Source organism: Tetrao urogallus (genome assembly GCF_951394365.1).
Source record: "Tetrao urogallus genome assembly, chromosome: Z".
NCBI classification, from domain to species: domain Eukaryota; kingdom Metazoa; phylum Chordata; class Aves; order Galliformes; family Phasianidae; genus Tetrao; species Tetrao urogallus.
Window position 1 is genome coordinate 24,966,196 of NC_136816.1, and position 72,089 is coordinate 25,038,284.

Genomic DNA, 72,089 nt, shown 5'->3' on the forward strand with positions numbered 1-72,089 from the left:
AAAATCTTTCGTAGTTTGTGATGAAGAAAAAATTATTTTCTACAAACATCATACTTCTGATGTTAACTGTCAGAATTTCCAGGGTAAAGGACTTCCCTGGAACACAGCATGTTTAAAAAGCGCTGTTAGGCCACTTAGCCAGAAATTTAAAATGAAGAAGAGTACAAAACTTTTATTTGCTTTTGCCATCTCAAGAAGGATTAACAGCTGTTCTTGAGCTTGGGTGCACTGGCTTACAATTGCAAGTGATGGTTTGATACAATCTCCTTCCATCAGCTCTAGCTGTTTCCTTCTTTTCTGCTTCCCTAGGCAGATTGTCTGATCTTGCACTGAGCAAATTCAGCATACTTAAGAGGCTTTAACCCAACTCCTTCCAACCAGTTCTGCTAGGTAAGAGCTGATCTGGACTACTGACGGGTCAGATGAGTGCCGTTGCTTACATTAATTGATGTTTATTGAAGAATAGCATAATTGATTACTTGCATTCAGAAGCCAACTCCCGCTTAAACAATATTCCAGTCTTGTCAGGAAATCATGGCAAGGCCATGGGCTTTCAATTTTCGAGCTACCAAATCTGACAGTTTTAAGAATTATCTATGAAGTTTCAAAGGAAAATATTCTGACAGAGAACTGTACATGAAAAATACATATAGGTAAGTTCCCTTTTAAAGTTTGCAATATTTAGTCAGAAAAGCTTTCATAAAAATTACATTAACTGTGTTAATTACAATAACATTAACTGTGGCATACAGCAAGAAACTAGAATAAACATTTTAAACATAAAAAACTGCAGAAAAGACATGTTCCCACTTTTCACATAAAGAACACAAAGCTTTATTAAACTAAATAAAGGACAACTGCAGGTCGGCATTCCAATCACTAAAGTTCTATCAAAATGTATATCCCCAAAAAACAGTAACATGAATCTTGGTTTCCTTAGCTCCTTGCTTTCCTTTGTTTTGCCTCAACACTGATGATGTTCTGGTTCATGCTGTGCCATCCTCATTATAATAAAACCAAGGAGCAAGAGAAAACTTTAGCAGCATAAACCAAATCTGGCAACCATTAATCTAGACATTGTTTAACAAAATACAAGACTAAATATACTTAATACAGCCATTTTCCATTTTTCTGATTTTATATTTCCAGGATTCATTTTTATAGTTAAGCATAAAATCTACCTTTGTATCCTAATCACTAATATGAATCAAACATCATGTATGTCCTTAAATATTCTAGTAAGTCTCTTAATGGATACTAAGCATTTTAGATAAAGAATCAGAGAAATGCTTTGGTAAGGAATTTCAAAAGATCACTAAGCATCTCTCTGCACAAAGGCAATGTGAAATACACTGAAGTCCATCCCCTTATGTTTCCTAACCTTCTTCTTAAAACTTCTGTAATGGAAATTTAACAACTCCCATGGGAAGCATATTTTAGTGTTTCACTACCCTTACACTTGGAAAGTTTGTCTCATCGGTCTTTGCTACAAACGTAGGTTAGTTATGAGGATATTAAGAGAAACTTCCCAATTAAAAAGAAGTACCTCCTAGACTATCTAAAGAAGCCACTACAACTTTCAAATACATTCTGGTGTTTGATATGCATACAATTATTTATTTCACCTCATGTTTTCATGTTCTTTAGATTACCTCAGTTACAAAACTGAAACTAGAATTTATCTATAAAGTTTACCTTTAAATTCTTAGATAAAGGAGATGCAAAGCTGGTATTAACTGACTATCCTGGGTAAAATGGTATACCTTCAGAATATTCTATTCTACATTATCAGTTACGAAACATCACAAAAAAAAAAAAAAAAAAAAAAAAGTATAACATACTTTGTAATAAAGATGGTCTTCTATTTTAAACGTAAGGATGGAGTATTCTACTCCAACAGAAAGTCCTGACTTCAAAACAAATCAGTCTGTCTCTATTTCATCTTGAAAAGTACAGTGATGTTCATATTATAAGTTTTGTGAAGGTACCACGTGCAAAATATTACGAATGCTAACATGCTGTTTGTTAAGAGCTACACCAACCAGGTGGTGTGGAAATGTAGCATGTCTTGAAAAATTTGACAAGAGGCAAAGAATGAAACAAAATAAAATACCACTTGTTCAAAAAATCCACATTTTTGGTATTGGCTTTGAACTTACTGCTGACAGTATCTCAATTCTGTTCATAAACACTACAAGTCTTATTAGGAATTCAAGATAAAGTTGATTAATCTTAATAGCAGATGAAGCACAAAAGCCACAGATGTGAAACACCGTAACAATGTTAAGCCTACCATAATGTTAAATTACTCTATTTCAGCGCTACTTAAAATTAGGGCATCTTGAATCCTGAATACCAACTATTTAGAATGCTAACTTAAGAACAGTCGAGCTGACACAGAACAAAACTGAAGCAATTTTGTGGTTTCTTCAATCATGCACAAATGGTTAATGTTCTATTATCTCATGTTTCTACTTTAAATGAAATCTTATTTAAATTCAATCTATTTATATATTTAAAGCACTAATCTATCTTTTCAGCATTATCCTAACACAAACCATATTTGCATCAAAAAGGCTTGAGGCAGCAAAGGTCCTGGTTTGCATACAAAATCATTTTTCCACTACAACAAACGTTCTGTGATGAAATTCTTGTGGTATTTTTCCCTTTATAATTTTTTAAAAAAATAAAATTGCATGAAGATTTCAAATAGAATTAAAATTTCGTCTCACAGTAGTCACTATTTCACATTCTACATTATATCCCCAATTAAAAAAAAAAAAAGTTTCAATTTATAAATATCATTTTTATACATGTAATATTGTTTCGGTTTGCAGTGATGAAAGCAATTATCCCACTTGACTGCTTGCAATACCCTGCCTTTAGCCTTGTTATGCACCTGAGATGGGTGAAGCTGTCTCCATTACAATTATATTACAGAAGACCTGAGGCCTGATCCTGCAACTGTTACAAACATCCTACAACAGCCATTTCAGTCACTAAGAATGAATATTGAGGGTGCAAGATTCTCCTGCATCAGGCCATAAGTGTAAGTGCATTATACATATTAAAAGGTGACATCTCAAAGTAAAATACTGTATTTTTATGTAATGCAAAAGTAACACACACGATTTACATATAGTAATAATTTATTCTGAAATGTTCATTTTAGTCTCTGTTGAGACATCACCCATGTCTCGTTAATAAAGAGCAGCCATCTCACCTCAAATACCAGAATATACAGCAAGTTACAGCATAGCAAAAATGAAGGAAAAAAAGAAAATCTACCTACTTGGAGATGAAATCTAGTTCAGGTAAAATAATTTCGGTCAAGGTTTTACAGTTACACAGTTTTTTTTTTTTTTCTATATATTTTTTTCTTTTCCCCAGGGCATAAAGAAAGTGTAAATCGTTACACCATACCTATCTATGCACATTATGTGACCACAAATGTTATCGTTACTTCAGAAAATAACCGTCAGTTCCATTCATGCAGAAAAGCAGGCTGGGAATGCTTGTTCAGCAGAAACAATATTACTGTGAATTTCACAGCCACATGATTAATTACTGGGTTAGATGGACTCACAAATACTAAAACTGAGTATATTTTTTTGCATAAATAATACCAGTTCTTCCCTGATGTTGTTTAGTCAGTCTGTAGTCTAGAAATGATTGATAAAGCAGTATGACTCCATCATCTCTATATGCAATGTTCAATGATTTCAAGACAAGCAATATTGGAAGGATTATGGGATGGGATGCTAATTAAATACATGTTAAACATACTGTACAAATATACTTGCATTAGCAATTTTATTTCAAACTGTCAATCACATTTTCCTCCAAAATATTACCAGTGAAGACAAAGTATACTATCAAATATGGCTTCCAGAACAAGGACTCTCTAACAAGAATCAAACCTATTTACAAAAACAAACAAACGAACAAACAAAAAAATCAATCCCCATCATTTGAAGTTTCATTTGAAATAAAACTTCTAAGTAGCTGCTGTGTTTAATACATCAGTTTTATTTTTTGATGTATTTAAACAGAAGTCACCAGGTAAGAGCCAGAATGACGTTTGGGACTCTGAGTTCCACTGGAGTCTGTATTTTCAGACTTTGAGTCACGTTTCTTTGTGCTGTTATTTACTGGTGTTGGTATCTGGGATGGCCGAGCAGAACTATTGTCCACACTACTCTTCCTACGGCTTGGATTGTAATTGAAAGGAGTTACTCTTGCTGCAACAGCACCAATCGGAGAGCTATGTTTGCTTGAACTACTGGAACTGAATGGTGTACGCTCGCTCACAGTACTTTCGTTGTTTTCTGATGCAGGAACAGGATTGGTCTGCAGAGGTTTTGTTTCATTGCCTTTCTTGTCTGGACTGTCCATCTGAAAGAAAGAGTTCAGACGATTTTCTAAACCAATGGTACGAACAGGAACACTTCCATTCCCTGGATTTTGTTTTTCTTGAATCTCTTTAGAATCTTTGCCATTCACAACCCCCTTCTCTGAAACACTGTCAATAACAGGAGGAGTATTTCCAGTTGGGGACCTTCCAGATCGAGGATTGTTAATTGGGCAGTCCTCAATCCTCACCCAAACATCCTCAGTCTTAGAGACAGCTGGTGCCATCTGATAAATTAGAGTTTTGGAATCAGAGCTACTTGTGGCACTCGAGGAAGGATGCTGAGGATCATTCATTATTTGGGGGATTTCATTTTCTTTTATTTTTCTCCAAGTACCTTTTGCTGGTGCTTGGCTTTCTTTACTTTGCTTCTGCCCAGAAAGAGAACTTCCATGTTGCTTTTCATCTTCACTTTTTGCCTTTTCACTGGATTCTGAAGAAGCTGACAGAATTGAGGAAGAACTTCCAGTTCTTCTCCAAGTGCTTACACGAGGAAGTGATGAGGAATGCTTACTATGTTCACGTTTCCATGTTCCTGATCTGTTGATTGGCAATCTAGATGGACTCTCAGAATGAGAACGCGTTATATCATGACGTTTTGCTGGTCTCCCATCATATTCTACAGAAGGGCTCAGATTAGGGGGTAATTTTCGCCAGCCGCTAGTTTGGGCAGTTGAATGAGTGGATAAAGTCATATCAGGAAGTGAGGGACTTAAAACTGGAGTCTGTAGTTGGGATCTTGTGGGAGAATCTGGTCTGGAAGGAGACAGAGATTCAAATGAAGCAGACTCTTCCAATTTACGTCTTAGAGTTGGGCTCGGAGCTTCTTTAATAAAAGTTGACTGGCGAACAAGAACAGGCCTCTCAGACCTGTCAGACTCACTTCCGCTAGATTTTGCTGATGACATTCTGGATAAGTCAGTCTTTTTGTTTGATGCACCAGTACCAAGAATTTGATTCAATCCTTTGGAAGCAGACTCACTTCTTGGAATGCTACTGGTATTCTTAGTTAAGGCAGTTTGCTTTGTAAGGTTTTGCTGGCTCATCTGCCTGCCTGGTGATGTATACGACATCCTACCTGAACTTGAAGATTTAGTTGAAGCAGTGCTAGGAGATGATGTTCTTGGCAACTGAGACAGTTTGTTGGGAGGACTTATACCATTTCTTCCTGGGGAAATTGAGTTTCGGCCTGGAGATTGCAGAGGCCTGCTCAATGGCTGCTGTTGAGGTCTAGAAGGAGTGGAGTCTCTAGATCCTGATCTAGAAGGTCCTTTACTTGATCCACTCTGGTTCAACCCTGACAGTTGCCTAGTTACAGGAGCTGGCTCAGGTTTTACTGATGATTTGACTCCTCTTGGGGAACTAGCTGAACTCTGGCCTTCACTGGGACTCTTGGAATTTGTGTTTTTGAATGGGGGGCCTTTTTTGGAAACAGGACTAGTACTTGAAGAACTATTTCGAACTCCCGGAATATGAATCATTGTCCTGCCACGTGAAATTGAAGGCACACTTGTTTGTTGTGGTTGCTTTAACTGACTTGAAACTTCTGAATTGGAGCGAGCTTTTCCTGTAATTATACTTTTATATACTCTTTTCCCTCCTTTGATTCCCTTACTTTCGGATTCTACTTTTTTAGATTCCAGTGTACTTTTCTCTCCTGGCTTAAGAATTCGTGGACCTTTATTACTAGTAAAAGGTTTCTCTTCTTGGTCCGGGGTAAGATGGAATGGTGATCCCAGAGAAATACCAGATTTTAGTGAAAGGATAGAATCAGAGTCTGATGAAGCTTGTCTAGATAGTGATGCAGCAGCTGCAGCTTGATGCAGGCTACTAACTATAGAATTTGCACCTTCCTGTATAGCTTTCCAATCAAAGTTCTCTGAATCGGGTGAAAAACCATGTTCTGAATCTGGCCTCTGTATCTCTCTCAAATCCAGTGTTAAATCTTCTGCCAGCATACCACCTATATTTCTGGAATTACTTTTTTCACTTTCACTCCTTATTCTTGATGGCTTTTTCTTTTTAGGCATGGCAGAACTAATGCATTCCTGCAAAAGATCATCTTCTGAGTCAATACTTAGAGAACTCAGAGAGCTATTTCTAGAGAAACATACTGGTGTGTCTTCAACATGAAATGATTTAGGTGCATAACCAGAAGTCTGTGGTCTGTTTGATTCTATCTGTGAATCAGGAGCCTCAGTTCGCTTTACTGGTTCTTCTTCTTTGTTGTTATTGTTTTCTTGATCAATATCACTAAGGGAACTAAGAGATGAATTGCGAGAAAAACAAACAGGTGTGTTTTCGATAGCAAAATTCTGCATCTTCTCATCCGTAGCTGCTCCTCTGTCCGGAATATCTTTATTTGGCTGACAGAAAGTTTTAGACTGGCTTCTGCTTGTTGGGTGTTTTTGGCAAACTTGTGTCCTATTACTTGGTTGCTGACTTGAAGGCTGTTCCACGTTAGAGCAGTCTTTAGTTTCTATTTCCTTTGCTTCTTTTCCTTTTCTTAATTCTGCCTTTTCCCTTGAAAGGTCAACATCATCATCATCAAAATCCAAAGAACTTAAGGAATCATTGCGTGAAAAACAATACGGAGTTCCCTCAATAGGTGTGTAATGATGAGGGGAATCAAATGTAAAGCTTCCTCTTACACGCTCCTCATTATTTGAAAGTTTGTCATTAAAATCTCTAGAATTATTTTTAAGATTCTGTTTCTTTGTATCTCTGCTCTCTGGATAGCTTCTTTCATTACTGACTTGGCTTTTAGACTCTGTGTTTTTTCTTACACGTGCTCTATATTCACTATTTTGGGGAACAGGCTTTACTGGTGATGTTGGCTTCTTTTTCTCAATTTCTGATTGATTTTTGTTATTTAAAGATGTAGATGCTTGTTGGATTTGATCCATTATTTTCTTCACTCTAAAAGGCTTGTGACTTTTACCTTTTGGCATAGCTGAGTTAATGCATTCAGCCAGAATATCACCCTCTTCTGTTTTGTCATCATCCAGTCCTGGGACACTCACATTTATGCTTTTTACTTTCTGAGCATCATCTGTACTTCTACCTTCTGTAGGAATAGTATCCCTCTTCTCAAATTCCCCTGACTCTGCCCCTGTACCCACACTGTCTACATTGGCCAACTCATTTGGTGGTGATTCTATTGTGAGATCACTCAAAGATGTAGCTGTTGAAAAATTTATTGGTGTACCCTCAACACAATATACTCGTGGCATATCATCTCCTGGTGTAAAACTCACATGCTTTTGGGATTGCAATCGGCTTTGGGAAGGCAGAAGTTTATAAACTGGCAGCTGGCTTGGCTTTCTGGCTACAGGAGGAGGTATTTTTGGAGCAGATGCTTGAGAAGGCTTTTTGGCTTTACGTGAAGACTTTGTAGGCATTGCAGAAATAATACATTCTTCCAATATTTCAATATCATCGTCATCAGAATCATCCAGAATGTCTTTTTCTGCTTCAGAAGGCTTCTCTGCTTTATCCTCTTGGTTATCCTTTGTATCATCTGACTGTTCTGGCTCTGCTTCATTTCCATGTTCATTTTCATGTACAGGAGGCATTATTCTTAACTCTACATCTTTCTGTATAAATGGCTCATCAAGACTCAGAGCACTCAGGCTAGAAGAGCAAGAAAACCCATCTGGTGTACTTTCTGTGGCAAAATGTAATAGCGTATCAGCCTCTGGCAGTACCTGAACTCTCTGAACTGCTGCATTTACAGCTGCTTGTCTAGGACCAGGCTCTCTCTTTTCTGCACTAGGTACTTTACCTTTAGCTACATCTCTTTTCACCTGAACTCCTTGAGCAGGGGGTGGTGTTTTACTTCTGCTTGGAGGCATTGTTTGTCCTGGGCTGTCTGGAAGATCACTTGGACTTATAATACCACTCACCATTCCACTGCAAGGCTCACTTTGAACTGAACTAGCAATTGAACGGCTTTCAAAACTATCCAGGGAACTTACAGAAGTACATCTACTGAACATGAGAGGAGTTTCCTGTACATAATGTTCTGGTGGGCTTTTAGGAGTCTGTGCACCACTCTTTGAGGGAGATTTGGCACCTGAAGAAAATTCAACAGCTTTATGTCTGGAGGAATCAGAAGGTGATAAACTGGAAGTTGGAAGTCTACTGGATTTTGTTCTGGTATGTTGTGATGTTGATGTGATTTCACTTACTGCAGCCTCTGTAGATAGAGCCCCACTGTTTTCTTTCAGTTCTGCTATCTGTAGTGTATTATTAGTATCAGTCACACGTGTGGATTGATCACGCCCTATTTCATCTTCAGCTGATGACAAAGATGACAAAGAGCTACACCTTGAAAAACATATTGGTGTATCTTCCACACAGTAAGTTTGTATAGTTTCCTGATTAATGGAAGGAGTCTTACAGGAGGCGGTCTTTTGAGCATGACTGCCTCTGCTCTGTGCAGAACTTGGATGAAGCTGATTCTGCCTCTTTGAACCTGCTGAAGGGGCTGATGTATTTCCACTGCTTGAGGAAATATGGTCAGTTTTAGTGCTCTGCACCGAAGAAGTCTTTGAAAAAGTAAAAGATGGCTTCTGAGAAGAGGGAGGAACTTCTGTTGAATACTTCAGACTATAATCAATGGGTTGATCAACATGATGTTCCTCTTCATTGTACTTTATGCTGTAATTGGTTGGTCTGTCTTCTTCTTCATGCTGTTCCTCCTCAGAATAGCGTTCACTGTAGTTGGTTGGCTTATCATCATCATAATCATCGACTTGGCACAAGGACTGATTTACTTTCTGATTGATTCCAAGAGTTGACCCTACTCTGTTCTGATCTGAACCATTGGATCCTCTTGATCTAAATGAAGGAACACAGTCTTGTTGTCCAAAAGGTGATTGATATTTCATGTGTTTATCATCTCCACTTTCAGTGTACACAGGGTATGTTGTACTTTGGCTCCTTGACTGCCTTTGGTCATTTTGTTTCATTTCATCATCTATTATATGCTTAGGCCTTGCCCATCTTTCATTCTGAGAAGGACTCTGCCTTCCAGAATTTAACTGTTCATCTGAATATTTAAGACTATAGTTAATAGGAGTGTCTAGTTCTCCATCATTGTCATCCATGTGATTTGCACTATGTATCTTATGTGCCAAATCAGCTGGATATTGCCCATAACTACAAAATTTACTTTCATCATCCTCAGAGTAAGATTCAATGGAAGGTTTCATTTGGCCTCTTTTACCATAGCCATCACTGCTGCTGACACTATTTAAGCTGTCATTTGATGCTCTCTTGTATTCCATTTTTGTGTAAGGCACAGGACATGGCCTGCTTGAATTCTCAGATTTTGGAAAGTATGTATTCGAGTGTGTATGGGCACTGGCTGCTCTCCTTGTGGTATTTCTGTCTTCTGTCAAACAGTGCATTTCAGAAGTGGAACTGGAACTTCTGTCGTCTTGTGGAATATGCATGCTTGTCACTTCTTCCATAACCTTGGCAATTTGAGCTGCAGCTGTAGAAATTTGCATTCCCATTCTCTTAGAGGAGTTTCCATTGTTCTCTGTAGCTGGATGATAGGCATTTAAACCTACTGCTCGATCTCTATCAAGACTTCTGTCTTTCTCAGACAGACAATTTTCTATGTTTCCTCTACTAGAAGAAGAGGATCCAGGCAATACTGTAGAATTTAAATATGGAGAAAGTACAGTCATGTTACCAGTACTAAAACTCTCTGTTCTGCATACCCCATCATCATGACGATTAGAGTCCAAAACATACTCACTGTATATATTCTGCTTATGTCTCTGCTTATTACGGTGAGATGCTTTTGGGCTTAAATTATCAATATTGTCAAAAGTCTCTGATAAATGTTGTGCATCTAATTCTGCTTCCAGTGCCTTTTGTTTTCTAACATGAAGAGATGGTAAGCTTGATCCTGGAGACATAATGTTAGCATCCTTATACTTTGCTGGCCTGTTTGCCATGAGATTTCTTAGAGCTGCAGCACTGCCCATTGCTATCATTTTGTGTTTCGAGTGAATGAGATTTTTGAGCATGCTGACCGCTCCCATGTCCCAAAGTGCCTCCTGATCCTTTGCATTTCGTGCAGAAAGATTCCACAGGGTTCCACATGCGTTACTGACTATTGTCAAACTGTGTGACTTCAAGTGTTGTAACAAGGTTTGTAAGCAACTGTTCTCTCGCAAGATTTGCCTGATAATAAGTAATTGAAAACAAAAATCATTAAGTGACATTTGCAACAGATCAGAGACAAACAAACTAAAAACTTACTACACTGCGAGCAATTTAATCCTTTGAAAGGATAGTTACAATTATCCAGTGCAAATTTATCTTATTTTTTCTCTACTCCTATGGAATCTATCTAAATGCTAATCAAATGCTACTATAAACACAAATTGTTACTCCCACCCTACCCTCTCAAAAATATTTCTCCTTCCAGATTGCTTCCTATGGCTGATAATGACTTATGAATCTTTTATTCCCATGAAAAGACTCTACTACTATTCATCACCTATAAGCAGCAGATATTTATCTGTTTGCTTATTTCTGTTACCTAAGTGGAATGCCTGCTAATTCGTTACAAATTACTGTATTTTATATTACTCTACCTGCATTCATATTAAGACTCAGCGTACAAACTGTGTTTTAAACATGCTTTTAGTATCACTACATTTTTTCAGAAGTAGCATACCCACCTGTGGTCCTCATTAGTAGCAATTAAGCTAGAAACATTTCTTAGTATTCCTCCTCCACTTTCTATGATGGCAAGTGTGTTTGTTTGGCTCCGGTATGTCAGTGTACCAACTAGAAATGCAAGAGCCCCATCAACAGCACATATATCGGCTTTGTTCTCAGTACAGTGTGCTGACAGATTCCATAAGGCACTCAAGACACTTTTTAGGGTTGATTCCTAGGAAAATAACAAAGTGACAGGATTAGAAAAGTTTTTCAAGAATTGATCAAAAGACCTCAGAAATACTGACGTTAGCTACAAGGAGTTTGTCACAAATCTCTTTCTAATTCCCAATGATCCAAAGATGGACCAAGAATAAACCTGAAGGAATGCAGCCTATAGATTAGAGAGAAAAAAAAAAAAAAAAAAAAAAAAAAAGCCTCATTAATTCTAACATACATTTGCAAAGAAATAAAATTCATTAACCATGGAATTTGTTTTAGAATTTGTTTTTCCAGTTACCAGCACAATTTATTTTTGTTTGATTTTTGTTTGAATGAAATCTCACTTGTATGCTAATGCCTGATATTTTCTTTCTATTTTCCTATATCTGCCTCTCTTTATTTCTCTGGCTTTTCCTCACAGTACGAGTTACTTATGTTCCAATTTCTGTTTTCTGGGCTGATTAACTTATCAACCAAGGCGTACAGCTGCGCAGGCAAACTTTTGTTTGCTTCCCTCCTTCCCTCAGCAATGGATTTATTGCTTGCCAGAAATTTTTTGAAGTATCAGCCACAGTACTTGCTAGCTGCCATAATGGTAAACTGGTTTGAAGATTAGCTAGCAGAGGACTCTGGGATAGAATACAATCTTGTCTGGATACCAAGAGTATATCTAGAAAATGACAGAACTGGAAGTTATCTACTCACTAAAGTCAGAAGAGGTTTTATTAAATTGTAAAATTATAAGAAACAATGTAGCTGAAGATCAAAAACTGTCAACCATCAAAAAATAAAATTACAGAAATACCATTAGTTTTGAGGTAATAGCATTATTTTATGATCTGATGTTTCATTAACTCAAAGCAATTCTATTTACCAATTCTAACAGAACTTCAGGTAACTTAAACTCTGAAGTTACTTGAAACATTCTAAATATTTTACATACTGCTTATGTCAAAAAAGACCACAATATATTTATTTTGTGTAAATTAAATGTAATGTCTCAAAAATTTATCTCATAGGCATTTATACACAGTACCTTCTTAACTTCTAAAGCACATTCCATCAGTGCTTTCACACTCCCAACTTCTCGTAGTGTCTTTTTACTGTTTACATCTGCACGCCAGGACAAGTTCCTCAACACACTTGCAATGACCTGCAAAATATGAAAAAAAAAATGTTTTACTACATATGCTTACACACCTATATTTCATATATATATAAAAGCACATATAATGGTCTCAAGTTGTGTTGCAGGGGATTTAGACTGAACATCGGGAAGAATTTTTTCACAGGCAGGGTAGTCAAGCATTGGAATGGACTACGCAGGGAAGTGGTGGAGTCCCTGTCCTGACAGGTACCTAAGAGATGTGTGAAAGTGGCACTACGGGATGTGGTTTAGTGATGATTATATAGTGTTACTTTGATTCTAAGATAATAGAATAGATAATATTGCTTACAATATTATATTAATTTCATATTTAATGATTTAAAACAAGCTTCATACAAACATACAGTTCTGTGTTCTCAAGTCTGTGTATCACGCTAGGCACTTACTACAGACTTTATTTCAGGATATTTTTCTCTACAAAGCAGGAGCCATTGGAAGAGACACTCAGGTGTCACACCACTTTGCTGAAACTCAGAAAGTTTCTCTAGGCGCTGCTGTGGAGAACAGGTATGTATGTACTAAGAGAACATCCTTGTGAAGTCAAATATACATTCTCTTTTGAAGTAAAGCTTCTTCTACTATTATTCTGCTATTATTTACTTTCTACTATTGCAGAAGGAATCTCAATATTGCACAAACCCTCAGTCCATTAGCACTGTCACTAGCAAACTAGAGAATCCAGGATTGTTTAAACTTGTCTTGAGATATGGACTTCCATCAACAGATCAGGGTCATAAAAGTGTTACAGCCCATGTGTTGGATATACTTTGATGAAAAAACAGTATGGCCAACAGGTGGACATTTTACTACAAGAACTGTACTTCATAATTTGCAGAATGAATACAGGTGCTAAGTTTGTTATGCAGATAAGACAACGCAAGAGCAACAATTAATGATGAAAAATCGGGCTACAATGAATGTAGCATATTTCAAAGAGAGAATCTAAGTGAGGAGAAAAAAAAAAGGCTGTCTGTGAACAGCACCCTTGTAACTTCACGACAAAGACAGAATTCAAGTACAAAAAGAAGTGACAGCAAGGCCAAATAGATAGAAGGAAAGTAAATACTAAGGAAAGAGATCAGAACTACTGTCTTTCAAATTACTGTAGTGAAATGGAAGTGCTGCAAATTAATGGAAATAGACAAGAAGTATTTCGTCTCACTGTTACCTGCTGTAAGTCTTCACTTTCAGACTTCAGTTGGGCTACAAGAGCTCTCATGCAGCCCTTCATTGAACATAAAGTAGCCTGATAGGAATTAGAAGGAAATAGAAAAGATATAGTTTTATGACAACATTAGATGGCTTACTGGTGCATAATACTTTGATATTTTAAGCTGATCATCTCTGAAGTTCAAAAAAGCTTAGTAATATTTGTTTGCAATAACAAGTATTTGGTCCACCACTACTGAAAACAAATTCAGTTTCTATTCTTGAAAATCCAAAGTGGTAGAATTGTGATAAATTTTATAATTTTTACAACAGGCCTAGGACCAGATCTGGAACATTACGAGTTAAGAAGCCGTAAGGCTTACGAGTTAAAACCGTAAGGCTTACATTAGAAATTGCCTGTGACAAAGTACAATCAAAAATTCTTTACAAAAGAATGATGTGTTAGAACTGTACTACTTGTCAGCTGGGCAGAAAATGTGAGGGCTACTCCAGAAGCAATGGCTTCTTTTTTATTATGTTGGCTCAGACATTAGAGGCAGAAGTCAGTGGTATGGCAGTAGAGGTTGAACATTCCCTCCAATATTCTGTTACATGTTGCTGACGTGTGACAGATGGCAGCAGAGGAACAGTCTGACAAAATGGGGTCTGATATGGCATTGTATATGAAGCAAAACTACAGTTGTTTTTGTTTGAAATTTCTCCCTGGAGCCTAAATCCAATATCCTATCACAAAGATTTCTTTACCTGTCTGAGAGCTGCAATTCAAACACAGCTATCAACTGAAATTACTGTAAGTTTATTCTTACCTTGTTTGCTACATCTCCAAAAGTCAGGTTTGTCAGAGCCATTCCAGCATACCTCCTCAATGTGACACTATAATGATCATTTGTAAGCCCATACATTTCACAGTCCACTTGCAGCAGTTCAGCAATGGCTTGCAGACCTCCTTAGAAGCCAAGTAAACAAACAAAAAAAAGCCAACAAATTTAAATCCTGATATCAAGAATGCCGTAACATCTTAAACATCTGAAAAATGGAAGGCTCTGAAAATAAAATAAACTTCTAAACAGATGACTCTGGATCTCAAATTCCATGGTTTGTACAAGCTGAAAGTTTTGTTAACAAGATATTGAGATCTGGAGGAGGGGGAAACTGGGAACAGAAGTGTTTATGAAGAAGAAAAATACTTATCTTTTAATTTCAGCTAAAGTTGCAACTGATGATATCACACCAGTAACACAAAAGGTTATACAGTAAATCTGACAATTATCAATTCATTATTATTACTTAATGTTATTTTCTAAGGAAAAAGTACACAGAATATTTTCACATAGACACTGCAAAGGAAACCTCCACGCACAGAACTGACTGAGCATGGATAAAAAAATCCAGGCTGCTGAACAGGAATCTACTTATAATACAGATTCTTCAGAAAGTGGCTTCCACTGTAAAGACAGTGCTTCTAAAAGTCACAAGAACTTCCACGATAATAATATTCTTCCAATATTCAGAGTAAATGTCAAATAAAAGAGTAACTTGAAAGATAACCTGTCCACTGGGTGATGGACTAGTTAATATAATCTGCATTAATCACTTTGAGGTCACAAATGAACCTGTGATTTGCTTGAACCAATGGTAGTACAAAGTTACATATTCTCTGAAGTAATCCTTACAAGCAATGAATGTCAGCATTTCTAGCAAGCTTTTCAATGAAGTCAGATAAAAACATTTGGTCTTACCAAGCTCATTCATAGCATGCCTGTGTTCTTCATCAAATGAAAGTTTCATTAAAACACACACTGCAGGACAGATTTGATGATCAACTGGTGCAGGCACTGATCCAGAAATAAGTAGCAGTTAGTATTTTCTAAATGTATAATTTGTCCAAATCATAAGATTTTCAAAAAGAATCAAAACTTAAAGAGAAATCAACTGTGATTTTGTTTGGATTTTGTTTCTTCCTTTTAACTCACAAATAGACAAATACTTATCAATATTGCTAATAAATGCGTATACATAAGATGCCTGAATATATCTATATACGACCAAGAAGACATACATGTACTAGAAATATAGTTGGTGCAGAAAAAAGAAGTTAGAGAGAATCAATGTATGCGTTACAGAATGTAACTTCTGGTAAAACAAACAAACAAACAAACAGACAGACAAAATACCAAAAAATAACAGTAACAACAACAAAAACCTCGTTAGTTTTGAAAAACAAAAAACTTACTGAAAATAAATCAGTAAGGTTAACTCTTCCAGCAGTATTAAATAAATAATCTAAAATGAATGTTTCTTCGGTTGTTAAGTCCTGAGAGAACGGAGACTACTGTGGTATTTTAATACTGAAATAGTTTCATGTACAGCATTAGAAATAATAATTCACATAATATTGCCTAGATTGAGACTTTTTTAAACTCTTCTAAATGAAATGCGTATCTCCTGAATACATCTGAATGAAGAACAATTTGGGATTATTTATTTATTTAGATAGACTGCATTATGCACTGACATGTAAAATAGCATTATGTAGAAATTTACTGTTAATTCACAGATCATCAACGTAAAATACTGGGGTTATTACTCAAAATGCATCTGAAAGTCTTATAATTTAAAGAACAAGTTTATAAATAGAGTTTCATACCCATAATAGATGATACTTCCTAATGCTACCTCAACATAAAAAGCCTATCTATACATGCAGTCACACATACCATATATGCTGATAGCCAAATGTTTCACAAACCTTATGTACATTTACCAAGAAGCTACAGTCAGCTGTATTCTTTATAAACTCGCTGTTTATCAAAATTTATAAAGCAGAAAGAACGTACTTGGGTTTTTATCTTGGTCCATGCCTTGTTCATGTGCTTCCTGCCATTCCCAACATGTTTCACAGTAAGCACGGATCTGCTCCAAAAGATGGAGCACGCGGATTTCCCGTCTGCCTCGCTTATCATCAGGCTGGGAGTGAATGATGTTATGCAGCGCTGCACTGGCTCTGGCACGGGCCTCCTTACTACCACGAGAGTTCCCTAACAAGACAGAGTCTTTATCGTTGCCATGTAAAAGCTGGATGAGAAGAGGAAGACATCCAGACTGACGCATAGCTATGCAGCTGTCTTGAGAGCTAGACATTGCTAGCAATGTTCTTGACATGTCATCTTTATCATGAGTACCAAGCATTGATAACAATGAGTACACCATTTCCACCTGTAGGTCAAATGATTTCAAAAAACAGAGTTATATTTTAAAATTACACTGTAAAACAAGGTTAACTGAAATCTGAATGGTACACATGAGGAAAACAACCCGCAACAAACGATTTAATGGTGTGAGAGCCTGTGCTATTTAGAAATAATTAAGTACTATTACTACTTCACCATCTATTACCCTAATAAATCTCACTTCGTGGTTAAATAGCTAGAACAAGTTGGCAGTAACTGTAGGCAGCTGTTATTAGTCTGCAAGAATAATGGTGAAGACTTCTAACTTTCCATTGCACAAAATGATTAAATAAACAATCATGAAAATATATTACTTTGAAAATGTAAAATGTATTTAAAATTAACTCTATCTTAAAAAAGTAAATTTTGTATGAATTGCACTTTCACGTAGAAATGCTCTTCAGTGAAAAATTATTTCTTATGTTGGCATTAAAAAAAGTATCAAGACAGGGTAAGAGTGATTACATGAATTTCTGCTTTACACTGAAGTAAAATATCTTGCATCTATATATCCTCAAGTTTTCACTTAAAACTGTTTCAAATTAACCAACTATTTTTTGTTGCGAGTGACTTGCATATGGACCAGGTTACTTACAGAAAAGCAAAACTGGAGAATTAAATTAAAACTTTCTTCAAGTTTACCAAAGTAAAATCAGAGAAGGAAACAAATGCTCATTTACTACATACTATCTGTGTACAAAGCAGTTGTAGAATTAAATAAAGCCGTACAAACCAAACAGTACACATTTAACTCAAAACAACAAACTTTCACATTCCTCTGGTGATCTGTGGTCAATGTATGGTTTGATTTGTCTTTCCCATTCTGTTTTCTTCATTAGTAGATTTACATTGAGAACTGCATTTGGTTCCTTCAGTGAGCTTTTAGTAGAATAACATAGTGTAGAAGATGGTAGATAGAGATATAGAGATAATAACTCTAAAACTCCTGAACTTTATCTGAACTCCTACAGCCAAGAAAAACAGCAAAATTCAAAATCACAGCACAACATAAAGAAACGATCGAAGGGAATTGTGGGCATTTCTTTAGAATGTATTAACAAAGAAATTACACTCTGGAATTCTAGACCAAGTTTTCTACAAAAAGTCAGATTTTTGTACCAGCTAGTAGACGAATGAATGATTTTGTTTCTTCCCAAAAGATTCTAACGTATCTGGGATAAGTATAAATATGCAGTTATACAAAAATTATATGGCAGTGAATAGATTAAGCAGCAGATCTGCTAACGTATGTCTCCTAAAATATCATAGGACTGCTGGAACAATGGAAGTCTTGATGTCTGTGAAAGTGTATTGATCCCATGCAAAATCCACTGAGTCTTGGAGCCTATCTTATAACAACCCAGTGTCCTGATTTGGAAATCCTTGGTCTGGAAAAGCTCATATGCAGTATTAAAACAAACTGCTTGGATTCAGAAAAGACAGTGAATTTAATATGCTTTATGTATGCCTTTTGACAGGTATTTCAAGTGGCAGCTTTAATCCGCAGTAATTTAGATCTGAAAGATAATTCTTCTGTCAGAGAATAAAGCTGAAGAAGCCACCAAAATCTGACCTCTGAGTTGTGGCAAAGGCAGTTTATGGGAAAAATCACGAAATGTTTTTCTCTCTCTCCTTCCCTTTATACACACACTGCACATAAAGACATCTCTTTCTGCATCTGAAAATACACTGCTCCTATTTAGAATCTGTACCACATGTTCATGTGTATCAGCACTAAGCTTTTCTTATCCTACAGCACACTAAGTTCAACCTATTTCTTTGCATGTATTTTTTTTTACATTTTCCATGCATTCAGGGTTCTCCATCTGTCTACAGCTTCAGTAAATTCTAATGTTTGCAGTGAAAACCTGTTAATAGACTAACCAAAATCACATCCATTTGTGGCATGCATAAAGTGCAAGACAGAAGTTCCAACATTATAGCAACACATTAAAGGCCCAAAGTAATCAATACGATGTCAAGACAAATGGCTCATGGAAGGCAGGGCTCAGTACCCTGCCCATACTATTGCTGAGTCCAGAGGCAATACAAGCTCCAGTGTTTCATGAACTGGTGTGCTACAAATCTGTGATTTTTTCCATCTCTTTTTCATGCTGCACATATACTTTTGAACACATTCTGTTGCAAATAGACACCACTGTGAATATTTTAAATAACTTCTTAAACTTTTTGGTCTGTTTAATTCCTTAACAATTGCTGTTTTGTGAATTTGGTCCCTGAAAAGTATTTCAAGAACTGATTTTAAAAGTTTCCATTGTGGAATACAAATCAACATCGTGGAGTTTTTAAATACTCTAGGAACTTCTAGCAATTGCTTCTTCCATACTGTAGTAACTTTTAATTGTCAACAAGTAAAAAAAAAGTAATTCTGTGCATACATATAAAAGCTAGAAAATATTGTTAAATTATATCTCCATAAAATTACTACATGTGAATAGATTATTCAGCTAATATTAGTACTACTGCCAGGAAACAATGAGGTTATTGTATTAGTAAAAATGTAGCATTAGCGACCTGTGGTTTGTAATCTTCGGTTACCTTGGTACCCAGATGACTTGTCAGTCTGCGAGGTACAGAGTAGTTATTACTAGAGCTCATAACACTGGCTGTCTCATGGTCCATTCGAGCAGCAGAACCCTACAAATTAAAACAATTCAATACAGTACAAAGTCTAACTGAATTAACAATTATTGTCTAATTGCATCCCATTTCAGCACTAGATCATGAAATCATAAAAATCAGTTATGAATTCTCAATATATTTTGGCTAAGTTAGGTCCTTGCCGCCTTGACACTGCATAGATGTCACTGTTAAGCTGGACTTCATTACAATTTCTCCCCAAACCCACTGTCAATGGGGTTCTATTTTCAATGGAATTCACAGAATCACAGAATGGCCTGGGTTGAAAAGGACCACAATGATCATCTAGTTTCAACCCCCTGGTGCAGGGTTGCCAACCAGCAGACCAGGCTGCCCAGAGCCACATCCAGCCTGGCCCTGAATGCCTCCAGGAATGGGGCAGCCACAGCCTCCTTGGGCAACCCGTTCCAGTACTTCACCATCCTCTGTGTAAAAAACTCCTCCTAATATCCAACCTAAACCTCCCCTGTTTCAGTTTAAAACCATTCTCCCTTGTCCTCTCACTATCCACCCTCGTAAACAGCTGTTCCCCCTCCTGTTTATAAGCTCCCTTCAAGTACTGGAAGGCCACAATGAGGTCTCCCCAGAGCCTTCTCTTCTCCAAGCTAACCAAGCCCAGTTCACTCAATCTTTCTCCACAGAGAGGTGCTCCAGCCCTCTGATCATCTTAGTTGCCCTCTTCTGGACTCATTCCAAGAGCTCTTTGTCTTTGTGTGCTGGGGGCCCCAGACCTGGACGCAGTGCTGCAGATGGGGCATCACAAGAGCTGAGTAGATGGGGACAATCACCTCCCTCTCCCTGCTGGCCACTCCTCTTTTAATGCAGCCCAGAACACAGCTGGCCTTCCGGGCTGCAAGCACACACTGCTGGCCCATGTCCAGCTTCTCATCCACCAGGAACCCCAAGTCCTTCTCTGCAGGGCTGCTCTCAAGGAGATCTTCGCCCAGTCTGTATGAACACCTGGGATTGCCCCAGCAATTCATTTATAATTCACTTATAATCTCTATTTTCATTGAAAAAAAGGAGGATTTTGCAACAAGATGAATTAAGATTTTAAGGAGTGAAAAAAGGTTGACTCTACATTTATGTTAGATTACATATTGCATAAAGCTGTATATACATCTCTATAATACAATCAGATAAGCAAGAACTGACAAGATAAGAGATTCATCTGGACGAAGACTAACCATACTTAAATCTGTCTGTATCAAAAGCAAATTATAAATGGATTAAACTGTTTTATTTTTTAATAAAAAGCTATAAAATGATGATAAAATTTCCTGCAATTTTCCTGAAAATTATAATGAATAGCATGTCCCTACCTATGGTAGCAAGACCTCTTATTAGCGTACTTGCCCTTTAAATCTATTTTGTGTATTTGCATTTTTTCTTTCTCACTGGTGTTATCTACTCACTCTTTATTTTTTGTCTTTGCTGTTGCTCTTTCTTTGTCTCTTCTTCCTACTTGTGAAGTTTCCTGATGCCACTCCTTCCTCATTCAGTTTGGGAAACTAAAATAAGTATCTGAGTAGCCAACACTTTAAGAGAATAGTGTTCTAGTTACTTCACTTCTGTACAGGTGAAATTCATCTTCTATTGCAACTGAGAAGAATGCTTTACAAGATTTAAGTCTTCTCAAGCACAGATCTCTTCCCTGTACAGAAGGAATGTCGTTTTCCCTCTAACATAAGGAAGAAAATTTTCTAAAAGTTCTCCACTTGTTCTGCATACTTAAGTGAATGTTACCCACCATGATGAAAACAGATGTTGATAAATATTTATTTGGAATCATGTTTGCTCTTTCAATGTTATATCTGCTCCACCCCTACATAAATTCCGAAAGTTGAAAAATCATATTCTGTTTTTAAACACTAACTGTGAAGGAATCACAAAAGTTTCACAAGCATAAGAAACCATACATACAACCATGACATCTAAAAAGTCACGCAAAAAATAACAATTTTAAAGCATGTTTTAAAGTCATGTTTTAACATGACTGGATTGACAGAAAAAAAGTTCCAAGCATTTTCTCTGCTTTGTGGTTATTCATGAAGTAGGCAATCTAGCTGATTTCCTTCATAAAGCTTGAAAAATAAAGGAAAGCAAAAATTTAACTTTAATGTCAAGACAGTATAACAGAAGACAGTTGGAAGAAGGTACAGAAAAGCACAACTGAATCCTGAAAAATCCCAGCTTCAATTGGTAGTATTTCAAGTGACACTGATTATATGACTACAAAATAATTAGATCTAAATAATTTGGTTGCGTTCTACTTGTAGTGACTGCTCAACAGAACAAAGTATATTGAGCTGGTTTATCAGAAATAAACATTATGCGCAACCCATTAAGCCTCCTCTCTCTGGACTTGTACTGGAAGTAAATAATCCCCAGATGTCTTAGAATACCGATTCAGATCCCTGTATCTATCATCCTCCAGAAGGAAAGGATATATGTTTTAAACATTTTTATGAAGCAAAGTTAAAAATTGCTAAAAACACAGGAGCTCAAAAGAAGACTGAATGAATCCTCCACTTGAAAAAGTCTGCCAGAATATGACAATCCATTCTTCCTTCCTTCCCTGTGAAGTATTTGTTCCCCAAAATAACTCCAGATTCACACAATAAAGATTGATGATGCACCCACAGTGCATCAATTATTTAAATACATTATGCTTTCAACCTTCAAGCTGTGCTGAACTATTTATTTTCTCCAAACAATAACACTGTCCTGAGATTGAGAGTCAAAGTCCCAAGCAATTGTTCAGAGATGGGTGACAGAAGTTAATTCCAAATGGTTATCAAATATATTTCAATATGCTTAATGTTTAATCAGATGAAATATTCTAGCCACGGCAAAATTTATACTGTTTCTGGTAAACCTTCTTGTACAGAATACTCTCAGAAGAATTTAAGTAATTCTATTTCTCTAAAGTAGCAAAAATATTTTGCAAATGAATTCAACTATTAAACTTCAAGGGCAAAGTCCAAAAATCCAAATTACTATTGGGAATGCGTCACCTACAGTTAGAAATTATGAAGTGAATGAATATTACTGCATGATAAATAAATATTTTTATCCACAGAAGGAAGCCATACATTTTGATGCTTCTTTTAAAAATACAAAAAGAATTTAACACAACCCTCAAAATAATTCTTGACATGTATTTCACTAATAAAAGGAACAGCAGTGACTGACCATTGAGAAGCATTTAAATAACTCTTCGGCACGCTTTCAGACTATTTCATGAATACTACTGTTACAAAGCATTATCTAAAATAGCATTAAAGAACCACTAATGATCAGCTTGCCATTTAATTCTTCTATTTAAAATGACTGATGCTATAATGATCACTTCTGATGTAAAAATTGAACCATTTCTCATAATTAAATCATACTGCTATTGTTAAATTTCAGCTACAATAAAATAACATTCTCTGTAGTCACTTTGTTACATTTTTTCTTAGCATTAGGTGAATTAATTACTTTAACCAAAGAAAACCATTTCCTGCATTACGAAATGCTTATATTTCACCTCATAAAAAACATTTCCTTCCACCAAATACAATGAATTACTTAGTTCTAGATGCAATGAAGAAATTCATAAATCTTTTTAAAATATGCAGGCATGCAAACACTGTACAGTATATAAAAACACGTAACTGTGTATTTCCGGAATACATCAATAAACAGAACAATCAATTTACCTGACCAGTATTGCTAGTTGACATACTGATTTCTGGTGCTCCTTGACCTTCGCTCTGCCTCTCTGTATCATGGGAACCTGCATCATGCTTGCCTTGAGGTGCTCTCTGTCAACATAACAGTTTATGAAATCATATAGAGAAATTTAATATGCAACCATTCAATGCCCTCTAGACTGTGAATCAACAATGCTGCATCTTCACAAAATCACAAGACAGTATTTTGTATTTCATGTCACTTTGCTTCAATAATTAACAGCTGAGACTGTCTTAGAAAAACTGAAAGATAAAAGTAAAGCATGTCCTCTGAGGATTACAGCCCTGCAAGACAAAGGATTTGCAGTGAGACACGGAAACACCATTTTCCATCAGCTGTGCTCATGTTGCTATCAGAAATGTAACAGAATTGGAGCAAACAGCTGTCTTCCCTGCACTGTCACGTGATCCATGCATATACCACAGACCACAGCGAGCACAGTTAAATTAAGCTTACACTGGAAGACAAACAATTTCTGCCTGAAAAGAAGGTCAACCTAAATTTTAACAGCAAACACTGCAGGAATAACTAGCTTGATACCAATGAAATTTATATAAATCTCCCACCAAGATGTATCAGCAAATCAACACCAAAATCAGGCCTTTAAATACAGTTCCTTTAAGAAGGAAATAGAATAATTGAGCTTTGTTCAGTATGCGAAGTATCCAACATCACCCACTAGCATGCTTAACGTGTTCTGGCTTTTCAAAACGGCACATAAGCCTGTCCTTACTGAAGTCTGGAGATGAAAAGGTATTGCCTTACCTCAGAAACAAGATTCTTTTTATAAAATTAGTTTTGACAAATTTTATAAAATTTGCTTAGAGGCTACTACCATACATATATCCCTTTCATTTGTTTAAATAAAATTTCTTATGTTCAGTTATTACAGCGTCCTAAAATGTTTTTGGGCAGTACAGTCTGCAGTCTGCTATGCTTTATGGAAACATCTCTTTAATTTTTAGCAAAAACGTGCTTTTCTTAAATGTACACACATTAAAATTTTTTCAATTACCTAAAAAATGTTAGCTTCCTTAGGCATGTGGTGACCAAACACAGACAGTATCACCAGTATGCCCCCTGAATTTGTTCACATGGACACTAGTGTATGAAACCCAGAAAATATTTAACACTAAACGGTATCAGAAACCGTAATTACAGTTCTGTACCATAAAAACAGTACTGTACTGTACAAACAGTCATTAACTAACTAAATGTTTAAGACAAACATTAAAAAATGACATATACGTCCAATGAACTGATGGAAGAAGACTTGTCAAAGAACACAAGGAAATTACATAACAAAACTGAAAATAATGACTGGTAATGTTTTTCTTAAACTGTGTATTTAGTTATGGAAAATAAGTAGCCCATAAAGGAAAACTCACAATTTTGGAAACAGCATTCCTGTTGTTTTAACCAAATTTTTCATTTAAAAAGTCAACAACTTTGCCAGTACACACAAAATTTTATGGCTATTTATGTTCACATAATGACTAAAGACATTTCAGTTCCTGATGCAAGAGTAAGAGCTCAATCAAGATCAGGCCTTGCTGTAAAATATACAGAATACAGCGTATGACGACGATCTCTCTCACAGTATTTTCAATCTTGAGTGAAGTGCAAGGGTGAGTTTGACATAAAATTTGCACCCAAGCTTCCTCTGTAAGTAAGGACAGAATTTTCCAGTCACTAGATAACAATAATTTTCAATCTCATGAATAAAGCAGTATTCAGTGTTCACAGAGGTCAAAAGCAGAAGTGCTCATTAGCAAGGCACAGGGTTACCCTAGGGGATAGTATTGTTCTTCCAACAATAGCCCTGAATTAGGGGCACACTTTCTTTGAGAGCTGATGGTAGAGTGTTTATCAAAAAGCTTTGATGCACCTAGAGCACAAACCGGGAGACATTTCAATCTTTCCAACTTTAAGCAGAAGTCCCCTCAGTATTCTCTATTTCTCTCTTCTCATTGATCTAAGTTGTTTACCACATGCTATTTATTAAAGAGGTGGCATCTCATTCCCCCTAAAAGACCTCAAGAATATGCCAGTATAAAAAGTAATCAATATAACATCCAATTTCATTCATAATTGTAAGATCATTCTTAACATTAGAAGCACAGCTGATCATATTTTAAATGCAGTGTGCACTCACAGCATGCATAGAGATACACACCCATGTTACTGTCACATGATTCAACTATGGGACTGAACGTCAAATCTGTAAATTCACACCAAAGATTTTTTACCTCTTTAGCTACAGAAGACTGGCATAATGGAGTTAACAGTAATATGGGTAGGAGATAGCAGATATTTACTGAAAAATAATTCCTTCATATAAACATCTATCAAATGAAAGTATTATATTACATATATGTATTGTGTAAAAAGTGTATGCACATGTACAAACATGGATGATTAAAATAAATTCTGTATAGACACAGCATTACTGTAAGTCAAATAATATTAATCTCTGACAGACTAGGGCTCGTATATTAAGAACAGTACAACCCTAATAGCATAGCATAATATAATATGATTCTGTAATACATCTACAAACACATAAGTATATATTACACACATATATATATTGCATATATATATATATGCAATACAGTATATAATGCAGACAGTGCAGCAAGGATAATGTAACCACTGCAAGTATGCTGCCTCTGTGCATTACTTTTTACTGAAGATAGAACTGGTGGGTGAAAATATTTAAACCAATCACATCAACAAAGAATCAAAGAATGTATACAACAGCAGATCCTGTAATCTCTACACATGGTGGAGAATTACACAACAGTTACAGAATGAATAGTGCACAGACCCACAGTGTTAAACAGAACTTATTCTGGAACATGATTTTTGCGCTTACAGCCATCTGTCATTTCTGAATTCAGGCATCACACTACAAAAGTAATTATAAGCTTTGAAGTTATAAAGCATGCTTGTTTGCTTTTGTAGTAGCAAAATGGTTAAATATGTGCCTATTTTACCAAGATTGGAGTAATCTCTAGATCTTGTCTCTATGCTTTCAATGTTTCTCAAGTCAACAACTATCACATCACATAATTTTGCAGTATGTACTAGCAGAAGAAAGGAAAAATCTCTATATTTCAAGACATTTGCAAGTACAAAAGGACTAGATCATTTTTGCTAAAATAGCCAATCAAATACTTAAATACCTTGTAATTGTGAGTTTTAATAGCCTCCTGTGTATTTATTAGGACTAAAGACTTTACTACACACTGAAGAATTTTTTTCAAAATATTCAATGACTATTATTTTCTGAACACTGAAAACTAATTTTTTCTTCTCTCTCAAAAGATAAGCAAGCCCTGAAATTGTTTATCAGAAATTCCTCTTCAGAAAGGTATGTACAACTGATCGTTTTATTACTTGATGAAACCAAGCCACAGCCTTTATAACACACTGCATTTTTGTCTTTTAACTGAAAATGCTAGTAGAACTTTTAACTGACTTATGATTAGTGATTAATACTCAATAATAGCATGAAGAGTAATTCCAGTATTTCTTCCTCACATAGATGAGAGAACAAGTAACTGACTATGCAAACTGACTAGTTCAATAACTGTGAAATCACTAGTTTCTGCAAATAATCCTACCCACCAGCTTATTAAAATGATTTTTTTTTAAATAGATACATACCAGAAACAAAAGAAAGCTCACTAACCTCTGCTTCTGCTGCTTGTGATTGCAGGAGCTGTCGTATACGAAGAATATCCTTCTCTATCTGCTGAATTCTTGCCACCCTCACCTGAAAGGAATGGTTTTATTCAAAGACACCTTTTACTTATTCTGTATAATGACAACATGGAAAGTTTATTGCAAATACAGCTAACTATAACAGCTTATACAAACAGAACTACTTCATTCACGCTGTAATTCAAGTGTTCTTCACAAGAAAACACAGGCATGATTGCAACATTGAAAATACAGTGGTTAGTTAGGTCTCTAATAAAGCTAATACTTTTTAGCAAATTATTTCACTGCGCTCTCCACATAGAAATTTGAAAGAATTTATAATGACCAAGCATCTTCAAAGTAGATAATACTGAATGACTTCTATTATGTTCAGTGATTATGACGATTTGGGTGCTCTGTTTACGTGAACAGCCTCTGAATATTTTCTGCCCCTACAAATCTCAAGGAATTTACAAGGCAAGTTTTAAAGCTACATAGTGCTTCTTTGGTCTGTCTGGGTTTACACAGACATTTCTGAATCAATCTGGCTTTCTTTATAGGAAGCTGTATTGCTACTCATTTCTCAGTGCAATCATTCTGTGGTTCATAAATGGAATGTTGAAAAACCAAATTTTACAGGATGCACATACAAGCTGTATTGTGAAGCACAGGATGAATTATGATTCTCTGAAACAGCAAGTGAATAAAGTAAGAGTTAAATAATTGTGTGCGCTTGATAATATACAGTCGTTGACTCCAAAAGTGGGCAGAGAATAATTAGCCCAGTAACATCAGGATATGAACAGAATACTGAACTGATTAAATACTGTTGTTTTATCTGATGGATAGATTAATAAAATCCTGATTGTTGTACCTAAATAACAAGTTCAGTGTTATAGTAAAAAAAAAAGAAAGGTTTTGTGCATCTAGTGGATGCTGAAAGGATCGTTATAACCAACCTTATTTAACATCTTTACAACCTGAAAATGAAAATAAGATGAACTTTTTAAAAAGATGTTTCCACCAAAAGATACCCATGGAATAGAAACACAATGTAATCTCAACATCTTAGAAATAAAGCATATAAATACAAAGTGGAGTGAATTCCTGAAACATACATCATCATAACCTGTGGGAAAAGCATCATGAACACCAACACTTAGCAGAGGTGCACAGCTACAAACAGAGAAGCAAAATTTTGAAAGCAGTACATAAAGAAGCTCCACAAGAGTTAAACAGATCACTCATTCAACAAAAAGGTATTACTGGAAATAACTGTACACTGGTGAAGTGATGACTGACAATATGCCATATGTCTGTAATTCAGAAGAATCCCACAGAGCTGCTGGAGTGAGTCCAGAGGAGGCCAAAAAGATTATCAGAGAGTTGGAACACCACACCTGCGAAGATGGGCTGAGGGCTTGTTTAGCCTGGAGAAGGGAAGGCTTTGGGAAGACCTCACTGTGGTTTTCCAGTATTTACAGGGAGCTTATAAACAGGAGGGAGACAAGTTTCTTACTTGATGCGATAGCAATAGGACAAAGGGGAATGATTTTAAACTACAGAGTGGAGATTTAGGTTAGAAGGCAAGGTGAAGTTTTTCACTGAGAGGGTGGTTTGGCATTGGCACCGGCTGCCCAGAGAAGCTGTGGATGCCCCATTTCTGGAGATGTTCAAAGCCAGGCTCAGTTGGGCCTGAGCAGACTGATCTGGTGGGGAGCAACCACGCCCATGGCCGTGGGATTGAACTAGGTATTTTTAAAAAGGGATTTTTAAGGTCCCTTCCAAGCAACTCACTCTATAATTCTATGACACAACACTTCTCTGTCTCTGAGAATGACTTTGGAGTTTCCCTTAAATTTCCCTTAAATTGAGTCTCCTTCTATGTCATCAGCAATTAATTGCATAAAATACATCAAGGGAATCTGAATACGTATACACACACATCTGAGCATGGGAAAATATTTTTCAGCAGATGAGAAATATCCAATATTGCAATCTGTCAACTACCACTGACAAAGTTTTCAAAAGAGAAAAGATCTGAATCCACATTCACCACATTTTACTTGAAAAATGTAAACATTAGACAACTCTTTTTAATTGATAATTTGTGTTAAAGGGGACTTCAGAAGTTTCATCAATCAAAAGCATGCTTTGTATCAAACACTGAACAAGCACAAAAAAGAAAATACTACTGTAAACAAAACTTTAAGAAATTTAATGTAATTTGTTCAGTAGTGAAACTGAAAACAAGCCTGAAGTCAGTATATCACTTAAGGAAGACAAATTATACTTCTTCCTATGTAAACACAACATATCAAAGCACCTCAGGATACTTATCAGTAGCAGTATATGGGCCTTAATTTGATGAAGATGGTAAGGGGAAGGCAAAAAAATGTCAAGAGAACATTCATTTTATTGCATAACTTACAAGAGTCCTCACAGTAGCAAGTCAAACAAGCTTGAAGATGAAAGACAAGATGAAAGAGGGTTCTAAATTTTGAGAAGAATCATTATTCAGTACTCTGCATCTCTGCACTGCATTCATGCACTGTCATGTTTACATTTTTAACCATACCATTGGATTATTAAGGCATCTGTGTGTCTAGGAATGAATTTTCAAGTGTCTGAATACACTCAGAAAATTGTTTAAATTTTAGAAGCTATGTAATTAACATCATTTATCTCTATTCATAATATATTCCTACTCATTCTGTAATATTTATTTATCACTCTTATCAAAAGAATATTGTTGGATAAAGCAAATTAACATTTAAAGATACAAATTACTTAGAAATCACTGCTCCAGTAGCACTTTCTAAAAAACATTCCTTCATTTTCTGAAAAATAAGGTCTCATATTTTCTTTTTAAACACTTTGCTTTTATAAAGGTTATACAACTAAGTATATGTGTTAAAATATTAACACTTAGAGATCAAATTTAAAACCTTTTAAAAATCTTTCTTTTTCTCTCAAATGAGAAATACCATGTTATTAACATCAGGTAAGTGTTGGTGTAGATAGTTAAACAAGCTAAAATAAAGTCCTCTCTTGCATCTTTCTGTGTTACCGCTGGTCATGTGGTCATATACAATCCTCAAAAGGAATAACAAAAAATGACTGCTGTGAGCTGACTTGTGTCAGAGGGAAAAATTCAGAGGAATCAATAACAAATGAGAGGGAGAGAAGATCATCATTTTAAGGTCCTCCAGAAGAAAAGGCTAGTACATGAATTAACTGGCAATAGAAGCTACCAGCTCTCACACAGAATAAATCTCTGGGAATCTTAATGCAGAGAACTCTGCAGTGCTACCTTTTATATACATCATTTCCTTCCTTCAACTCAGATTTTGCATTGTATTCTGTATAACAAACAATTACAGCAGAAGGAAAATGCAGAACAGTAAGGAAGTTGGAAAACCAGCAAGCTCATGGCACATTTGAACATCATAGTTCAAATATACATAATACAGAATTTGCTTTTATGTGTCTGCACTCCAGAGTACATCTGAATAGCTCTGGCACCTATCCTTCGTATAATGAAACCAAGGGGAATTACCAGTCAAAGCCGACAAGAAGAAAACATGGATATAGTCACTGCTTATTTTATCATCTTTACATAATTAAAGTAGATGTCATTTTTCTTTTTTTTTTTTTTAAAGTAAACGTGTTATAAAGAACAAAACATCTGTGATAAACCCACAGGGAAACACTAACTCAGAAAACATACAAAGATTTCAACATCCTCTTGATAGGATTTTTTCCCTCCTGAAATTCAGGAAGAACAAGTAGGGAAGCAGCTGCCTAAGGGAAATCTTACTTTCAGAGTGAGAGAACTACAGTCAAATAATTTGTTCTAACAATTTCAATTATACTGTCTGCATAAATAACTTGGCCAGTAGCATAGTGCCTGTATCCATTTTGCTTACTTTACCTTATTCTACATTAGCCCGTTAGTAACAAAACTCTGAAGTTTGATGACACGCTGCTAGGTTATGCAACAGAGATAACCAGACATACTCAGGCTGAGCCTGTTCTGCCTTCACTCACAACCAATCGACAGAAATTGCACAGCTGTATGCACACAGGACACTACTGTAGCTGCTAAACATTGGTAGCGCAGCCACACTGCTTCCAGATCAGAGTAGGTTATTATCCAACCAGACTAGAACAGGGAAGAATGAACTTGGTTCTGTCTTGAGTACATCAGATGAACAGATCCTTACACATCCATTATGGATATACCTGACAGCATATTAGCTGTTTTATTTTATATTAGCACTATTACAGACATGTATTTTGCAAAAAAATAAAGCCACATAGTTTTTCTGAGAAGTTTAACTCAATGTAGAAAACACTATAAACTCTGACTACAAACAGAACTAGAAATGCTCCATATGTAGCAAAATTTCTGTTCATGTAAACCTGGAGAAAATAGCACTTATTTATTGAAAAGATTTGTTCTTCAAAACATAAAACCAGATTATTTTACCTACTTATTACTTAACATCCATGGAAACAAGCAGTAATAAGTAGCTCAAATAAACAGCCATGGGAGAATAGTTTTTACAACCAGCGAGTAACTGATTATCCTACATACAGGTTTCACAGTTACGTTTTGGGTAATACTTCCAAATGTGGCTAATATGATTTGCTTACAAAACTGTGCCTGTACTCATCATGAATGCAAAACAACTCTTGGTGAGAGTAAACAACTTCAAGTTACGCATATGTATTGAGGTATGGCCTCTGGTTAAGAAAACCTACCAGATCCTCACTGGATTTTATTCTGAACATAAAGAGGTCTCTGACAAGCATCTTGAGAACTCACTAAGAATTGCAACTGCTTCCATCATACCAGATTTTGATACACTAGTTTTAGAAAACCAAGGTCAAATACCAGACTAGTGCTAGGTTTTTGTGGCCCTCTTTTTAATGTTTTAATAAAAATATATTTTTAAAAACAACTTTTGTTGTTTTTACATTAACTATATTATATATTTTATACACACCCCAATTTGTCTTTCTCAGTGCAGTCCAGGCAAGCCAAAAGGACACATGCTCTAAGCTATCACTGTGCTTACAAACTGTTTAAAGATACAACTATCAATAACTTGATAAAATCACAGAAAAACCTTTTCTGTTCTTTCTAATAAAAACTATACCTGTGCTCGCTTCTCCATATCCTGACAAGTACCCAATTGCTCTTCCATTGCAGCTCTGATTTGCCTTGCCTCATACTCCAGCTGCCTTCTGGTCATATCTGTTTGCAAGGAGAACTGAAATCGAATTACAGAGAAGGCATTTTAGTATCAAATTTATGTAAATGATGAATGTCTTTGAACAAAAGTGGAACTGTTTTTCCACAGCAAAATTCATAAACAAACAGATTATGAATAGTAGATTAGTAAAATATGGTTATGTTATTAAAAAGAAGAACACAAATTGTGTTTCAAACAAGCTACCTGCAAGTTTTGTCAAATGACTACATGCAATCTATAAAAATTGAGACATTATTACTCATTACAAGCCTGGAATATTTGGTTACTAACATACATCTGCATGTCAGTAAAACTGTTACACATTCCAGGAGAATCAGTATTTTTGAAAATATCCAGAGGTACAAAACTGTTATTACGATACTATGGCCTCATTCTTACTTTTGTTATCTACCCTATTTTTCAATATCCAGTGAAAAAAAACCCTAAATGTTCAATTTGTAACAACCACATAACTGAAAGGCACTCCAACTAGTTTATGATTTTTATGTAGATTTAAAACAACAGGTCTGCACAACCAGTAAAAAAAAAAAAGAAGCAAGAAAATCAAATTAAGTGCTAATTTTAAAGATGACAAAAAACAGAAAAAGAGGTGGCAGGAATTGCTATAGGACACCTGGTCCCACTTTCTGTCAAAAGCAGGGTCTTCAAGTTAGGTACCCAGGCTTACGTCAAGCCAAGTTTTTAATACTTCCAGCAAGACTGGTTTCACCACTTCTACAAGCAACCAATTCCAATAGTCAGCTGTCCTCATAATAAAATCTTTTTTTCTTATATTCACACAGAATTTCCCATGAATAACTTGTGCCCTCTTGTTCTGTCACCACACATCCTTGTGAAGAGTACCTCTGTCTTCTTGACAGCTACTTTTTAAGCATGAGAAGACATAATTAGACCTCTAGGTCCTCCTCTAGGCCCAACAAGGTGATTGCTTCAGCTGAAAGTTCAATTATTACCCGCATGTACATATGTCATATATTTATTTGAACATGTTAGAAACAGAGAAAGATCCAGTAAACATGTCTGTACATGAAATGAACTAGTTAATATTTTCTGAAACACACCAATACCTTTCTGACAAGACGAATGTAAATTTACTGAACTTTTCATGAGGTCAGCAGTTTTGAAACTACATAGCAACAAGGGAGTGACAAGTAAAACAAAATGAATTCTATGGAGGATTAAAGTTCTTTCACTTAAAGATCAGTGAAAGTTGCCTTTCTGATGAGGACAGAACAAATTCTTTCAAAAAGGAGCAGTGATGAGCATCACATCTATTCTTAGTATATGGAGACACCTCTGTAACAGGAAGTTACTAGAACAGAGCACAAATGAAAAACAATGACTGCACGAATGAGATAAACAAAACTGGAAGGCAGAAACTTTCGCATAATCTGTGTAGCACTATGTAATCAATAATTACTGACAGAAAACAGAAATGCTTCTCTGATCTAAAACTTCCTCTGGTACGGAAAAAGGAAATACCCAATCTAGTATATTCTACTAGCTATTTTTCCACCAATAATATGTAAAAATCATATGAAAGTAGAATTTATAAACCATTTTGATTTTGGGAAAGGAGCTTTTAAGAATGTCAGAAGGAAGCTTTCAGCTACTGACACACAGAAAGAAAGGAAAAGATTGAAGCACAATCATATAGCTCCATTACGGCAGCTGCACAGAAATGAGAAGGTTGTGGATTTCAGAGTGCATTTCATAGACAAAGCTATGGACTAAACTGAAGAAAAATCTGAAACACAATGAAAATTTTTCAAAGATTAAGGCTTTAATTATTCTTAGAAAATTTAAATAGAACTACTGCACCTTTACATTGCTTCTAGAAGCCTACACTACACTGTTTTTGGATGATTATTCAGCTTGCAAGTAAGTCTTCAAGAGCAGTTCTCAGAAAATACTTCAATATTGATCACAGAGAAAGTCAAAACAGTCAAACATCTACAAATACATAAAACGCTACTAAAAAGACACCAAAAAAATAGGGTCTGCACAGTGTAGACACATTCACAATTCTATCCATTGCTGATGGATAAGCAGTAATGAATAAATTGCAACGAAACAGATTTTATGTAGATATTAAGAGAGACATCCTAGTAAAAAGTGTTAATTTAATTGATTACCTGTTGAAATTGAGAGATTTGTATCTTAAAACCTACAATACATTTACTGTGACACAGATACAACTGACAACGCCTTTGAGATCTTTTTCATGCTTTCTCTTACTCTGGTTTTCTGATTAAATTGGCCACAGTTGAATGTTATAAATGCTGATGTCCAGCTACTTCACTCCAGTTACTAAAGTGCTTCCATATTCTACTTCCATTTCCAGGAGGTGGACTAATGCCTAATCAGATTTGACTCTGTCAAGATAGACAACCAAACTGTACATGCAATTAATGCACTGCAAATACATCCAAGTTTCTGAGGTCTAACAACCAGAAAACGTCTATTATCTTGGAAATCGGATATCTTCATCTATATGAATATTCATTCGTATCAGAGATCTTCATTATTCAAGATTTGACTACAAATTATTTGGAGATGCTAAGGCAAAAGATTGGAGCAAGAGTATTCACACACATTATAGCACCACTTGTCGTTTTGAAAGAAGAGCTCTTACATAAATTGTGTCTTAGGCTAATATTACTGTCAAAATTAAAACACTCTATTAAACAACAAAAAATTACAGAAAAAAAAGACCTCTGGAGGATAAAGCTAACTGATGTAATTTATTTGTCATAATAACTTTCTGGTGTCCTTTTTTAGTGCTGGCATTCACAGTGGTAGGTATGAATTTTAAAATGAATTAAATATGAAAACATTATTTAGATCAAGTAAGCTTTACATACTAGTTTAAAATGCTTTAAATGAAAATGACGTTAGAGAGAATCACCAAGTTCATAAGATATACAAAGCAGCATACTACAGTTACTCACATTTTCAGTAAGGGGGAGACTATCAATCCTTTTAGTAAGGTTCTGAAGCTGGGCATAATACCAGTCCTTTTCTTTCTCTTCCTTCTCAAGTTCCGCAAGCAAAAGAGATCTATTGAAAACAAGCAAGAAATGTCTCATCAACAAATATGAATGCAGAAATGAGCACTGATACAAATAAAAAAGGTTAAGAAACAAGGTTTGTGGGAGAAAGCACTAACCAGGAGTTTAAGAAGGTTCCCTGGCCCCAAATAAACAAATTGCTATGCTATGCTGAGCAAGACATTTTAATTTCATGTGCACCAGGCCCACAGTTATAGGCAAATATCGATATTTCTTCTATTATCACTTAGAAATCTACAGTTCAGCAGCACTTAGTGAAAGTTAAGCAAAGTTACTAGTCACATGCTAACTCAAATCCTGCTTCTTTTAGACAATAAGCTTTTGTACGTTGCACTGAAATACAGCTGCTATTTAAAAAAAGTATTGGAAATTTTAAGAGTGAATACATCTCAATATCATTTTACTAAATATGATTATTGTTACATCCGTTGTAGTATCTCCTCATTAACTCTGTCACCCATAAAAACAAAAAACACCAAGGTAAAGCATGCAATATCAAGTTGTTTCTCTGATTATTAAAAAAACTTAAAAGAGCATTTTCTACAAAATATTACAGTCAGGGTACATTTGTAGCCATTTAGAACATTTCAAACGGGTATTATAAGCATACTGTAGACCTGAACAATACAGGAGAAAGATAAGAAGTTGACTATGTGTGGAATACCAAACGAAAATTTATTAAAAGTTTTACCTACTATTTTATCCACCCTTCATAAACTACACCAGTATAGTTCTAAAAGTTATCAATATGGTTACACATTATTTATTCTCATATCACTTTTCGAAACACGTAACATTTCCAGTCTTAGTTTGTATTACTCAATATTACTGGCAAGTACTACTTCCTCTCCCTTAACTTTTACACCTGCCTCTCCTTAGTATTAGCTGTGGTCTGAACAAGAGCCATATGAACTTTTACAAAACACAAAAAAAAATGTTATGGATAATTACTCTAAGTTTTTAAGGAACAAAGAGTGTACGCAGCAGAGTTTTCCCTCAATTGCTCTATTAATGCATCCGAAGCGCAACTTGGAAAGATGATAATCAAACCTCCTCATGAAAGAACACGCAGTAAAAATAATTTAAAAGTATGTATTTTAAAGAATCTGCTTGACTGACCTTCTTAAAAAATGCTTAAAACTATTTTTGATAACATTAATACTCCCAAAAGCAAGTATGTGCCCTAAGGAATTCCTCAAGTCTTTTAGACAGACTGAATTAAATGTGAGTAGATTATGCTTTGAGAACGGCTGAGAAAGGCATTCTCTTGGCCTTCCACTGCTCATTCTCTAACACACAGGACCTGCCCTGCCTGATCTCTGTGCACCTCTTTTCCTTGGTGCAAATATACTGTTGGGTGTTCAAGCACTAGTTGTGTCCTATTTGATAAATTAATTTTGCAGAAGTATAATTAATGCAATTCTTATTAAAAATATTTTTATTTCTAAAAATGTTTTCTAACAGCCTGATCAGATTATTCCCACCTGTTGCTGTATCAAGACCACATAAAGACTTACAAATTAACTAGTTTTGCCTCTGGATTCAAAGACCTGCTTGAAGGAAAAATTACTTTCATCTAAGTGAACATTGATTTTCTCCTGCAAAATGCAGGGTATTCAGTTCATGAGTGAGACTCATTTCGTTCAATCTGTTTTGACATGTATAATGGATGCTAGAAGCAAGAAATGAACTTAGGAACCAAAAAACAATTCAAGACCTGGGGGCAACTCTTTAAATTCAATAGCATCAATTTTTGCTTCTGAGCAATGCTTTATTTGGGCCTACTAGTTTGCTATTATTGCTTCAGGAGAATTTAGATTTTAATGACATCTTTAAGGTCTCTCAGTCCAATGTCTGAAGGAGTGCAGACTGCACTTCAAATTCCTTAAAAATAAGCAGTATGTCTCTGTAGATGTGTTTGATGAGTTGCTCCATACATTTATGTTACTATCAGAGGTTACATCAACCAGAAGTAGAGCTCCTTCTGCAACCTTCCAGAATTTCATGAGGTTAATTAAGAGAGAGCAGAGTTACTACACCTCTGTGCACTCCAAAACCACTTCTTTCAGCACTGGTATGATAACAGAGAATATTCTGTCTATCATACGCTGTTAGAATCAGTGAAAATGCAACAAGGCAAGAGTAGTAAACTTTTGAAACATCACAGTTTTTATGAGTTAACAGAAAGATTCTAATTTGAACCACTTTTTTAATGGGGAAGTATTTAGAAAAAAGTTTGTAATGATTTTTTTCTGAATTGACAAAAAATAAACTAAGCTGCTGAGTCAAAAGGTTCCTTCTTTTATAGATCTTTTCTGGATGATTATGTCAATGTTACTGCAAGTCAAGAGAGAGAAGAGCAACAAAATATGTGCTATGCTACTTGCATTACATAATTAATACTTTCACTTCTATTGGTAGCTGATACAACAACAAAATCTTGAAAACCAAACATTTTCTAAGAGATGCTTTAAAGACATAGTTAAGTCATACAGTTAGCCATGAAGAGGTAAAAACTTAAGTCATAAGACGAGAAAATGCTAAAAATCAACAAATTAAGAAAAAAAAATACAACAAACTGGAATAAAACAAGAAGAATAATCAAAGAATACACACATTTTCATAAAAAAATCAGCACAGCCCCATCACCTCTAGTATTATGTCACAGAGCTGACAAAGATGAGATTATCTAAATGATAAAAGATAAAACATAACGTAAGATAACTGTAGTTCTTAAAATATAGAATCATAGAATCATAGAATCACCAAGGTTGGAAAAGACCTAAGAGATCATCCAGTCCCACCATTCACCTATTCCCAGTAGCTCCCACTAAACCATGTCCCTCAACACAACATCCAGCCTTTCCTTGAACACCCCCAGGCTCGGTGACTCCACCACTTCCCTGGGCAGTCCATTCCAGTGCCTGACCACCCTTTCTGAAAAGTAATACTTCCTCATGTCCAGCCTGAATCTCCCCTGCCGTAGCTTGAAGCCATTCCCTCTGGTCCTATCACTAATGACACGAGAGAAGAGGCCGACCCCCAGCTCACTACAACCTCCCTTCAGGAAGTTATAGAGAGCAATGAGGTCTCCCCTGAGCCTCCTCTTCTCCAGGCTGAACATTCCCAGCTCCTTCAGCCTCTCCTCATATGGCCTGTGTTCCAGACCCCTCACCAGCTTTGTTGCCCTCCTTTGAACACGTTCCAGGGCCTCAATGTCTTTCTTGCAGTGAGGGACCCAAAACTGGACACAGTACTCGAGGTGCGGCCTCACTAGTGCTGAGTACAGGGGAACAATCACCTCTCTGCTCCTGCTTGCAACACTGTTTTTGATGCAAGCCAGGATGCCATTGGCCTTCTTGGCCACCTGGGCACACTGTCGGCTCATGTTCAGCCGAGCATCAATCAATACCCCCAGGTCCATTTCCTCTACGCAGTCCTCCAGCCACACCGCCCCAAGCCTGTAGCATCGCCTGGGGATGAGAACCTGCACCATAGTCTGAAAAAGTGTCTGACCAACAACACCTGAAAATAGCCAGAGAGAAAGCAGGAGAGATTTATTAAGCAGTATATTCTAAGTTGGTAGCCTAAAACATTTTGGACTGGGCTCCAAGCAAACTGTTCAAGCTTTAGATGTTTCTACTCGTTGCAGGGGAACTGGACTGCATGACCAGCCCAAGATTCTTCCAACTCAAATAATTCTATGATTCTAAAAATACATATTTCCCATTTCCTGCATCTACTGAGTTTAAAAATGGAGAACTGAGTAAGTGGAAAACATGCAAAACATTTCTTCATACCAGTTGGTTAATTTTTTCCTTCTCACAAGATCATTTTTCTTGTTCCTTATTTGTTTACATTTTCAAACATCTAGAAAATTTCTTTATTGATAAGCACCTCGTGATTTTGCCCAATTCATATACAGTTAATACATGATATGGTCCTTCCCAGACGCTGCTGCCCACAAGCAAAACATATTTTTCAGGGTGCTAAAATACTGAATGAAAATGTTCTTATGCTGCAGGATTCCAAAAAATGTTAGTTTTTAAATTTTTCTAATGTTCTGACATCTGTGAAGTTCCACAAACTCCTAGAATACCTATTTAAATGCAAAAAACAAACAAACAAACAAACAAAAAACTACCAGCAAGTAATCCATGTTGAAACACCAGAACTTAGCAACAAACACACAAGGCACAGCAAAGTAAGTGGTTAATTCCTTTCCGAATTCATACTGCTTTGAAATGCATAGCCCTATATTCTCCACTCTAAATTCTGATTTTTCTGATTACCTGGGGCTCAGGTCAACACCTCAAGAATTTGCAGATGTCCTGCAAAACAGCATCAAGAGCTGGGCAGTAGTGATTATTATTTCAGTAATAAATTAAGGCAGATGTTATCTGGTCATGCCTCTACAGAAGATCATCTCAACAGCACAAATCTTTACTGCCACGGTTGCAACAGTAACACTGTCAGAACTTCACTGAAATTAAAATAACCCTTTCCCTCCCTTTTCTCCAGCATTATTTGAAAAAAAAAAAAAAAAAAAAAAAGACCAGATCACTCTGGACTTTATTGCTAAACAAAAATGTCCAAAGAACAATCACTTTAGAATCATTTTTTAGAATCATTTACTAATTGTAGTAAAAGATTACATTGTAAACCAGATGTATTGCAGTAACCAACCTGAACTCCAGTTGCTCTAAATTAATGGTCCCTTCTCTGAATGACCTGGAGTCCAATGACTTCTATTGTAACTGAGAGCCCCAACTACACTTAAAAGATTTAAGTACCATATATGGTAAAAAACAGCACTGGAAATAACAAAAACTTGTACAATATTTTGTTAAGGTGGATCATGAACTACTGCCAGGTTCTCAGTTTGGATAAGAAATAGGAGTGCCCTGTCCTTGTGACATACGACACACAGAGAGCTTTACAAGCAATACTTCAGAGACTAGGATAAAAGACTCTAAGAATGGAAAAACTTAAGAGCGAAAAGCCATGAGTTCAAATGGCAGATACATTAGATTCTTTAAGACTGAAGTAAGCAAGTGGGAAGAGATTCCTGGATTCCTGTATTTTTCTATACAGCTTTTCAGGAGCCTGCATTTTGAAGAGGAAACAAACATGACCACTGAGTAAAATCTGAGATAAACAGAAGAGAGATAAGCAGAAGTGCTGCTAGAGAAGACTCACTATGGATCCATGGGAAATTACTTTCGTTTCAGCAAACGAGAAGGACCTAAAAATAGTATTTAAAGCACAAAAGCTTTCCTCAACATCAGGAAAGGCCATTTAAAGTGGGAGTTCAAGGCTGCTGCTCCACAAACAATTTACTTCCCAACAAATTTTTGTATTACAGTTCCAAATAGGTTTTTTTTTTTGCTTGTTAAAACTACTAAGCTTAAAATATAGTGTTGCTGATTGTTTTTCAGCCCCACAGAATTACACCCTATCAATCAGCAGCTTGCAATGACCAAATCTTTAGAAAACCCAAAAAGTATGCCTCTAAAAATATGTGGGATTTCAGACAGATTCATTTTTAGGTATGAGGATGTCTTCAATGGAGACAGCTACCTATCTCTTACATTTCCTTCAAAAGTGATTGATAACATACTACAGCTCTGCATTATGCCTGTGCACTTCTTATTAAGTGGTTTAAATAACTTACCAACCAGCCATGGTTGTCGTAATAATTTGCAAAACATAGAAAGAAATTGCACCATCACATTGTCAGTTTTAACGTACCAACTTACCAATAATGGTGAGGAGATACAAATGGGTATGAGATGCCATGACAGTTCAATGTTTGTAAAATGCTAATCATCTGATCAACATAAATTAACCTTCAGCCAATGAACAGTAACCACAGCATGCAAGAAGCAGAAAGCGTTTTATGTGTTTTAAGACTTTTTTTCATCTAAATATAATACAAACTCTTGGTTTCCTTACTTGTTACAGTAAATATACCTTTACGATCACAAATCTTACAGCTAAATATATAATATTATAATATACATATTATGTATATATAATATATAATATGCGACTAAATTTATCCTACTGAAATTAAAAGTAAGCACATACTGGATGAACAGATAAAAAAATATACCTCTCTTTTTCTAGCTCTTCTAAATAACCAGTGCTTTCTCTGCTTCCATTCATAAATCCTCTTCTTGGAAATGATCCCATGGGAACAGGACTGCACTCTCCTGAACGGCTTGACACAGACCCTTCCCGGCTCCCATATGAGCGCACAGACACCTTTGGCCTTAATTTCACTCCAGGAAAGCTGGTACTCTCCAGGTTCAGTTCTGGGTAACAGAAAGCAAATATTTTCAGAGATGAAGTTCAGCAGCACATTTGAAACATCTTTCATGTATAAATCCACGTTTCTTCAATGGAAGCATTCTGAACATTTTGTATTGGGAACTAGAAAAGAACAAGGCAAACAAATCAAGTCTTGACTGTACATTTAAGAGAACAGTAGTCCCTGAGTAGATGGCAAAACTACAGTTTTGCCCATTAGAAACAGTGTCCCTGCACCGTTTGCCTATCTTTTTCCCAGAGGAATTTAGAAATGGGTAGAGTTTTGTAAGAATGTCATTAAAAATGCCATATGAATTGCTCTTGTAGCCTACTTCCTAAAGTCTCTTTCTCAGGGATCCTACAGATGATTCATTATCATGTAGATGATGACAAGCCTGTTCACCACAAGGCCCTTAAATGTAGCCTTCCTCTATGATACTTATGGTTCAGTTGTAAGGATAATAGGTATACACCGATTTGAATTTGCTCTGGAAGTATTATACGGGATGGTGCATACTCCACCACACTCTCCAGGGAAGAGAGGATCAACTTTCAGCATGACAGACATAGTTTCAGTAGTGTGACACAGGGAGGAAAGGGCATGCAAGAAAGTTCAGAAAAATCTGTGATTCAATCTGTCTTTAATTTAAACAATTTTTTTATTTTTTTATTTTCCTACAGAGAACTGAATGAAGTGGAAGTTTTATCCAATTTATTCATGTGTAAGAGGTACTAGATACACAAAAGGGAAGAGACACCATCCAGGGGGACCTGGACAGGCTTGAGTGGTGGGCCTGTGCCAACCTCATGAAGTTCAGCAAGGCCAAATGAAAGGTCCCGCATCTGGGTCAGGGCAGTCCCAAGCACAGGTTGGGCAGAGAATGGCATGAGAGCAGCCCTGAGAAGAAGAATTGGGGAGAGTCAGCTGATGAAAGATTCAATAAGAGCCTGCAATGTGTGGTTGTAGACCATGAGGCAAACCATATCCTGGGTTGAATCAAGAGAAGCATGATCAGCAGCTCAAGGAAGGCGATTCTACCCGTCTACTCTGATCTCCTGAGACCCACCTTGAGGACTGCATCCAGTTGTGTTGGGCCACCAACACAAGAAGGATTTTGATCTGTTGGAGCAGGTCCGGAGGAGGTGGAGTATCTCCCCTATGGGGAAAGACTGAGAGAGCTGGGGCTCTTCAGCCTGGAGAAGGCACTCGGGGAACCATACAAAGGCCTTCCAGTATCTGAAGGGGCCTACAGGAAAGCTGGAGAGGGACTTTTTAGAAGGGGGAAATGGCTTTATAAACTGCAACAAAGTAGATTTAGACTAGGTGTTAGTAAGAAATTCTTTCCTATGATAGTGGTGAGACACTGGAATGGATTTTCCAGAGAATCTGAGGATGCCTCCTCCCTGGAGGTGTCCCAGGCCAGGCTGGACGTGGCTTTGAGGAACCCAGTCTAGTCAGAGGTGCCCCTGCTGGGCAAGGGGGTTGGAATTAGACAATCTTAAAGGTCCCTTCCAACCCAAACCGTTCTGTGATTCTGTAAGCCCTAAAGTAACAGTAGCAAAAGCACAAAAGCAACTCAGAAACATCACCTTTTGAAAACATGTCTTTAAAATGCTCAGCAAAAAATAACAGACAGTGAGACTATGCCAAACCACCAAAGGCAGCACTGGAAAGAAGATGGAACTAAGCTAGAAAATACTATCTTGAAGAAAGAAACAAAGAAAAAAAAAGAAAAAAAGAAAAAAAACCTAAGAAACAAGTGAACCTACTTGAAACATAATTTTAAATTTACCTTTAAGTCGTTCCAGTATGTCAATTTGTCCAGATGATGCCATTGCCTCATCCTCAATACTTCCCTGTAGCTGTTTCAGCACCTCCTGCAAGGAATTAAGAGATCCTTAGAGTAATAAAGCACAAAGTGAATACACATAACAGGCAATCATGTGCAGACATATGCAACAGCTACTGAGACACTGGTATAAATTTTATTTCATGTGAGCAGTGAATATAACTTTAATTTCTGTCAAGCAGATCTGCAGTATTTCTCCAAACTATGTCACGATGTAAAGAATAGCCTGTCTGGCAGTGCATCTATCAGCATATTTAAAAGTCTTTCTCAAAGTGAGTATTTATCTCTAATTTACAGATGAAGAAATAGGAACACAGAGAAATCAGTCAAATTTATTCACTTGTGTATCTAAAGTTAGCCCTGTAAAAATAAAATTCAGTTACCTAACTAAAAGTTACTACAGTATTTTGAATACCACATTTTTTAAACCCCCAAGATATCAGTAGAAGAACTTGACAGCAGCATAAGCCAGCAGAGATAGTCATCACTGCTCTTATTAATATTATTACTACCAGTACTACCATCACCAGATCTAAGGAAAACAATTAGGTTTTCCTCATGGTGTTATTTCCTTTGGTTTACTTCAGAGACTCCTTTATGCAGCTGAAACTTTGAAGACAGAAACATCCTTGTATGTTATTGAAAATACATAGAATTATACTGTTGAAAGAACATATTTCTAATACACAAAAAGCTTCCAACTAAATGATTACTGCACTAAATGATTATTGCACTAAAGGGGTTCTGTAAGCCCCTGGGTCCCTCATGTTCAGTGACCTAAATTCAGGTACAAAATTAAATGCAAGATAGTGAATGACTGCTGCATAACACAACGATGGATACATTGATAGCAATAACAAACTGAAAAGACTGGTGATAAAGCAAAAAGCCCTTACTGAAATTACTTTTCTTTACCCTCTATTATGACACAGAAAACATTTTAAGATGCAGTAATAGTCAGGAAATAAAAATTCTGAATAAATGGAAGGTACTGCTTACTTTTCACACACAAGATTCTACACTTAGAGTTATATTCCTCCTGCTCATGCCTGAAAGCTAAAGAATTTTAAATATCTTTAAATATCTCCATATCACTGTTATGCTCTTTTTAGAATGCAGCACATCTTAACACCAGTATTTACCATTCCTGCAACTTGTACAGAAGCTACCTTTTAAGGGCATTTTACTCTCTTCAAAATCAACAAAAAGAGCAACTACAAGAAGTCAAGAGAGTCTTTATTTTGAAGAGGCATAATGTTGTGCTTTTCCTTACTCAAACTGTTGTTCTTCATTTAAAAAGGAGGGAGGGAGGAAGGAAGGAAGGAAAAGGATTTTGAGTAACATACTGTAAGTGATTCTGCAAATGTAATCTCCAAAAACTAGGCTCTGAAAGTTGAATTATTACAACTGTCATTTAAATAAAACCTATCCATACTGGAGAATTATATGAATGCTTCTGGAAATGGAGATTCAAACTTCCCATCATTTAAAAATGTTTCTGCCTCCATAGTTCAGAGACTGCAAAGAAACAAAAGTTTTCTGAGGGTGGGGAAGGGGGATGGTGCTGCTCCATTAATATACTCTGGAGTTTACAACTAATTCATAGCTAATCAAATAAAAAAGATCAGATGGGTCAACAGGTAACTCGAAAGTTACTGGTAAGTACCTTAACAGCACAAGGTACCCAGATAGGTGGCAAAGCAAACAAAATTGCTTAAGGGCTGCAGAAAAACTCAAACTACTACTAAAAAAAAAAAAAGAAACAGAGAGAAGCAATGCTAATAATGCCAGATTTCAAATTCCAATGAGTTAAAATTTAGCAATGTATTTAATTTTGGAGAACTGTATTTGTATTTGTATTTGTAAATATTTTAAAAGATGGTATCTGCACAAAAATGCTTTGGTTATCTACACTTCTCTCTGGCACGAAGAGGAGCATTTACAAAAATTCAGTCAAATCAGATAGCTTTGGGCCTCTGTTTGGTGTCTAGCTTCCAACCCTTTTCCATCCCTTTCAGACAGAATAAGCTTTATTATTCATATTCACTTTTCATAAGGTTTTATGTATTCAGAGAATGCCCAAATGACTGCAAATCATAATAAATTTAAATCCAAGGGCAGTTCCAAAGGTAATGCCTCCTGTTTTATTATATTGGTCCACAGTATCAGAAGCAGATGTTGGTGGTATGGCATTAGACACTGAACTTTCCAGTCAATATCCTGTTCCCTGGTGTTGCCGTGTGACAGGTGGCAGCAGAAGGGCAGCCTGACAAAATGGCGTCTGACATAGAAGAAAAGCAAAGATGCACCGCTGAAATCCCTCATGAGGAAGAAATGGCACCCACTGACATTCTTCAATGCTCGGTGAATGTTCATAGAGACCAAACATTGAGAGCATAGTGAGGGGTGGCTGGTGAGTTTCAAGCAGTGGAAACAGGGACAAGAAAGATGAGTCATGTTCTAGACAGCAGTGCACAGCCGTCATATCATTAAATGAAGAGCTTCTGTTCTTTGTTGGTGAAAATACACAGCTAATGTTGGTGACCACACAAAAACACTGTGTTGTAACTGATTATTTGCTCTATGAAGCAGTGTGACTGTACTCTTTGTATCTGTAGTAGTTCCCATGGAAATAAAAAAAAAGCATTACTTTCACTGTGACCTGCATGTATGAAAACACTGGGAGCAAGAGGCCAGAGACATTCATAGGTCAATATCAGCTGGAAGACTTAGCAAACATGTTTTGGAATTTATTAGGTCTTTCAAAAGTAAACACGAGTCTAAGTTTTAATGTTTACCATGACTGCCTCTGTATCATTAACACTTGAGGACAAAAACAAGCTTAACTGCAAAAACATGGGCAGTGTTTACAATTTCAGACAGTAACTGAACGTCTGTCTGTGTTCTGCACCACACAGAACAGGGATAGTGCACAGTGAATTACTAAATATTATTATTTTTAATCATATCATCAGTGTTTTTAAATGAGAATATTTCTGACAGTAATTATATTTTTAATATACTATACTGAAAACTTACCATACAATTGGACTTTAAAGTGAAAGTGACTTTTCGTGTTCAACCCAGTATTGCACACAGTTTCAATTAGTGTTATCAAATGGCAGAAAAAAAGATAACACACTGAAAGCAAAACCATCACCCAAATTCAACAAAAATACTAGATATCATAGCAGTAGTGGTGAAATCAAAATACTATTTTCCACAGATTTATACGTATTCAAGGTCTAACGTGACCCTTCATAGCCGAACTTATTGTCTGAGTGAGCATTATGAAAAGATCCTTTAGTTCTGAGCAGTCTGGTGATTTACACTGTTTCTTAATCAAGCCTGGTGGGAGCCTTTCTAATTGGCTGAAGTCTTAGGCAATTGCTCTGGTTGCTTGCCCCTATAACCAAGTCTAAATGATCACAATGATGACAGTACTGCTGACTGAGGCGAAACAAGCTTGTTTTTTAACCTTTTAGAAAGAATAAAGCATTTGTTGTGTGAAATGATGCTCATTTTCATTTCAAATAATGCCACTTACTAAAAGGCAATTATTTACATGATGCCACTGTGCTTAAGGGCTGTCAGTTGCTGTAACTACACATTGAAGTCTATCAAGATTTTAGTGCAAGTCTGCTGTCAGACCAAGTAAAGTATCCTATTCTGTGTTCAGAAAGAATACTGCCTGAGGTAATACTGCCTGAGGTAAGTCAGTAACTATAAAATATCACCAGCTCAATTTCACTGAAATTTTAGAAAAAACTTTTTTCAGTTTTCCAACCAATCTGGATTCTGGAAGAATTGCAAATGCTATGCTTAATCAAAAACATAACAAACTGAGAATGACAAATCTAACTCAATACAATACCACTGCAGGTTCTTTGCTGCCTGACTAAACCTGCATTTTAAAGGTCTGAAATTCATAAGATACTAAGTCACTCTCATAACATTTTCCTTTATTTCAGTGCATTTTCAGTTTGCATGAACATAAAAAAGTTATTTGCAAATGTCTAACTGCATTACATGTGCAGGAACTGAAAAAAATTTCCACAGAATTGTTATTTGATTCAGTTTGTAAAAACCTGTAAAGTTTAAGGGAGTTTCTTTCACTGATATTAGAATTTATAACATGATCAACAAACGGTAATCAATATTTTCAAATTTACTGTTACTTTCAGAGGACGTTTCTACATATTTTCCCATTCCCTGCATATCAAATGTACAGTTGGTACAATATTTTCCTTCCCTGTGCCATGATTTTGCTGTGGCAGTTTCCTTTAAGTACTTTAAGGCTGTTGTCACTCCTGACTCTTCACTCCTATGAAAACCAGGGAAGCGTAGGATACAAAAAAAAAAACATTCTGCACGAGAAAAATCCAGCCTTAGGATAAGGCAATTACTTTAAGAAGGAACAGAAAAGCTTACATTAGGAAAAATAAACAATAAAAGGAATATATGTATTTCCTATGCTAAGCATGAACAATATTATCCCTTGAAATACTTAGTAAGTTTAGTCGCTTACAGGTTTGAAAGGGAAATACTGAGATAAAATGGAAAACAAAATTTTGAAAAGAAAATAAGGTATACACTAATACAGCATGAGGTACAGAACCTCAGAATTTAGCACCTATTCCACAGATATTTATTCAGGCAAGGAATGTTTCTGCTGAATACGGGGTTCTACTCTATACTTTTTCAACAACGCAGTTGCAGTTACAATAGTATCTCCATAATATGAAATAAAAATCTTTAGAAATTTAGCCTTAAATGAAGCATTATCAACATCAATCTAAGATTACAGGAGGCAAAAATACAGTATCTAGTACTTTGTTGACGTGCACGTAGGAATTAATCAGAAAAGTCTTTCTAAGTGAGACTATTCGCAGCTCATTACATTTTCATAATAGACAAACATACTATTACCATCTACACTGTAAGATGGTTCCTACAGTTACATGAAGCAAGTATGCTTTAATATTTTTATTTAATACAAATAATAAAAAAAATTACTATAAAGCAACATTTATTAGATTTATATTTTTAATAATGCAAGACTTGAAGCAAGAAGTGGAAAGTTACTGTAGCTAGTCAAAGAACAAAACAAGTGTAATCAGTTTCTGTTCATTTTTATGATGCTTGTTGTGCGGAATGGGGTAAATATGAAGCTTACAAAAAAAGGGTTTCACAAACTGTAAAAGTATATACATACCTCTAAGCATGTGCAAATACCCACAGGGCCAACCATCTGGACATGACTATTAAAAAGTTAGATCCCATGCTATTTTATTTCCCCATTTCTCCCTTATTAAATATGTATAAAGTGAAATGTACGTATATGAACTACTGCACTTCTACAGAGATGCTAACTTGCAGTGAATTTCAAAATTCCATATTATTTTAGAATACAGAACATAATTCAGTTACAGTGAATGCAAAATACTCATTATTGTTGAATTAGAATACTTTTGACAAATATAATAGAGTTTTGAGCTCTGTTTTGGATGCCACAGTGCCAAATGAGAGCTGGCAGAGAGAGAGTACCTTTGAATTTGCATTAAATTACATCCCAGTATCTTCAACTTACTGCCTACTGTGTCTGGCTGTGATGTTTTCAATGATGCATGCTACCGACTGAAGAAGGATGACAGCTTATCAAGGGGATACAGTCTGTCAGCTAGAAAACTCAGCTGACAGAGAAGGACATAAATGTACTTTGTTTTTAACACAGTAGATTGAAAATCTATTTTTTTAAAAAAACATTTTTGATGAAAATATATCTTTTTCCTGCAGAATGCATTTCTGTCAAAAAGTAACTTTCACGAGAAATTTCTGACTCTAAATGTCTCTTTATACATGAAAATCTGTGTTTAAAGAATTCATTTGCAGAGGTGAGTTCAAAAACACTTAATTTAATAGAACAGCGTATTTACATCCTTAGTTTCAGCATGAAGCATGCTAACTTCAGTAGTCTTTTTTTTTTTTTTAGTATGTAAAATTGTATCAAACTGTGTACAAGCCAGCTGACAAAATATGAGTGGCACTGCCTACCTTAAACATGCTATTTCCTCTGCTTTTAAGGGCACAAACTCAAGTAAGTCTTACATCTTTTTATGTGATATTTTTTAATTATAGAAAGTAAAAACAAACTATTTTATAAATTACTATGCTTTTATAGTTTGTTTCACTATCAAAATTTGTTCATGTCACAGGCAAAGAGCAGACTAAAGAGTCAGATTCTTTGCGCCATTCCCACCTCTGAAAAATAATACAAACAAGAATTAACAGAAGTTCCTTCAGTCTATGCTTTTGATTCATTAATTGCCTCCTAACAAGTCCTTTTCAAAATCAAGACATTTACAACACAAGCTGCTCTTGTTCACTGCTCGAGCCATTCTGCAAAACTTTCAGTTTCTTCTATATTTATCTTTATTGTCTACAGTAATTTGTTTCTGCTGAGCCACAAAAAAATTCAGTGAATTATCAAAGAAATCCAAACAAAGCCTTCTGTGTGCTAAATGGAACACGTATAAAACTAAACTTTTAAAAATGAAAGTCAGGAGAATCGCTCTTTTAAGTCAACAGAGGACACAGTACCACACAAACAACTCATAAGAGCCAAAATTACCACATACAAAAAGCTTTAACTTTGGTCACATCAGCCAAAATGCTGAAGAAAATCACTAGCAAAATGAAGTTGATTTATTATGAGTTGGCTGGAAGATACACGCAAACAGTGCCAAGGCAAAGACAGATTCAATGTAGGCACCACTTTCTGAGGAACACTATTTGCATGGCAACAAATAAATGAAGAGCATGCCAGAAGATCATTATCTGGTGACACACAGGCTAGTTAAGGAGGGAAAATTTATGTTTAACTGCTATTAGTAGCAAGTGAAAAATAAGGCTTTTTGTTGTTGTTGTTCTCATCTGTATCCGAGGTAAAAAAGGGTCCTTCTCCAAAAAGCTCTAAGACATATACACAAACAGAATTAGGACAACAGAATAAAATCAAAACATTGAATAAAAAAAAAATAGAATCAAAAGACATTGTAAGAAATGGCAATATTTCAAGAGTCTCACAGAAGTAATACAATATGATCATAACTTGTAACTGCTTTGTAAATTTTAACAAAGCTATTAGACCATACTGCGGAAAAAAAAGAAAATAAAATCTCCACACCTACCAGTTTTTATTATGACAAATTTATCCCAGTGCCACCTCATATAGAACTTAGAAAGTTAAATTACCATACATTATTGTCCCAACTAACATAATGTTAGAAGTGCACATTTTCACATGCACACACACAGAGTAGCAAATATAAATCTTTTCCATGAAATAACGCACTAGGGACTGTGCTACTATCAAGTTGTTCAGAGCTTTGCAAGTGACCTGCTTAGACCTTCTAATTAATACTTCCTACCGTGCTCCCAAATTGGACTGAAAATTTTTCAAACACATAGGTGAAGCTAAGCTATAAATCAAGAGAATAAGCAAACCTTATAATCAAAAACATTAACCACTTGAATGAAAAAAAAAAAAAGAAAAAGTGACTTGAAAAGACACATCAGTTATTCTTGAGTCTCAGTACAACTCTCCCACTTCCTATGGCATCTTGCAGGGCAGATGTGAACAGGAGCACACACTGTACATTGCCACCTGCTCTGAGAAACGACTTTCCATCACCAACCTGGCAGACCTCTTTGCTGCCTACTCTCCATGACAGTCCCTTAAGGCTCTCTTCTTTAGCTATGACTCCCAGGCTTCTTTTTACCCCCTCCAACCCTCCATCCCATCCAGAGCCACTGAAGGCCCCTCCTTCTTCATAAAGTTCAGGAGCTCTAGAAGGGAGGCAAGTTTTCTCCTCCGAGGCTCTGCTCCACCCAGTCTTAAGAGAGCAGGACACTGTTAGGGAAAAAACCAACAAACAAACTAGAAGCAAAAATGCAAACACTGTCCTTTGACGTCAAGTCAGACCAAATGCCAATCCATGCCATCACCCTATCTTAGTAGAAACTCAGAATTATGTTAAAAATAATAATAAAATTCTCCATTTAACTTATATATCGCTCTTTCCAGCTTCTATCTGTTAATATCTTGAAAATTCATCTCTGGTGGTGCTAACTCCCAGACAATTCTTTCAGCAGCCAAATGAGCTGAATTTTATCTTTCAGATATTTCTTCACTCTGCCATTTCTGAAATTTTTCTTTTCATTTTTAACCATACTGAAAAACTTTTACATCTCTCCCCACACAAAGTAAGTTACAAATTAAGATGAACAAAACAGGTCACAGTAGACATCTCGCTAGGTCACTGCTGGCTATCTTTAAAAAAAAAAAAAAAAAATACCCAAAAGACCATTTACTCTACTAATTATTTTTCAATCTTTAACTCAACTGCTAGTCAAAGACCTTTTCAAATCAGTTTAGGTTCTTCTCTGATAAAGGGACATTACTAAACTCATTTTGGAAGCAAAACTCATTAGGACTGTCAACTCAATGAACCTTCATAGAATTTAGGTCTGTAAGCCACATTTTAACAAAGTGATATTAACCCTTTGTCCAAAAGTAGTCTACTCTGTTTTCTAACAACACAGTCATTAAAAGCATCAGTCTTGTGGGTCTGTACATCAGCACTTTTTCTGAGGACGCCTTCTTAAAAAGTGAGATCAAATCTGCCATGGTGCCACGGCTATTTTATACATATAATATAAATCTTATTATAACAAGAGCTAAATAAGTAAGGGATCTTGAGGGAAGGTTATATACACAAAAATTTGATAAGCAACATCACAGCAAAAGTAAGAAAAAGATAACTATTTTCATTTTGAATTCTACAGCTTGAAAGCGCATCATTATAATTATCTTTAATGGGTAAAAAAGAAAGGAAGACAGACGCACATGAACATGCTGAGGAAGAATCCCAGAGGCTACCCCAAGCAATAAAGTTGGCACAGTGCTGATAAAACAGGAAAGCAAATTTGACAGAGAAGATATACCTGATGAATTGCTGTGAGAACCTACCATAAAGGAGCTTTATGAATAAACAAAAAATGACTAGCTGACAAATTAATGAAGACTGATGACAGATGGGAAATCATACGGATGACTATGGTTTTAAGCACCTTGATCTCATCAGTGCTCTGAGAAATTATTTCTCCTACTACTTACGTTGTAATCCACCCTTTTCTGAAGCCAAAGGGGTCATACCTCAAATCTTCCCAAATATGGAAGAAAAGAGGATGGAACAGGAACAACCTTACAACTGACAATTTAGAAATTTCATATTCAAATTATTTCAGAACATTTGGGTGAGAAGGCACTTTTTTCTGACATTTCATTACTTCTGTTTTTAACTTTGTGCTGAAGTTACTGTTGTTAACAGTTTTGACACAGGATCCCTGTGAAGTTCTTCGTATAACAGCTAGCTGTCGCTGAGCTCCATACGTACAATTACTACAGACATTACTACATTGTTTTTACTTTGCTCAGCAACTACAACCTCAATACGTTAACTGCAGGTAGCTCCAAAAGTAAGGCCTCCTACTTATTTCCACAGAAACTACAACAGATACACCTCTAGTGCTCTGCCACCAACACTGCAGACCAGGAGACATTATTTGCAGAGCAACCTTCATATGACCTCACCTCTTTGTGAATGTCACTTGGAAATTAGATTTACATTGATAGCTCTGGAAACAATACTAATATTCAAATTTGTAACAGAATCCACAAAGCAATGCCTAACTTACTAAAACGTAAGATTCAAATACAAACATTTCACAGTTACACCGATTTGCTTACTACCTGCAGTCTATTCACTAGCAAGCATTCCTGATGAAATCTATCTTTTCTCATGCATTTTTCTCTTCTGTGTACCGACTACTCTGCTTCTGTATCTCCGCATCATTCTTCAACATATTTTATCTCTGCGTGACTTGCTAAAATATTCTAGTGTTTGTTCTAATGAACTATTCTAAACCTTTTCTCCAAAAGTGCAAGAAAAAAGAGAAAAGGCCAGATGAAGCTACGAAAACTCCCCTCTTTGGAAAATGATGGGAGAATTCTGCTTATTTGGTACATTAAGTATTTCCAGCAAAATATATAATCTCAGGTATTTTAGAGGAAAAACTGTTAATAGATAACTGAAGATGGGATTACAAACATGGGTATCTTCTACGTATGTGTCCGTCATATGCCAGAGAAAGCTAATATACAAACAGATGCACAGTGTATACATATACTCTCACAAATCCAGCACAACAGAAAGAAGATAAAAGACAAGCACCATGCCACTCGTACCTGCATACACACAAGCACACACACACACATACATGTAAAAATATCACATAACAAAATTTGCTGGCTGTGTTTTTCAGGGGGTTCTGTCAGGCTTCAAATACAACAGACTTCAATTTCTAATTTCCAATGACATACTTCATCATGATACACTGAAATAGATTCCTTTGCCAGATATAAAAATCTCTATTGGTATCTTCTGTGCTTTACAATGACAATCCTTAACACTGATGATGAGAGACAACTGTGTAGAAAAAAAACAGATTTTTTAGGTTAAGTAACAAAAAATGATGGCTAAGCAAAAGCCTGTCTGACCTTTAAATGAGAAACAAGTTAAAAGAAAATGCAATCACCTGCTTACCTTATCAGACAGACACTTGATAAAAGTCAGGCAGGACTAAAGGGAGACACAGAAATATCTGCAATCTTATGTCTCTGCAAGCGTAAACTTTTTAAAAAAGAATATGATTCAGTAACTGGCATACTGGATTGTAAAAGATCAGCATCTGCTGTTGTTTAAACTCCTAAGACATACAGATCCCAAAATCCTGATTACCTGGCCTGGGCTCAACAAAGAATTCATGTCCAAAAAGTGTAACGGCGTGCTGAAACAGTGCAAGAAAGTTTGCTACTGAAACACTCTGAACCCAGATCATCCCTTTTTATAAACAAACTTACAGTAATAAGCTTCAATCTTTTAAGATGCCCTGTTGTTCATTAAACAATCAAGCTACGCAATTCTCTTAAGTTGCCATCTTGATAGTCTCCTGTTTGTGCTAAGGATCTGTGTCTATTCCTTTAAATAGTCGTAACAAGATACAATAGCAAGTTTAACTTTCAGAGAAAATAAAATGAAAATCAATCATATTTTATTATGTGTCTTTGATTTGTATGTCTTTAAAAATGGAGGTCTTTTTCTGACAGAAGACTTTACATGTATGGGCAAGAAGTAGTAGAGCAACGGAGTGCCTTTTTTGAAATTAACTTGCTAGTTCACTTGTTCCTAAATTTGTCTGTAGTCTTTGTTATATGTGGTTATGCTTACTAACTGCATTCACACACTCAAACTGCTCTACACTTACAGGCCAACAGCTACTTAAATAGGCCACCAAACAGAGTATTTGTTTACTCAGAGAGAATGTTTTACCATACAGAACTGCTGTAGTTCTCATCTGAGAGTAAGCCTACAGTAACAACTGAATTTCCCAAGCTAGTCATAATACTCTGAGGGATTTCTTCTGTTTGAACAGTTAATCTCTAAGACAACACAAATTAAAAAACAAAGCATATACTGTTTTGTTAGTAACTTTGGCATGCTTGATAACATCTTCACCTTTCCTTACCCCTCACCTCCTTTTCTGGTCAACAAAAAGACAATTTGCCCTTTTAATTATGAAAATTAGCTTTAAAAATGAAGCATTCAAACACTGTTCCTATATAGGTCAGTAGTAGTTTACAATAAATGCATCTGCAAGATGAGCTCACGTTAAGCTTTTAATTCCAGTATGATTATCTACATTTCTGAAAAAGGAGCGATTATAAAAATGAGGCACACTTGCACAGTATTTAACACTACTACTTACAGAATCAACTCCTTTAAAATTATTCAATATGAGAAATGCCATTCTCAATTATTGGTTTCCACAACTGATTAAAGAACATAAAGCAGAATAGTTGATATAAGCAAAGCTATTAATTGTCCAAATAGTCACTATGAGATAATCCTACCGAATCAAAATGAAATGGTGTAAGAATAGCAACACTGCTGTACATAACATCACAGAAGCACATCTAGTTTACCTTATTATCACTTCCCTTCTTCCTCTAATATATGGCACTTGGCAGGAGAAGCTGCTAGAGACCTACATGTTATCCTGAAGGATTTGTGTTTTTAACTATTTGGACTTTCAACTATTTATATGGTAGCCAAGGGATTTTTAATCTACACTTCTCTGGTACTTCTACTTACTTTTCTTTTAATTATTCCTAATTACAACACTGGAACCATACAAACCATGGAGCAAGCAGTTTCCTTCAGCAGAACAAAGCAAACAAGTTATTTTTCAGAAAACTAAAATAATCTCCTGACCTAACAGAATCCTGCAATTACTCTCAAACTTTTTCACCTACGGGCTCCAGTGCCCACTGTGATTCCCATAACATTCTTCAAATTCAACAAAAGTTAAGGCAAGGTTTCTTAGCCTTTTCAAATACAATTAAAACAAACAAGAGAAAGAAACTGCTTCATGTCCAAGCACCCACGACAAATAGAACTCATCATCATTTTTCAATGGGGATTGTTTAGACTGATCTGATTCTTTTTTTTCTGTGCTCTATCTCAATTTAAAGAAATGACCTAAGTTTAATACTTGAGTTGAAGGGAGTTTAGGATAAGTTCCTTATATCCAGGACAACATTCAAGGAGAGAAAAAAATGAGGTATCTACTTGGAATACATGTATACACACATTTCTGTAGAGTGCAGTGTAACCATGTTCAGTTTGCTGGTCTGCCGCATTTGTAGTAAAGGCATAAAGCCGTTCCACATCCCAAAATAATGCCCTAGAAACCAGCTGATACAGATAGTCTCTTTCTCTGGGTCTCTGAGAACTTAATTATTGACACAAAACGAAAACAAAACGTGTTTTTCCCTTTTACAAACTCTTTCTTCACTTCCTTATTTCAGACTGCGATGACAGGCAAAGAAACTGACTGATTTGCTATATTACCTCAACACTGGCAATATAACCAAACTGTGTAGCTCTCAGATAAAATTAAACACACAAAAAACTGTTTTTCTCAGCTGTTAATGCCAAACACAGTTTCAAGTAGTTTATGTGTGAAGGACTATTATATCACTTCAGTTTAGGTTGTGCAGCCATTTGGATTTTACATGTCAATGCAAAGATTATATGTAACTGAAAAAAAACCAAAACCCTACCTCTTTTAAATACTGTTATACCTAATTATAGTGGTTCAAACCAAATACATGAATACATTGGTCAATCTACATGTTAAATGAAGTTCATTTTCTTTTTGTTACATTAATCAGATTATTTGTAATAAAATAACGACTAGCCATAAAGTAACAAGAAGTTTATTATATGAATATGGGAAAGCACGGACACACAAATATTGCTCAATATTCACAAAAAAACTACGATATATAGTAGCATGAGAGCTGCTCTATAAATAATGCCAACTGTTTTATTGCACTGTTGGTGGAAGGGCAGTAGAGGTTGAACCTTCCCAAAAAATACTCAGTTACACTTTGCTGTCATGTGACAGATGGCAGCAGAGAGGCTGTTTGACGCAATGGCGTCTGACAAGACAGTGCAGATGAAACAAAGGTGTGTCACTGAATTCCTCCTTGCAGAAAAAAATGGCACCCACTTACATTATCAATGCTTACTGAACATTTATGGAGACCAAACAGTGGATGATGCGTTCAGCAGTGGTAACAGCAGCAGTGAATCACCTCTGTTGAGTGCAGCATGCAGGCTCTTGTTCACTGCTGGGAAAAATGCATGGCTAATGGTAGTGACTGTTTTGAAAAGTAGAGATTTGTATCTGGGAATTTGCTCCATCAAAAAGCATTGCTCTGTGTATTTGTGCTCTGTGTATTTGTTCTCTCTGTATTTGTGCTTTGTGTATTCGTGCTCTGTGTATTTGTTGTACTTTTCATGGAAATAAATAGGAGGGCATTACTTTCAGAGTGACCAACACATACGCAGATATTCACAGAATCACCAAACAGCCTGGGTTGAAAAGGACCTCAAAGATCATCTAGTTTCAAGCCCCCCTGCCAAGGCAGGGTCACCAACCACCAGACCAGGCTGCCCAGAACCACATCCAGCCTGGCCTCCAGAGATGGGGCATCCACAACCTCCACGGGCAACCTGGTCCACTGCATCACCATCCTCTAAGTAAAAAATTCTTCCTAATATCTAACCTAAATCTCTCCTTAGTTTAAAACCATTCCCCCTTGTCCTACCAATATCAATCCACATAACCAGTCGTAACCCCTCCTGTTTATATTTTCCTTCAAGTACTGCAAAGCCACAAGATGATCTCCCTTGAGCCTTCTCTTCTTCAAGCTAAACAATCCCAGTTCCTGCAACCTTTGTTTACAGAGAGGTGCTCCAGCCCTCTAATCATCTTAGTGGCCCATCTCTGGACTCATTCCAAGAGCTCTGTGTCTTTCTAGCACTGGGGACCCCAGTACTCCAGATGCAGTACTCCAGATGAAATACTGAGTAGAGCTGAGTAGAGGGGGACAACCACCTCCCTCTCCTTGCTGGCCACTCCTCTTTTAATGCAGCCCAGAACACAGCTGGCCTTCTGGGCTGCAAGCACACACTGCTGGCTCATGTCCAGCTTCTCATCCACCAAGACCCCCAAGTTCTTTTGCACAGGGCTGCCCTCAAGTAGATCTTCCCCCAGTCCATATACATACCTGGGATTATATTCCAATGATAGCAGCTTATGTATCAGTTCTGCTGATTGCTAGCAAAAAGCAGGATTTGTCAGCTCAGGAAGAGCAGCTAGAATGCTTGTGAAATTCTGCCTTGTTAAGTGCCACTATCACACAGATGCAGTTACTTCCGTATCTTCCAAAAGATTAAAATCCATATTAATTCCATCTGAGTCTAAGTGCTACCTGTTGGATAGGTGGCTTTGAAAGCCTACACACAGTCCTTAAATATTAGATGGGCAGATTAGGGTGAAATTATGAAGTCTGAGTTTATGCCTTGGGAGAGGCTGGAGACTTGTGGTTTTACTTTAAAATGAATTTTTTTTTTGAGCGTAAGTACTGTAACTGTAAGAAAACAAAAAAACATTAAACTTACCCTAAAATAATGAAAATCTCCAGTCTCTCCCATGTCTTCATGCTGGGAAGTAGAGCAGTGCAAAAATGGTGGTGCTTATCATGACAAACCAGAAAAAACGCTATGAAAACTGGAACTGTTTCTAAAAACAGTTTTAAAATATTTTCATTTCCAAATTAAAAAAAAAAAAACAGTACACTTTACCAACTAAATCTGATTAGTACAGTTTTCTTTTATACAGCCTATAAGAGAATTTTTGTAGGACTCCAGAAGCATAGAGAACTTGTACAATGACCAGTTCACTGCAAGACAGTTAACTCCAAAAGGCAGCAACAAATGATGAATACAGAACTTGCAATACCTTCATGTTAGATGCCTCCGTTTCCAGTTTGGTTAGGTGATTTGAGTTGTCCTCTAGCTCTTGCCGAAGGTTGGAGTTCTCCATCTTTAATGCCTCAACTTGCTTTAACAACTGATCATAAGAAGCTGCGGCCATCCTGGGCTACCCTCAGACCTAAAAAATAAGAGAAAATACTAAATGTAAACTTTTTTGGAAAACAACAACAAAAAAAAATCCATTCCTAACCACAGAAATATCTCATTCCCATTTACCACCCAATTTTTTAAACATTTAACTTACATCCATAAAATCAAACTACTACTGTGAGTCCAAAGGCTTTTTCCTGTGGCCTTTGGTTTGATAGATATGATTAAGCCTATGAAAGAAGTTCACCAATGACTGCACAAGGTATTAGGGAAAGGCAAACTACATGAAGGAAAATCATGCACTATCATCCTTACTATTAGCACTTCAATTCTAACAATGAGAAGAGATAATAAATCATATTTAGACATCTCTGCATAGTTATCATGCACAGTGAAACATAAGATGCTACAAGATGCTGCCTACAGATTTTATGAAATGAAAACCGCAGATGCTCCAAATTCCTCAGAATACCACATTATTAATGTAGATTTAAATAATAAAGAATTTTAACAGATAAAAAGAATAAATGTATCAGTTATCAAATGTTTTATTAAAAAACAACAACAACAACAAAAAATTCCAAGGCAAAAAGATTAAAGCATATATTCATGTAATTCTAACTCAAGACGCTGTCGTATTGTACTGCAGAAGAAACAGATGACAGATTATTAAGACACACTATTACAAATACAAAGAGCAAGAATCACAGATCACAGAATCACAGAATCACCCGGGTTGGAAGGGACCTCAAGGATCATGTAGTTCCAACCCCCCTGCCTAGCAGGGCCACCAAACATACACATTTAGATCAGGTTGCCCAGGACCCCGTCCAACCTGGCCTTGAACACGTCCAAGGACGGGGCATCCACAACCTCCCTGGGCAGCCCGTTCCAGGGCCTAACCACTCTCCTCGTAAAGAACTTAGCAAGTGCTATATATAGGTCATAAAACAGAAAAAAATCCTGCTTTTATAGTGATTGCAGTAATACATTTTACACACATTTTTAGCAATGCTTTTCAAATTAAAAAAAACAAACAATTCAAAAAAATCTTTGTCTAACAAACAGCTAGAACATAGCTAACCACTTTTAAAGCTCTTTACAGTACAGATTTTTTCTTTTTCATCAGTCATTCCAACAGAACAAAGGAAGCCCACCACTTCATGTAAGCACAAGCTACCCTTCTAATATCACAGTAAGAATTTCTCAAGTACAGGAACTGTAACTCAGAAGAGAAAAATGCAAGAACTTCACTGAAGAATTTTTTTTGCTATAACACTCTGGAAGGATGAAACAAATGAAAGCCTCTACTCAGTAGTTTTCCTACATCTCTGGAATATCGTGCAAATACAGATAGCAAGCCATCTTGAAAACTGCACAACAGGAGAGCATTTTCTGTGTATACTCACATTAAACCTTTGACCTTGCTGCTTGTGTAACTCCTTGTGTAATCAAATTTGCTCTTCCGGATGAATCTTAATTGAATTATCAAGTCAACGAAAAGATAGGTAAAATTATGTTAGATTATTTGATTTTGTTCCCCAGGATAACTTCTGAATATTACACTTAATCTTTTTGAATTTAAACTCAATGAAACAGAAGGAACAATATATACCACTGGAGTCAGGAAGAAAAGTAACACAAGCAGTTGCAAATGATATGACTGGTTTATTTATTTCTCAGTAAAAAAGTCATGACTTAAACATCTGTCATCATCACAGAGAGGTCAAGGAAAAAGCTCACCATTTATGGAACTGTGATTTCCATGATGCCATTAAACAGTTGAAAACATAATTCCAAATACACTTATTTATATAATTTTATATTATTTATATACATGTATTCGTAATTTGGTCATGCTTTATGGACATGTCTCATTCAGAGCAGTGAAGGCAATCTGAAACATTATTCCACAAATCCTATGCTTTCACTACAAGATAGATTCACTTAATGGTAAGCAGACTTAACAAAAACATAAAACTCCAGACTGTTTCCAATCCACTTAGTGCATGCGAGTATAGTTTCCATTCTTTGTAATAAAAACATTTAAAGTTTAACTTCTTTTCAGAACATAAGCTACATGGGTAATTCAGCACAAACACAACAAAAGACAACTTGAAAATATTTTCAATTCTAACAGTTATAAACAAGTATTGCATTATAATAAAGAACCACTTCGGCTGAATTGTTAAGGTTTGAAAAGACCCTTTAGATCCATACAAACCATCCACTTAACTACCAACTCCACCATAGAATCTCTTGGTTTTAACTCAAATTTACTATGTTTACTCATTTACATCTGCAGCTGCAGCATTCCATGTCTTTGGCATAGACATTTGTTCTAGTTAAAGTAACTATTTCTCATTAATTCATTATTAGTATGGAAGTACAAGCTGCATCTCTGTACAAGTACCAAGTATATAAAAAATACTTGGTTCTTCCAATTTCTCTACTCAGAGGAATTCTAGCCACATTAACAAGATGTGTAAATGCAAAGAAGAATGTGAAGAAAGATGAATGAAGGAATGAACTCCAAAGACATCAGCTGAACAGCTCTGGCAATTTAAAGGAAAAATCAGCTTAAATATGGAGCAGTATAAAGAGGGTGAGATGAAGTAACGTACAATCTAAGGTTATATAATAACTATGTAAATAACTAGATCTGACACTGCAAGCTAAGACCTTGTCACTTGGAAGCACTGAGTGGTCACTCTGGGTCCTCCTCAGTCAGACAGGGTTTGCAGCCACATAACCCATCTTTCACAGCAAATACCACATCACCAGTGCTAAGTAAAGCACAGAATAATTTTCACTTGGCTAACAGCCTGAACTTGCACCAGCGCGCACACACACAAAAGCATTCAAGACGCCTGGGGCCAGAATCAGCTGGATGAAGAATAACTAACTCTCTACTCCAAGCACGAAGCCATTACATCGGGAAGTGGAAGGAATAATTCTGTACTCCAATGTCAATTTCCCACTTTATTTAGCCCAAAGGAGAACACATGACATGGTGAAATCAACATATCTTTGGGAAGTTCACTATCATGCCTCATGTGCCAAAACCGTTTATTCTTTGCAGAGAGGTAAAGATTTAAAAGGAAGAATGGAGACAACCCATTTTTCTAAACAGTCACCTCATATATACCTTGATATATGAAGCACCTAAAATCTCGTTTCTTAGTTCCCTTACCCACATTCTCAGCGTTAAGAGGTTTCTTCAATCTCCTATCAAACTAAAGAATTTCATTCTGTACTGAATTAGCAGTCTGTATGAATATGTGCATTAAAGAATTTCAAGCTAGATATAACATCTTCACACACTACGACAAAAATTAACTAGGAGCCTAAATACATATGTACTGTTAGTATTTAAGACATACATTTTTCCACATGGGGGAAAAAAAACAAAACATACAGAAGTTTGGAATCAGGAATTTACATAGCTTTTTTTACTCAAATCCCAAGCAGACAAAATATCCAGTATCTTCTGAAAATGTACTTTTTTACTGATCAGAGCAATTTTTTTTTTCTTTGAAATCAGTAAGCACATACACTCAGAATCCCTGGAGGTTCTACTTAAGAACCCTAAGCTCAGCAATTTGTGAAACATTAATTTTCTACGAAAATATTTCAGACTCCTATTACTGTTTTTTTCATCCATAAAAGCTGTAATTATTACCAGAGCATACAATTTCACAATGTAACCTCTGTAGAACAACTTGTCTTAGCCTCTTCAGAAGAGGCTAAAGAATAATCTGAAACATAATACCCTACCATGTGCTCTTCTAACAACATAGACAAAGAACTACTGCTGTCTGTATGTAAGGCTAGACAGCATTCTTTTACTATAATCTACTTGTTTCAGTACTAAAAAAAAATCAGTTATTATTTTCACGCATACTGTAACTGCATGAGGATGATATATAGATACATACATGCATTATATATGTATATAAACACTAGATGTGTGGATGGGGGGGGGAGTGTTGTGGTTTTTTTTGCTAGCAGGTAGGTTGTATAGCTACCTCAAACAACAAAATCAGTAAAAAAGCAATATCACTTTCTTTAACAAGGCCAGTCCAAAGAACATTGATGTTAGGTAGGGCTGCAGTACATTTTGCTGACTTTGGATCATGAACTTTGTTGAAAATAGTAAATAGTTCAAATCTCTAACAGCTCAGTATAATTAACGTTCTGCTGCCACCACTACTGATAAGCAGATGTGCTCCTGTACTCTGCAGAACTTCCATATTGTATTCATCTTCTCAATATAAGAATTTGTAATCACTGTATCTACAGTTCATAATTATCTACATTATAATTTAGTAATGCAGGAAAAGACTGTCTGATCTCTTGCTGTATATGCAAATATCACCCAACTGTCCTGAGCCCAGGGACTTGTTCCTATTATTCTCTCCCATTCTTTTTTTTTTTTCCTGTAGTTCATCCCCACGATTAATGGACAGTGGTTTTTTCAATGGCATATTACACTGAGTTCAGAAAGAAACAACATCAAAAACACAGCATAGCGTCATTTAAGCACGTTTGAGATACTTCCAATTTGTTAAGCTTAAATGTATTCCAAAACAGATTTTTTGAAGCATCAAGTCTAAGAGTCCTTAAGACTTGGAAGGGATTAGCACTAACGCTGGCATGCCTGCAGCAGTGCCTACCCCCAGCTGTCTGCCCTTCCCATTTACACAAGCTTCCCACCCGAGCAACAGAGGAGGGGTCAGCTGCTCATGTAGCAGCTGCTAAACCACTGCAGATTACAGCATGACTACCAAGGTAATCTAAAATAGGTGTTGGGTTAACTTAACATGCTGGGTCCTTAACCACAATGGTTCAGCAGCTGTTACACAACTCTTCTGGAAAAAGAGTGGTAAGGTTGATAGACAGGAGCATAAATCCAGTACAGCTGTTCTACAGTAAACCAGCCCTCCCTCTTCCTAATCTCAGCGTTAAGCTTACCATTTTTACAGTTATCTTTATTAATATACTTAAGAGAATAAAGTGAGGGGCTTGGGGCCTTTCTTTATAGGAACATATCAAACTGATATGTTGACTTGCAATAATTAAATTTTCTGTAGTCTAAATCCTTTAGTAGGTTTTCCAATACGGTTTATGCATAAATACTCTTCTGCTTGTCCTTGTTCAGATCTGGCACAGTATTAGCACTCTAGGTGCTGTGTTTAGGATTTATTGCTGAGTATCAGCAGACCAGAGACTGTCTTACGCAGTTCTGTTTGGGGCAAGACTTCCAGACCTGCTACTTTAAAAACTCTTATCCTTCACAGGCATCAGTATTCTTCTTCATACTCGCTAAATAAAACTCCATCAGCCTCAGGTCATTAAAGCCCATTATCTTGATTCTTTCACTTACACAAAAACTGTATTTCTGTTTTACGCAGCATCACATTAGACAACATATACTTACTCGTGAAAGACCTGTACTTCATAAAAATGACCCTCATGGCCAACATATTTATGTTCTTAGACCTCTACCTACATTGAAGAACAAATCTTTAAACTTCAGTAGCTTCACTAGCAGAAGTTACTGCATTATTTTGTTCCTCACTTCAGCCACGTGCACAGACAAATGTAATAAGGAAACAGAAAACACTTCAAGGCTTTGGGTGTGGTTAGCCAGAATAAGAAATTACTCGGAACAGAACTAGAACTGCCCGTGTTTAGAACACCAGATCTTTCATCTTCTGTTCATGTTATTTTTCATTCTGCATTTGCTTGCTTAGGCCATCAGGGAAGATGCAACAAGGAATAGAAATTGATTATCATGGAAAACTGTTCTTCAGTTGTTAAAAAGCTTGCTTCAGGAGCAAGGATTATGATATCAAAAAGTGATTTTCAAATTATGTAACATGACCCCTTTTAACAGCTTTGAAACACTTAAAATAATAAACTGACAAAAAATAATAACCCCTAGACAAGGTGCACTGAATTACTGGGCATTTTTTGGCCATAGAGAAGACAGAAGAGCTAGATGAAAAGCCATTCTCAGACATCCTACTACAATGTGTGAGAGTTAATCCCTTTAAAAGGAAGCCATGCTCAACTTTCCCTCACCTGTACTGAGAGGATTTTCTTCTCAGTTCTATCCACTTCTGCATGACAGTCATCTTTATGGACAGTGGAACAAAGCACAGAAGTGTTAATATACCTGACCTTCTTAAATCCTTTTGACTAGGGAACAAGGTAAAGGGAGTTTTTCTGCGGTGTCTTTCTTTCTGTTCTGTTCTCTGAATAAATTTGTAATTTGACAAGAGTTCTCCATTCATTGTTACATTCTTCGGAGAATGCTCCTCAAATTCACTAACATGGTTAAGTACACTACAAATTCTATAGCCCATCACATCTTCAGAGATTACAGGAGCTTTATACATCACAGCACTCAACCTACAGCACCTTCAAATCCAGGTAGCGCAGAATGCTTTATATACTGTCACTCTTTACAGCTCACACTCTTGGCCTGTACTCATGAATCACTGCAAGCAGAAGCATCATCTGTTCCTCCAACCAAAATATAGCTTGGCTGATGAAGGTGCCAAAATAAGCAGTGGTCTGCATTCTTTGCATTCTTCAAAAGACCATGACAAAGAGAAGAATGAAGATGGTGGTTTAATCGGAAATCAAGACTTGCCTTCCTTTGTCACAGGTGAAGTTTCACGGCTGTCGCATTTGTTCTATGTATGTTTAATAGGAATGACTCCAGATTTAGTTCTTTCACCAAAAATTACAATCTAACATTCATACTGGTGAAAACAAAGAGAGTCACAGAATGGTTTAGGTTGGAAGGGAGCTTTAGGATCATCAAGTTCCAACCCCCTTAGACACCTGCCTTAGACCAGGTTGCTCAAAGCCTCACCCAGCCTGGCCTCAAATGCTTCCAGGAAGGGGGCATCCAAAATCTCACTAGGCAACATACTCCGGTGTCTCACACCATCCTCATGGCAAAGAAGTTCTTTCTAATATCTAGTCTAAATCTTCCAGTCTAAAACCATCTCTGCTTAGGAAATCCACAACTCATTCATTTCAGGCTGTGAACAGTCAAGTCCAGCTTTCATTACATTCTCAAGACAAAAAGAAAACAACAAAAAACCTACTTCTGCCTTTAGAATTCTGAGTTGGGAACCTTAGCTGGTTAGTCATGCTGCATTCAGAATACGACAAAATACGAAACATGATTTGCATTTAAATACTATGTTGAACACAAAGCAGTCCAGACATTGTTTGAATCATAACTTGTGCTGGACTAGGGATGATTCACAATCCCGTACACTTATTCTTCAGCATGACCATTTTTGCTATTCATAGCTATTGGTGTATGTTCTCACTGCAAATGACCCAGTGCAGCTTAGTTTTTACTTCTCATCATCTTTTAAGGATTAAATTCAGAAAGTTTAAGCCATTAAGAAGTCTGAAAAAGGCCTTTTTTTCCTCTTGTTTTAATTTGCAACACAAAGCATTAATAAAAGAAAGCCATTTTATTAAAGAAGAAAAAAAGCATTATTTTATATTAAGGAAATACAGAAGCTTTTCATCACATTGAGTAATCTACCAAGCTAATCTTCAGGGTTCACTTAAGTGTTTGCAGGGAACAGAAGACCACTTCTCTTGCAGGAACATACTATCATATGTGCACACAGATCCTGCATGAATTTTGGAAAAAACAACCAGTGGAGACTTCCAGAGGTCTTCAGTGACACTAATTTACTTTCTGCCATTTACTACTGTTATCACTACACCTTGTTTTAAATAAGATTTTGCTACGCTGATGAAAAAAGTAATTACATTTCATCAACATGTTTTGCTAACTAAGCTAAAACAGAAATCCAACATAAGAATTTGTAGAGCCAAGAAACCCATAAATATGGGCATTTCCAACAAATGCTGCATACTGTGAGAACATGCGTATCAGAAGATGTAACACAGCACTCTGTACAAGGGTTTGCACTAGAGGAATGGAGGGATGATGCTAAAGAAAGTCTGCAGTCATGAATCATTCAAAATGTTACACTTCTGTTCAAGCTGCCATTTTTAAAAGTATGACAATTCACAGGAAGTACTTCACTTCTTACACAAAACAATACACACGCTTTCCTTTTTTTTAAGGTTTACAGATGTAAGGAGAGAAGCATCACCATAACAGGGGTCATAATCATGACTATGCTTTGTCATCTTCTTTTCAGAAAAAAAAAAAGTGGTGGAACCACCTATGCACCTATTCAATCTTCTACTTATGCTGCTAAAATGAACCTTTAAAATTGGACATCACCAATTTACCTCTTCACCCTAACTACTTAAACTGGTAAGTTTATCAACTAGTATATTAAAATTGAACATAATCCATATCTTTCTGACAGGCAGGAAGGCCACAATTCTGAAATTAGACTGTGGTCTAGATAGAGAATATCTTAAGAGGATATTTTCATACGAAAAAGTTAACATTTGACATCATCAAACCTTTTTGGGGCTTCATTTAATTGAACTAAGAAGCCTGCAAAACCAAGGCGACTTGGAGTCACCTTAAACATGCAGAAGAGCCTGATTGCAGGAAACTACTTTCAGTGCATATCCTTACATGTATTTTTAAAGAGCTGTAACTGATAAACTACGTGTAAATTTTCTAATCACATTAGCAATAAGAGAAAAAAAGATCTAAACAATAGGAACATAACTAAAAATCATGGTAGGAAAAACACTAAGGAACACTTTCAAGAAAACAAACATCACATGCAGGAAGAGTATTTGAAAACCAAGATTAATCCATATTGTACTATTCATATATGTACAGTAATACATTGACAACAGTCCTACACAAGCTGAGAAGCTGTATGTTTCCTGCTACGCCTTAAAAAGGCATCCATCAGTGAATGACTATCCAGATCGAGTGAGTCAAAATGGGCTGTGCTGATTCCCTGAAGAACATTCTGTCAAATGAAGGATGCTCCTTACAGCCAGAAGCCAGGAGTCCTACGTGTAGGTCAAGAAAAAGGATGTTCAATCTTCATTACAACAATAAATACGATAAAATAATGTGGCCACATACGCATTCTCTAAGAACCATCACGGATTTTTGTAGAAGGAGCGCTCTGCTGGCAGTGACCTAATTACTGGAATAAAAGCTGCACCTCTGACAAAGAAAGGACCCACTGCTTCATACATTATTTATTAAGATTTCCCTCGGCATTCGGGTTAAATCTCGGACCCAAGCATCTCTTTGTGATGTTAAACCAACGTGCAAGAAGTCAGCGGCTCCTGGCTCCCCGCGGCTCAGCCTCCCGCCGCCCGGCTCCCCGTGCAGCCTCCGTTCGGCACCGACAAAGCGGGGCCGCAACCGCCGCCCCCCGGAGGGAGCCACCCCAAGGCCTCGCCGCGGAGCGCAGCGGCTTTGTGCCGGTGGTGGGGCCGGCCCGGCCGGCAGCCGCCCGTCTCCCCGGATGCTGCCCGTCCCCCTTTCCTGCAGCACCGGCCCTTTCTCCCTGCCCTGTTTTTCTCGCCACAAAAGCCGCTTTCTCCTACCCGCCCGCGGCTTCCACCGCCTTGTCACAGCCACGAAGGGGCGCAGCCGCGAAGGGGCGCAGCCTGGAGCCGCCCAGCACCGCCCGCACTCACCCCATGGCCGCGGCCGCCGCGCCTCCATCCCGCCGCCAGCCGCCCGGCCCGGCCGCTCCGCCCGCGCCCAGCTGCTGCGCCAGCGCCGCGGCCGCTACGGCCCCGCCGGTCACGTGCTGCCCGGCGCGGCGGCGCGGCCAATGGCGGGGAGCGCTCCGAGGATGTGCCCGCCCCCCCCGCCGCCTCCGCGGGGAACAGCTGCGCCCCCGCCCCGACCGCCGCCCAACCGCCGCCAACAGGGCCGGGGCGCGAGGCCGACGGCGGACAGCGCGGCCTCTGCGGATTCACGGCAAGGGCACCTTCCCGCGTCAGGCCCGGCCCCGCCGCAGCGGTGCGCGGCACCGGGTTCGTTAGCGCCGCGCCGTGGTGCCGGGCGGGCGCACCGCGCGCTCGGCTGCAGATGCGCCGCTCGCCGCAAGCAGCCCGCGGAAAGGCAGCCTCTGCGGCGACCGCTGGCCCTTCTCCCAGCACAGGGCACCGCATGGCCCGCAGCGCTGCCTTACGCAGCAGGTAGCAGCGTAGCGCCCCGCTCGTACCGGAGCCGGGGCCAACGCACCGGCACCCGGCTCGTACAGAGAGAGCCGCTGGTTGGAGAGACACCGCACGCACAGCTTCTAAGGCTGCCTCGATTTCCGTGTGGCTCAGTAAAATACCGTTTTCGTGTGCTTTCCTGGTACAGAGCTGTGGTTACACGGTAATTTATCAGCAGACCAAATACACACACGCTGAACTTGTACCAAATGACTACAAGAACCAGTTCAATGATGAATGCTAGGGAAAAAACCAACAACAGCACACAAAAGAGAACCCAACAAATCAACTTTTGAAATGATGTTAGAGCTTCCTTCTAGAACTGATCTCTCCTTCCCCGGAGAAGCATGTAAGGAAGTACTGACGGAGAAGACAATGCCCTGCCCAACAGCAGAGGCAGCAGTAACTGCCATATCTCAGGTCTTTGAATTCATAGTCCTTCACTTCAAAAACATTATACAGATAACAGGTAATAAAAAGGATGCTCATTAAAAAAAATGCAGCTCAGTGTAAAAGATGGCTTTGTGGGAAAAAATGCATTAAAGCCTTTTAATCCTCTAGAAGATGTGCTCTCGAATGAATCTATCATCAGCATACTCCACAACAAACAGCGCCTGACACACCACACTGGGAAAACTGCAACTGTTTCTTAACTGGAGATGATCAATGCCCTTCTTCTCTATGGCATTCCACATAAATTATGGGGTTCTTTATTTAAGCAGGTAGACATAAGAGTAGATTAGCTCATCAAAAACACACATCCTCACAGCCTGAGGAAACTTCATTCTTACCATAACTGCTTTTATTTGTATGAAAGTAGCAGGCTTACGATACCTCACAGTTGGAACCAAGCAAAATTAAAGCGCTAAATTCCTGTGTATGAATGTAAGCAATTGCACCAGATACCTAAGCACCAGAATTTCCACTTCAACTGTTATTCCACACTTATTTTTCCAAATACAGAAGACAATACTCCACTTTCAGGAAAGATGCTCTGTATCGGGTAACCTTTTGATTGCAGAAGCAGAATAATGCTGTCTCACGTGCTGGCTTCAACATGGCATCACACAAAATCCTCTGACTTCAGAGTGCCTAACTACAGACATTCTGACTGGTGATAAAGCATTTTAAACAAAGTTAACAGGACAGCATTCAAGGGAGTTTCAGGCTATGTGATTTTTGTTACCATTGTTACAAAGCTCCAATTAATTACAGCAGTAGTTGACATCCTATTAGTTTTTCATCTTTTGATCAGTTTCTTCTTAGACTTGGATATACTAAGAGACTGAATTAATAATCCGTCTGTAACAAATAATCATATTACTTTTAACAGGTTCAAGCTTATAACCTACCCAGGCGTTTTATCTAGAGTCAACTTGCCATGATACATTTACCTCGGTACTTCTTCAGAAAAACTGAACAAGATGTTCCCAGTTGTTGTTATGTGGCTCTAACTATCCTAAAATCATTCAGGTCAGAGTAAGCAATACACTTAAATGTACGCATCTCAACACTTACCAGTAGATGAGATGCTGCAGTACAAGCAACAGCTCACATACCAATAAGGTTCATCAAGAAATGGTTGTAAATAATGTTTGTAAATTTCAAGTTGCAGTTTATAACTAATTTCAGTGTGCAAATACCAAAGAATGATGCCAGAGAATAAATAGTTCTCAATGCTTTCAGGTAAAATGCATACTCCCAACCTAAAAACTAAGTTTGAGAAATAGTAAATGACTTTTTTCTAGAGTCCAAAATGTGAATATTGAAGATCAAAGGCCACAATGGAATACACTCATTTACACATGTAATACTGCGTTTTCTGCAACTTTGAAAAACTATGGTTCTTGTTAGTCCTGGTGCTGGTTAGACTGGTACTCCTCTGTCACTCAAGTCTGAGTGAACTCTGTGCTGAAGAGAAACATCAGACTCACTGCTCAGAAGCATGGAGTTCTGTATTTACTCTGGAAAAAGTGGAGCTTAAGCAGAAGCCCAGACTCTCTAATACATTCTGCCAACACGAATTCTGAGTAGGAGACAAAGCTTTCCCTTCCTTCCTCATAGTGATGTCTATTCTATTCTGATTCATTTGAAAATGACATCTTATATTTTATTTCCCGTGCACTTGTCTCTGATGCAAAATCCAACATTAAATGAAATTCATCTTAGTATACAGCAATAATAAAATAATCTTCCTCATACTGTGTATTGCAGCTGTGCAAAAAACCAATATGCAGCTAGTAAATAGGACTGTGATACATACTCCATTCCACTTCAAAACTGATTTTTAATGTACAGTATTGGCATCTAATAGAACAGACACCAATAAAACAGTGTTTTATTTAGAAAGGTCAGGCTCTCAGAGGAAAAAAAAAAAAAGCTCTGAAAAGAATTGTACAGGGGAAAGTCTTGCTTGGACTTAGAAAATAGCTAATCAAAATAAACCATGAGGCATAAAGAACATATTTTTCTCATTCTCTTGAAGATACCAGTGCAATAAACCAAGACGCATCAAGCAATACATGCTCAATATAACTTCAAAGCCAGTGAAAAGAACAAAATCTCTGCATTGTAAGCTATTAAATCCCACAGACACAAAGTTTTAGTGTCAAAAAAATCATCACCCAGTTTCCTCAGCTCATAATGCAATTCTTCATATTATTTTGAACTGGGTCCCTGCACTACACCTAGAACAGCAAACAGCCAGGAGTTGTGCTCCTGAAGATCAATTAGCAATCTTTTCATAAAATATTTGATGTAATCTGTACACTACTTTCAAATTAGCCACATATATA

The 72,089-nt window shown here is 36.8% G+C and overlaps 1 protein-coding gene across 4 annotated transcripts; it reads right to left on the reverse strand.

Moving 5' to 3' along the window:
- Positions 1 to 4,044: 4,044 nt before the first annotated feature.
- Positions 4,045 to 59,137, reverse strand: APC (APC regulator of WNT signaling pathway; the record flags this gene model as incomplete). 4 transcript variants are annotated; one of them, XM_079548468.1, is made up of 15 exons in its annotated part: positions 4,045 to 10,612; positions 11,116 to 11,330; positions 12,354 to 12,470; positions 13,654 to 13,731; positions 14,462 to 14,601; positions 15,395 to 15,490; positions 16,493 to 16,568; positions 19,445 to 19,543; positions 23,251 to 23,355; positions 26,982 to 27,065; positions 32,158 to 32,271; positions 35,226 to 35,334; positions 41,461 to 41,662; positions 43,451 to 43,535; positions 59,003 to 59,137. In XM_079548468.1, the coding sequence occupies 15 exons, from the start codon at positions 59,135 to 59,137 to the stop codon at positions 4,045 to 4,047; spliced, it is 8,223 nt and encodes a 2,740-aa protein (XP_079404594.1). The 4 variants fall into 4 exon arrangements, with proteins under 4 accessions (XP_079404594.1, XP_079404592.1, XP_079404595.1 ...); XM_079548466.1 differs by having other exon boundaries at positions 16,493 to 16,871; XM_079548469.1 differs by lacking the exon at positions 26,982 to 27,065.
- Positions 59,138 to 72,089: the final 12,952 nt, after the last annotated feature.